General features: G+C 40.1%; 2 protein-coding genes across 2 annotated transcripts; both read right to left on the reverse strand.

The window, feature by feature from the left end:
• Positions 1-11,615: 11,615 nt before the first annotated feature.
• Positions 11,616-13,302, reverse strand: cbln20 (cerebellin 20). Its single transcript, XM_019122811.2, has 4 exons — positions 13,181-13,302; positions 12,962-13,057; positions 12,734-12,874; positions 11,616-12,249 (listed from the first exon to the last, which is right to left on the reverse strand). Exons 1-4 carry the CDS (start codon positions 13,185-13,187, stop codon positions 11,822-11,824), a joined length of 672 nt encoding a protein of 223 aa, XP_018978356.1. The 5' UTR covers positions 13,188-13,302; the 3' UTR covers positions 11,616-11,821.
• A 22,459-nt stretch (positions 13,303-35,761) lies between these two features.
• On the reverse strand, positions 35,762-56,517 carry LOC109072389 (arylacetamide deacetylase-like). The gene is made up of 5 exons (XM_042738944.1): positions 55,874-56,517; positions 54,242-54,470; positions 52,994-53,063; positions 38,924-39,095; positions 35,762-36,791 (listed from the first exon to the last, which is right to left on the reverse strand). Exons 1-5 carry the CDS (start codon positions 56,012-56,014, stop codon positions 36,171-36,173), a joined length of 1,233 nt encoding a protein of 410 aa, XP_042594878.1. The 5' UTR covers positions 56,015-56,517; the 3' UTR covers positions 35,762-36,170.
• Positions 56,518-64,717: the final 8,200 nt, after the last annotated feature.

Consider the following 64,717-nt stretch of genomic DNA (forward strand, 5'->3'; position numbering starts at 1 on the left):
ATGAGGATGGGGTTTTACAGCACTTACTTCATTGTACCCAAGAAAGGCGGTGGGTTACAACCAATCTTGGACCTGCATGTCTTGAACCGAGCCCTTCACTGGTTACCGTTCAAGATGTTGACGCAGAAATGGATTTGACACAGGTGAAAATTGGTTTGCAGTGATTGACCTGAAGGATGCGTACTTTCATGTGTTGATCCTTCCGTGCCACAGACCATTTCTGTGGTTTGCTTTCGAAGGACAGGCATACCAGTACAAGGTCCTGCCCTTCGGGCTGTCTTGACAATTGGCTTATACTAGCACAGTCTCGAGATCAGTTGTGTGAGCACAGGGACCTGGTGCTCCGGCAACTCAGCCTGTTGGGTCTTCGGGGCAACTGGGAAAAGAGCAAACTCTAGCTGACGCAGAGGATCTCATTGAGTTGGATTCGGTCGAACAGACAGCACGCCTCACAGAGGAACATGCATGGTCGGGGCCAACCTGCTTGAATTCGTTCAAGGGCAGGACTGCGGTCCCACTGAAACTATTTCAGAGGCTCCTGGGGCATATGGCAGCTGCAAAGGCACTTACACCACAAGGGATATTGCATATGAGACCATTTCAGCACTGGCTTCATGGCCGAGTCCCGAGGTGGGCGTGGCAGCGCGGCACTCACTGAGTCCAAGTTACACCGGCCTGTCGCCAAACCTTCACCCCATTGTCAGATCTTATGTTTCTCTGGGCTGGAGTGCCCCAGAACAGGTCTCCTGGCATGCTGTGGTTTACACGGATGCCTCCACCACCGGCTGGGGGGCCACGTACAATGGGCACACAGTGTCGGGGGTTTGGATGGGCCCCCATATGCACTGGCATATCAATTGCCTAGAGTTGTTAGCAGGGCGCCTTGCCTTGAACCATCTCAAAGTGCACTTACGAGGCAATCTCATGCTGGTCCAGACAGACAACACAGCGATTGTTGTATACATCAACAAGATGGTCTGCACTCCCTTTGCAACTCACCTGCCACCTCCACCTTAGGAGTCGTAAGGTTCTGAGGCCACTTTGTGCCATTCACATTCCAGTCCTGCTTAACCATACAGCTGATGAGCTGTCTCGAGCTATGCTCCTGGGAAAGTGGCGGCTGCATCCCCGGACGGTCCAGCTGATTTGGAGACGTTTTGGAGCCACTCAGGTAGAACTTTTTGCCTCTCCAGAGACCTCTCACTGCCAGTTGTTCTACTCCCTGACCGAGGGAACACTTGGCACGGATGTGATGGCACACAGCTGGCCATGGGGCCTGTGCAAGTATATGTTTCCCCCAGTAAGCCTTCTCACACAGATGCTGTGCAAGGTCAGGGAGGACGAGGAGCAGGTCTTGCTTGTGGCACCGTATTCGCCCACTCGGACCTGGTTTTCCGAACTAAAGCTCCTCGTGACAGCCCCTCCCTGGTGGATTCTTCTGAGGAAGAATCTTCTGACGGCCCTGTGGCACCTGTGTCCAGACCTCTGGAAACTTTGTGTCTAGTCCCTGGACAGGATGCGGAGGTTCTTGGTGACCTACCCCAAAAGGCAGTATACACCATCACTTCGGCAAGCACATGCTTACGCTTTGAAGTGGAACCTGTTCTCATAGAGAAGACCCCCGGAGATGCCTGATCAGGGTTGTGCTTTCCTTTTTTGCAGCAAGGGTTGGAGCGACGGCTATCTCCCTCCATCCTTAAAGTATATGTCACTGTGATTGCTACTAACCATGACACAGAGGAAGGGATATCGGTAGGTAAGCATGACCTGGTCATCAGGTTCCTTAGGGGGGAGAGAAGGTTAAATTCTCCCCAGCCCCCCTCCATACCCTCTTGGGACCTGTCTCTAGTGCTTAAAATACTACAGCAGGGCCAATTTGAGCCTTTGCAGTCAGTCAAGCTAAAGTTTCTTTCATTGAAAACTCTGCTCCTGCTTACATTGGCCTCCATCAAGAGGGTAGGGGACCTACACACATTTTCAGTTGATGATTCATGCCTAGAGTTCGGGCCAGCTGACTCCCAGGTAATCCTAAGGCCCCAGCCTGGCTATGTGCCCAAGGTTCCCACTACTCCCTTCAGGGATCAGGTGGTGGGCCTGCAAGCGCTGCCCCCGGAAGAGGCAGACCCAGCCCTAGTTTTGCTCTGTCCAGTCTGGGCCTTGAGTTGCTATGTAGACAGGACACAAAGCTTTAGGACCTCAGACCAGCTCTTTGTCTGTTACATAGGCTGGCAGAAGGGGAAGGCCGTCACTAAGCAGAGGATGGCCGACTGGATTGTGGATGCCATCACCCTGGCTTATCAGGCACTGCCCACTCAGGTTGCGAGCTCACTTTAATGGTTGAATACTAGAAGTGTTCCAACCTCCTGGGCACTGGCTCTTGGTGCCTCACTGACAGATATTTGTAGAGCTGTGGGCTGGGCGACCCCCAACATGTTCGCTAGGTTCTATAGTCTTTGTGTGGAGCTGGTATCCTCCTGTGTTCTCACCTCAAACGGGTAGTGGCACTGAGAGGCCCAGGTTAGTGTCGGCTTGCTAAAACTGCTCCAGAGTGTCCAAATTGTAGACCTTCTCGAGCTCCTCTATCCCCTCAGCAGCCAGATGCGGCGGAATGTCTGGAGCCAGGCCTTCATCTCAATCCCTGAGAACTGGTAGAAGGCTGGGTTCCATATGTGAGACCTAAGTGGATCCCATATGTGTAAAGTCCACGGTATCACCTCAGAGCCCGTGTTTCCCCGGCAGACTTCCACCATTTCCAAGAGGGTTACAATCACCTCCAATTTTCCATATGCACCTAAATGGATGTTCACATGTGTATTTGCTTCCAAAACCATATGTAGGAAGGATGGGGCTTCCGCAATGTTCCTGTTTCAAGTGGAATGGGTATGTTTCCCAGTTATCGAATCTCAATGAGTGGGTAGTGCTATATGACAACAGTGAATGATCTTCTTGTTGTGAGCCCCAGCCTACACCAAAAAGGGGTGCAGGCGGCTCACTCAGGGCACTGGAAGGGGCAGTATCCATGGTGCTTTGGTAGAGGATCCCAATTCATCAGTTTTACCGATGTGACATTGAGAGTGACCAACTGAAAAGGAACGTCTCGGTTATGTATGTAACCCTCATTCCCTGAAGGAGGGAAAGGAGATGTCACTTCCCGTCGCCACGGCTGCTCTACCATCACTGAGCGGGCCGGGTCACCGGCTCGGCTCCCATGTGTATTTGCTTCCAAAATGACAGCGAAAACCTGGTATGTGTTGCACCTGCTGCCTTTTTATCCTCACACTATGATCAGCTGCAGCTGGATTCAATAATCACATGCCAATGTGCATTGGCTCATTTAGTATACACTTGAAGTAGATTGGTCTCTCGAAGTCCAATGGAGTCAGTGCAGTCACTTCAGTAACATTGAATTAAGTGGCTAAGCAAGCCAGAGACAACAGTGGCAAGGAAGCCAAACTCAACTAGTGCCAGAAATGGAGAAAAACCCCTTGGGAGAAACCAGGCTCATCTATACAAACATTCTGTAACATTGTTGGCAGCAGTTTTGTTTCAGTTCATTTGCAATTGTGTTGTACAGTCTCGCAGCAGATGTTAGTCTAACTTTAAAAGTTATTACAGAGTCAGTGAGTGTTCATCACTTCACTGTCATCATATGGTGTAAAGACAAGGATGGCTTCTTTTCGATGCAGGACTATCACCGCATGGTCAAAGCATTTATGAAGAGAGACTTTTAACAACTATAATCTAGTAAGGATTCTATTGATTTGTTTAAATAATACTTTTTTTTCCTGTGGGACAGCCTTCCTGCTGCTGTTCAGGCTGGTTGCAAAGCTGTGAAGGAAAGACTCAAGGAGGCTTTTGGACATAAACAGTTTATGGATCACCTCATAGTCAGCCTATCAGCCTGCCCACATGTTCCATAAGAAAGTTTGGAGGTGTATGCTGCATAGATTAGCAGATTGGTTGAAGAGGAATTACTGGAGCATGAAATAAGGGACATGAGAATGGAACTGAAACACTTGGGTGATGAAAATCAAAAAGTGAAAACCAGATTATATCCTAAAACTATGAGTTTTAAAGGATGAGAGGAGTAGAGGATGCTTTTGATCTAGTGGATTGTGTCAATGCTACTGTGGGGGCCATGGATGCCAGTCTCTTGTCTTTGTTGTAGCACAGAGAGAAGATTTTATATGTAAGAGATTTTCTTTAAATATGGGCACTTTGAGCTCTGTAGATAAAATTCAGTTCCTTTCCGAATGAGCAGCAGTTTGTTACTTGGAAGGTGTCCTGAGTGTTGATTGTTGCTAGGCCTCCTCTCACTTTAAAGAGTTGTCAAGAAGAGGCGTACATTCCCAGAGCTCTGTTCTGGTCTATACTCCCTTAAAAGTGTTCTCTGGAATGCCAAGCACTTGAGGTATCCCCTTGGGCCACCCATGGGATTGGCCCTGCAGAGAAGAAAGGAATGGTGCATGCCAGCACTTTCTCTAATAGGGTATGCAACTCAGGTTTTGGCCAAAAGGATCTAAGTCACGAAAGCCACTGGTACATACATTAAGTATTGGGACTTCAGTGTCAGCCATTTAGGCACTCATCAGGCTTCTGGAGGGGATGTAGATTCGTAACTGTTAGTGGAAGTAGGAGAGTGCTGAGCCCGTGGCGGTTCTATATGTAAGCATCAATGATTTGAACTTGACGTGAGCTGCAACTGGTAGCCAGTGCAAGATGATTAAGAGAGGTATGATGGGGCCCTTTAGGGCTCGCTGAAGACCAGTCATGCCGCTGCATTCTGAAACATTTGTAGAGGTTTGCTTGTGCATAATGGAAGTCCAGCCAGAAGAGTATTTGCAGTAGTCCAGCCTAGAAATGACAAGGTTCTGGACAAGAAGTTGCGCAGCATGCTCCGTTAGAAAGGGCCTGATCTTTCTGATGTTGTACAATGCAAACCTGCATGATCAAGCAGTTTTTTCAATGTAGTCTTTGAAGGTCAGCTGGTCATCAAAGATTACACCAAAATCTCTGACCAAACTTGATAGGGTAATTGTTGATGAACCTAGCTGCTTGGTGAAATTATGCTGTAGATTTGGAGTGGCCGGGAAGTCGGGTTTGGGCTTAATTTATATCATTTTAAACAGGCTTGGGCCTTAATTACAGACCAACTAGTTGAAATTCACACAATTTAAACTTTTCCTAACAATATAACTAGGGATGCCATAAAGGAAAATAAGGGATAATTGTCATTGTTTATAGGAAAATAAGTGTGGTAAGGGAAACAGGTCAATTTAGCTCAAAGGGAATCATTTAAGATTTTAAAGGGAATTTGAACAGAATCACTGTTTCACGGCTCATCACTGAAACGGCCAGCGATTCACTGAACGAGCCGTTTAACATCAAATCTGCGCTGGATATTAATATCCAAAGTATAGTGAAAAAACACTATTAATTAGCACAGTAACAAGATCGGCAGTTTTAAGACATTAACTTGTGAGCACAAAACACAAGATACTTCTCTTTTCAATATAAATAAGGCTTTATTAGATAAATCTAAGACATAAACTGCACAAAACACAAGATAATATTTTCTATATAATTAAGGATTTTTTAGGTAGGTTTGAGAGTTAGGATAGGGTGGGTTTAGTTGAATGAAAATGTGAAATCCCAAGTTTACAGCAATACGTGAAATTGCATAGACATGAACAACCATTTTATCACTTAATTAACCCTCGCACTGAGTTCCTCAATGAGGTTAAAATTATATTAGATAACACCAGTACAGATGTGAGTCTGGAGGTTACTTGCGTTGCCTGTTTAACGGGGTTCCCTTTTGTTGTCGCTGAAAAGGGGGTTTCCCGAAGTTGCTGATTGGCTGGAAGTTCAGTAGTCGTTGAAGTGACGTCTTGGAAAGCCCGTGGTTGGGCGTTGGCTGAAGATGCGGAGTTGTGGGCTGGTTGAAGTTGAACGGGCACGCGAGGTCAGACTCGGAGACACGGCGTTACAAAACTTAACTCAGAACACGAAACTCTCAAACGGAAAAGAAAAGAATTAAAGTTTGACGTGAATAGGTGGTGTTTCTTCTCATCGTGGCTAAGTAGCAGCAGGCGTGCAGGCCGAAGCACGCTGGAACGCGCTCAAAAAAACGCTAAAAGTGATGACAAAGCATGACTAAAAGCAGGCTAAAAGCCGGCATGACTGATAGCAAAAGCTTGACAAAAGCTAAAAGCTAAAAGCTTAAACTACAAGCAAAGCTAAAAGCCGGCATGACTGATAGCAAAAGCTTGACAAAAGCTAAAAGCATGACTAAAAGCTTAAACTACAAGCAAAGCTAAAAGCGGCATGACTGATAGCAAAAGCTTGACAAAAGCTAAAAGGAAAATTTGATGGTGTCCTGAGTATTTTAAACTGGCATTTTGGCCACACCTCAAATGTTGTCTTGACCAATTAGATACTGTCTTTTCTCAGGGTGTTGCATTGTCTGTCCCACCCATTCATAAATCATATGTTATCTTATCAAGCTTGTGGTCCGAATTTTCCCGCTCTTGCAGGGTATAATTTGGACATGTTTCATATAACAAGAATATGATACATTTGACAAATAACTGATGGTCAGAAACGTTTCAAGCAAGAATATTCAAAACACACACATACTAAACATGAATATGATCCCTTAAGCTATTCAAGAGTTATTTAAAAAGACATACACAATAAGTGATTAGAAACATTAAAATCAAATGTGTCGGTTACATAAATGATATGGAGTTAAGCAATGGACTGATATCCATTTAGAAGTCTTTTTTGAGTTCATTTTGGTGCATATATGCATTGGAAGGCATTCTCTGTGCCATTCTGGGGAGTAAGGATATGTCCTGTGGACTTCAGGGGGTTAACAGGTCTCCTTAGGAATTTCAGTCTGGTTTTGCTAGGTGGGGGGAAGTCAATCCAACGATCTTGTTTAATCTCATGGCTTTACATGTGAAGGTCAGACTGTCCATCTCTTCGATTACTTGCCCCAAATTAGACAATCTCTTCTTCGAATTGAAAATGTCAATAATTGTTCTAATGGTGTTAATGTTGAAAGCTGTTCTGTGAAAGAGTTGGTTACCAGACTGTGGTGCTGGGAGTTGATTTACAACATCCTGCCTTTCTGTGGAATTCGGCTCATGTTTCAACCAGCGCACCCGATCGAATCTTTAATTTGTGCTGGTTCACGCTACAAGGGACAGAATAAGGGATGCTCAAAATATTTGTACTGTACCACATCCATGTCTGCAGTTAAGTCTATAAAAGGTGTATAAACGGTTCTCAGACAAAAAAAAAAAGTAATTTGTTTGCTTAACGTATTTATGTGCAATTATTCTAAAGGGAATTTTAATGTCATACAAAAAAATGTCACACAGATTTTGCGCAGAATGCTGGGTTAGGAAGTGGTTGATGTTTTTGATGTTGTAGATTGATGGTTTTCTTGTATTACATAGCTGGATGTTGTGCTCATGATAATCATGTTGCTTGCATTCATCCAAATTGATTTGCCAAAATCAAAACGCGGTCGGTGAAGGGAATTGCAGTCAGTGCAAGTCCCGCTTGCTGTGAACCAGGAGCGACCATGAGTTGGAGGATTCGGGTTTGTTGTTAGGTGTTAATCGTGTGTGTTCACAAATGAAACGGTGATTTGTGCAAAACTAATGATTACTTATCAATTAAGAATTTGTAATTTGCCTGGTCTGGTAGTCATATGGCGTATGACTGCGAATAGTGGACAGACTGCGTTCTGTATAACTTTCATACAGAACGGTTCTTTGATGAATTATATAACTTTACCAGAGCCAGCTAACTTAGAATAACCCATTACTACAATTGGATTAGCTGCCTGAAACATGGAGAGATGTCTGAATCAACAAACATCAACGCAATTATAAATCAGATTATTATTACGTTGTCAGAGTGGATATGAAGCAATGCAGGTAGGCTGTTTGATTTGTTAGCGGCTGGCTAGTTAATGTTAATTGATTATATAGCTGTCATTTGCCTTGCTAGGAGTTAATATTTTGCTATCTTCCTTACCCGTCTTTGGATATTTGCGTTTTAAAGCAAGTTCAACCATCATTTCGCCACGGGATACCAAGACAGACAGTGCAGTATCTGCGGTGTCAAAGTGGGAAAACAAAGCCATAACGCAGTAACTTCACTTACTGTGGCTTGCCTTGGTATTAGTTTAGCTGTTGTAGTTACTGCAATTTTTACATTCTCGTTTCTCTCAAATGGGACAAAATTGAACCAGGACACTTTGTCACAAGACAGACCAGATGTGACAAAGCCCATTTTAGGACTTAACGCAATTTTGACCAGATGTGTAGTTACTGTGCTTTGCCTTTGGACTGCAGTATAGTCTATGTTAGTCATGAATAAATTATGTTAAAACATGTATAAATGACTCATTCTTGACAAAAGGCAAAAGAGCTGTGTGTGTGCGCATATTTGAATAATGTTGGGCTGTAAAGGGGTTTGGGATTTTAAAAAGCTGTCAATCAAAATGTACTTGTCGGGCTCGGGCCCTGTCGGGCTTAACTTTTAATGCCCGATTACAGCTCTACCTGGAAGACAAGGAACTCAGATAGTTGGATCATCTGGTTGAAATGAAAAATAGAGCTGTGTGTCATCAGCATAGCAATGGTAAGAGAAGCCATGTGCCTGTATGATGGGACCCAGTGATGTAGTGTTATGAAGATGAAGAGGGGTCTAAGAACTGATCCCTGAGGAACCCCAGTGACCAGTTGATGTGCTTTGGATATCTCCCCTCCCCAGGCCACCCTGAAAGACCTACCAGTGAGACAGGATTCAAACCAGTGAAGTGGAATCCCTGTGATACCTAGTGATGAGAGTGCAGATAGGAAGATCTGATGATTCACAGTGTCAAAAGCAGCAGATAGATCCTGCAGCACGAGAACTGATGTTTGGAATCAGCTTTTGCAAACCGCAAGGCTTCAGTGACTGACAGTAATGAAGTTTCATATGAATGGCTAATTCTGAAATCTGATTGGTTAACGTCCAGTTGGTTATTTTGTGAAAGAGATAATGATACCTGATTGAAAACAACTTGTTCAAGTGTTTTCGCTATGAATGGAAGGAGAAAGACAGTTCTGTAGTTATCTACAAGTGAAGTGTTTAATGTAGGCTTTTTAAGCAGTGGGGATCATGCCTGTGAGAAGAGATGTGTGGGAGAGATAGAAGCTGTGAGGGGATTGTGTCTAGAGGACAGGTTGTAGGATGGCTGGAGAGAAGGTTGGATACTTCTGCCTCAGTGAGCTGACAGAAGGAGGAGAGGGGAGTTTTATTAGTGGATGTGGTTGGTTTGAGCTCCTGTGTGTGTGGAGCTGAGAACTGACTGCTGATGGTTTTAGTTTTTTCTGTGAAGAATGTAACAAAATCATCAACTGTTGAAGAGGTGGTGGAGGGGACAGAGCAGGGAATTTAATGTTTTGAATAGATCATGTGTTTCTAAAACGCAGGTTAAATGTGTAACCTGTTACGTCCACCTCAATCTTAAACTCTTTTGGAATAAAAATGTGTTTTTTACCTCTTTTAATCTCTTTTATCTCCAAAAAGATAATTTCATAATGAATATTTTATATATCTTAAACAGACACAATGAAATAATATTTACACAAGAAGTACACCTTCACTATGTGGACAACTGTATTGAGACACCTGACCACCAACAGGGACTTTGCATTCTAATGCCATTGCATTCTAAATACATAGACGTTAATATGGAGTTGGTCCCACTTTGCAGCTATAACAGCTTTCACTCTTCTGCAAAGGCATTCCACAACATTTTGATTTATGTGGGAATTTTTGCTTATTCATCCAGTAGAGTATTTGTGAGATCAGGCTCTGATGTTGGACAAGAAGGCCAGGTTCACAATCTCCATTCCAATTCAACCCAAACGTATTGGATTTGTTTGAGGTCAGAGATCTGTGCTTGCCAGTCAAGTTCTTCCACACCAGATCCATTCAACCATGTATTTGGGACCTTTGATCACTGGGGAACAGTCATACTGGAATAGAAAAGGACCTTGCCCAAACTTTTCACAAAATGTGAAATCATAGCATTGTCTAATTCAATTAAATTAAATTAAATTCAATTCAAGTTTATTTGTATAGCGCTTTTTACGATACAAATCATTGCAAAGCAACTTCACAGAAAATCAAGTTTCTACAATATTTAGTAGTAGCTTATCAGTGATAACTGTCAGTTTATGTGCATATGGCAGAAATGTTCAGAAAAATCAAAAGAAGACGTAAACAAACAGACGATTAACACTATTAACAGTGCAATCAAAAATATAGCAAAATGTGGTAGTTCTGTATGTTGTTTCAGGGTTGGCATCATCTGAGGTCCTCTGAGGGGTTGGCATCATCTCTTCTCAGGTGTTCTGGATCCAGACTGGAGCTTATGTAAATACTAGTTACCTCGGGATGTGAATCCCAGCAGAAACAGAGAAACAAATAGAGACATAATTAGCGTAGCTGCTGTTCCAGCCAAGTAAAATTAATTAGTTTAACCCAAGCTTAAAAATAATAATGTATTGGTTTGCTCAAGCAATAATATTTTCCTTCACTTGAAGTAAGGGGCCAACGCCAACCCATAAAAAAAACAGCCTCATACCATTATCCCTCCTCCACCAAACTTTACAGTTTCTCCTGGCATCTCCAGACTCGCCTATCAGACTGCCAAACAGAGAAGCATGATTCATCACTCCACAGAGCAGGTTTCCACTGCACCAGAGTCCAGTATCTGTGTTATTTACACACTCCATTCCATGCTTGCCATTATTCTTGGTGATGTGAGGCTTGCATATTGATGCTATGAAATCCCATTTCGTGAAGCTCCACAACACAGTTTTTGTGCTGATATTAATGCCAGTGGAAGTTTGGATTTCTTCAGCTATAAAAAATAGCAGAGTGTTGGAGACTTTTATGCACCATGTGCCTCAGCATTCTGCTCCTAAATGCTTTCACATTCCAATAAAACTTATCATATGATTGAGTTCATAATCATAATCATAATTATCAACTAAAAATATAATTTGTTTGATACTTTTTTAAATTAAATGTAGTGTAAAATGTAATAAATTGTTTTTAATTTAAATGTAGTGTAAAATGTTAAGGTTGTGGGTTTGAGTCTCAGGCTGGCAATACCATGACTGAGGTGCCCCCTTGAGCAAGGTAGTATGAAGTGTGGGTTCACCATGTGTGTGGCTTTGTATGTAAACAGAGTCACTTATGTCACGTTACTCACTCACTTCACTACAGAATATATTCATATGGAAGAAAATGTGTACTTCTGGAACATTAAATCAATGTGATGTAGAATCATCTATATTTCAATGTCAGCTGAATCAATGCCTGTTGCTTTTGGGGTGAGATAATATGATATAGATATGAAGTTAATGTGTTTGAGTACAAATACAAAAGCAGTATTTCTGAATATGTTCTTTGCATTAAAACTATTTTTAATTTATTACTTTAACCTCTTATTTTGTATTTAAACACTTAGTGTAGCTTGAAAGAAGTAATTTTAAAATGTGTAAATGTGCAGGGTTTTGTGGAGAGAGAAATATATGATGGGCAGAGACAGCAAGAGGTGTGTTTTAATGTTTTAAATCACAATATACCATTCTTGCACTACTGAAACTGAAAAGTACCATACAACAACATCAACTTTAAGTAACTGTTGCATACTTAGAATTGTATTTTACACTTTTATGTGTATTGTATAGTATACACTGTGTAGTAAGTCATTTTAAACACAGTATTAGTTATCTCTATATTAATCAGTTGCATAGAGCAAGAACCCAGTGAAAGTATTGTAGTGGTTGTTATTGTCACACAAAAAACAGCCAGCTGGAAGAGCAACATCCACCCTGTCTCCTGCATGCAGCTGCACTACTAGCAGAGCGCTAGTGCTGTCCTCCTGGTCTTGAAGGTTGTTCTCACTTGGTGATGCAATAGTGCGCCCGTTCAGTCGGAGTCGAGCACAAGCAGCCAACACAGCTCCAGGAGCACCAGCATCACTATAAACTGTTAGTGCCAGGCTGTAGACACCAGAACGTGGTGCTACAAAAGCACCGGTGTCTGTGCTGTAGCCATCTCCCAAGTTAACAAATACGCTGCTATACTTCACCACAGAGTCTTCACGATTTGGGCCGACACAGAGGCGCGTGTCAGTAAGAGCCACAGAGAAGGCACTGCGACTAGCTGTGCAATAAGAAAAGGGAAAGAGACTCATTAAATCATAAATTAAATGTTTTGCACTTTCTGAAGGACATAGCAGTGCTAAGAAGATAGTAGAGCAAAGTTAACATTTTAGGTTGGTTTCATGTTTTAGACTTTTTTTAGATAATTAAATCAACATTAGGCTACAGCCATTTTTTCATTGTCATGACACTCAATATGTGTCTTGTATTCTGTTGGCTGTGTGAGACAGTCAACACACCAAATTTGCTCTATTATTGATGGTTATAGCTGGTAAAATAGATATAAAAAATGCAATGATAATCACAATTCAATATGCAAATAGATGAAACCAATTGTAATTCAGCATGTACAATCATGATTCCATCACTGTCATCTAAATTATGAATGCTGTTATTATGAATCTAATAACAAATGCTAAAAGGTAAATTTCAAACCTAAATTTTTTAAAAGGTATTTTAAGATATTTAAATGAACCACATCTCACCACGAATATTGTTTAACACTGACTGAGCTCTCTCCAGGTTCCTCTGTAGTTCATCTAATGTCATGTTGAAAAACATCTCGAGCTTCCACATCTGCTTCTGCATCAGGCAGCACCCGCAAGACGCCACATCAGTCAGACATGCTCAGAGGCAAAGAGACAGTTCATTACCCTGATGCCTGAATTATTGTTTAAAAGGTTTTTATGATTGTTATTTTCTTTTAAAGTCACCATTATCATTGGCATCAACTTGGCTGTCGTTGCCACTCCAAGAAAAAACCCTGTCTTGTCCAAGTGCACATCCCAAGAGGCTTAAGATTACAAGTGCTAAAACATGTAAAAGAAAGTTATGTAAATCCAGGCAATCCTGTACATAAAACACATTTATGTACATGTATATACAGGTTGAACACTGTAATTTCATTTAATTTAAAACATTTATAGTCTCACCCCTCATTTCTGCTGATGTCTTTCAACTGTAGTCTGAGGAAGATGTGTTAACGTCAACTCGAGTAATCCTGGCTATAAAGGCTAGGCAGACCCCACCTCTTGCCTTTCACAAGAAATGGCATGGGCAGGGCCTTTTGTGTGCGTTCTTATCATGCAACACAGTGCTGAATATAGGGCAAGTATTGTTTTTCAGCTAAAGCACATCATGTTGTTCCCATGGTTGTTTTCTCTAGGGTACCACTGACACTTATCTTTCTTCATCTTGGAGTTGAGCATTGAACTGTAACAACAACAAAATGCAAAATACCTAAATGATCACTTGCAATCTGAGTATGAAATAATGTATTTTGACTTCTCATCTAAGGTAAATGATAAATAATGTTTTTCCAGTCACCTAAATGACAAATGTAACAGACAATTCACAGAAAATTCAAGTTTGACACCTCCTCAATAAAACTGCAACAAATCATACAAATAATTTTTTGAGCTTAATTTAAGACATAGACTTTTTCTGTTGTGCTTCGCTAACTTTTTGCTGTTTCTTGTTGCTGCATGGTTCTGAGTTTGGTGCTTGGTGCTCCGTCAAGTTTTATTTTTAAGGCCTGTTCACACAAGAACAGTAACGATAATGACCACTATATTAGCATAATTAATTGTAATCATTAGTGTTCTACTTCTTCTGCCATGGAAGTCTATTGATAGCGTTCAGTCATGTGACCGGCTCGAAGACCTGGAGGGCAAAACATCCATAGAACTGCAGCACAAACCTATCAATTTTCCATCTGTTTCACAGCCGCAAATATTTAGATCATCTCTCAGAAGAATAAAACAAAGATATGTGAACAAAATGCAAGTTTTGGCCATTTGCAATCTATATATAAAGACCCGCACAATATTTCAATCATTAAACAGTGCGACATAACGTTGTAAAAACACTTAAAGTGCCTTAATATATTTAAAACATTAATATTAAAAGATCAAAGTCAGTAATCACTATATTAATGATGCATAGTTTACATATGTAAGCAGATGAGGTCGGAATATGAATGCAATTCGCTTAATGGTTCAATGTTTTCCTTATAATGGTTTTCTATGTAAACCATTTAACATGTTAAAGTCAACTTTCACTTTGACGTCAATTTCCCAGATGACTTTTCTGAAAAAATAAAAATAAAAAATAAAAAAACAACAAAAAAAAATTCTAACTCTTCCTAGACCACTGCTCTGATTTTCATTAAAATGAATCAGATCAAATGCACACCCAGTCAAATGTCCCCATATTTTAATCATATTGTAAAACTAGTATGGATATATGGACAGACAGTGAATAATTCTCTACTACAGGAACATATGCTCATAGCAGAAAGTTCACAATCTGTTCGCTTAATGAAGGGCTGCTTCTTCACTGATAGGAGATAGAAGACTTTTGTAGGTTTTGTTCCCTGCAATGGACTGTAGCTAAATATCCACCTCATCCAATGCTCTTTTTGTTTTCTGTCTTCTAAAATATCCTATAACAATGTAAGAAACCTCAATAAATGATTCAGTGCATGAATAAACTATCCTAATGAATCAAAATGAACTGCAAACAAATGACATTTTACCAACCCGTTTGACCAATTAGATCAAAGAAGTTATTCGTAGTTATATAGGCATCACTAGTTCTTCATTTAAACAGCTAAATGAAAATAGACATTACATGATAGCTGAAATACTGTCAAGGAAAAATTATGTCTTTATATGGTGATCTCTGACAGATTCACAAATAACCTGCCTGATTTATCTCAACTGTTCTGTGTACCCATAAATACACATGAACTAGACAAAATGACTGGCAACATGGGCACTATCTTCTCTAATACATTAGAAGCTGTTGCCCCCATCAGATTGAAAAAGGTTAGAGAAAAACGTACTGTGCCATGGTACAACAGTAATACCCACGCTCTCAAGAAAGAAACTCGTAGACTTGAGCGCAAATGGAGAAAAACTAACTTGGAAGTTTTTTAGAATTGCATGGAAAAAAAGTATGTCCAGCTATAGACAGGCTCTAAAAACTGCCAGGGCCGAGCGTATCCACAAACTCATAGAAAACAACCAAAACAATCCAAGGTTTTTATTTAGCACAGTGGCTAGATTAACAAATAACCAGATGCCACCCGATCTAAATATTCCCTCACAGTTAAATAGTAATGACTTTATGAATTTCTTCACTGATAAAATAGATAACATCAGAAATACAATAACAAATGTAGATTCTACAGCGTCTAATACTTTAGTTTTATCCATTGCACCCAAAGATAAACTGCAGCGCTTTACAACTATAGGACAGGAAGAGCTAAATAAACTTATCACTGCATCTAAAACAACAACATGTTTATTAGATCCTGTACCCACTAAATTACTGAAAGAGTTGTTACCTGTAGCAGAAAAAAACGCTTCTCAATATTATTAACTCGTCGTTATCTTTAGGTCACGTCCCAAAACCATTCAAGCTGGCGGTTATTAAGCCTCTTATTAAGAAACCACAACTAGATCCTAGTGAACTTGCAAATTACAGACCCATTTCAAATCTTCCATTTATATCTAAAATTTTAGAAAAAGTTGTGTCTGCTCAATTGTGCTCCTACCTGCAAAAAAAATGATCTCTATGAAGAATTTCAGTCGGGTTTCAGGCCCCATCATAGCACAGATACTGCACTTGTTAAAATTACAAATGACTTGCTTCTTGCATCAGACCAAGACTGCATCTCATTGCTAGTTTTACTTGATCTTAGTGCTGCGTTCGACACCATAGATCACGACATACTCATGGATAGATTACAAAACTATACAGGTATCCAAGGGCAGGCTTTAAGATGGTTTAGATCCTACCTGTCCGATCGCTACCACTTTGTTTCTTTAAATGGGGAGTCAACTCTTTTATCACCAGTAAAGTATGGAGTGCCACAAGGATCTGTCCTAGGTCCTCTGCTATTTTCAATATACATGTTGCCCCTTGGTAATATCATTAGAAAATACGGGATTAGTTTCCACTGTTATGCTGATGATACTCAACTATATATCTCAACAAGACCAGGTGAAACTTCAAAACTCCAATAATTTTCTCCTATTAAATTCAGATAAGACAGAGATATTACTTATTGGACCAGAAAACATTACACAGAATCTCGTAGATTACAATTTGCAATTAGACGGATGTACTGTTACTTCCTCTACTGTCAAAAATCTGGGTGTTATATTAGACAGTAACTTGTCTTTTGAAAATCATATTTCCCATGTTACAAAAACAGCATTCTTCCATCTTAGAAACATTGCCAAGCTACGAAAATGTTACCTGTTTCTGATGCAGAAAAGCTAGTTCATGACTTCATGACCTCTAGACTGGACTATTGTAATGCACTGCTAGGTGGTTGTCCTGCATCCTCAATAAACAAGCTACAGGTAGTCCAAAACGCAGCGGCTAGAGTCCTTACCAGGTCAAGAAAATATGATCATATTATCCCAATTTTACAGTCATTGCACTGGCTACCTATTAAGTGCCGTATCACTTACAAAATATTATTACTTACTTATAAGGCCCTTAATGGCTTAGCTCCTGCATACCTAACTAGTTTTCTACCACGCTACAACCCATAATGCTCCCTAAGGTCACAAAATGCTTTTGATAGTACCTAGGATAGCAAAGTCCACTAAAGGAGGTAGAGCTTTTTCGCATTTGGCTCCCAAACTCTGTAATAACTTTCCTGATAATGTTCGGGGTTCAGACACACTTCCTCTGTTTAAATGTAGATTAAAAACACACCTCTTTGGCCAAGCATTCAAATAATGCATTTCATAATTTTGGACTGCAGTTATATCTGATCAAATGGTCATTATTATTCTTTTTCTTGGGTTAAACTAATTAATTTTACTTGGCTGGAACAGCAGCTACGTTAATTATGTCTCTATTTGTTTCTCTGTTTTGCCACGGGATTTTCATCCCGTGGTAACTAGGATTTACACAAGCTCCAGGATCCAGAACACCTGAGAAGAGATGATGCCAACCCCTCAGAGGACCTCAGATGATGCTAACCCAGAGACAACATACAGAACTACCACATTTTGCTACAAGTTTGATTGCATAATTGCTGTTAATAGTGTTAATCGTCTGTTTGTTTACGCCTTTTATTGATTTTTCTGAACATTTCTGCCGTATGCACATAAACTGACAGTCATCACTGATAAGCTACTACTAAATATTGTAGAAACTTAAATTTCTGTAAAGTTGCTTTGCAATGATTTGTATCGTAAAAAGCACTATACAAATAAACTTGAATTGAATTGAATCTCTGTCTTCAGACAAGGATTTATATGTAATATTTTACTGGAGTAAAAAAAAATGCATTTCACTGGGGCTCAAACATTTGTGTATTCCAGTTTTACAAAATTTTTGTTAAAAGTTTAACTTTTCTCTGCTTATACCTTACAATTAATATGTTGGGTCTGTCTGACGTCTGTCCAAGGGAACAAGATGCTGCGTCGGAAATGTTTTGGGAGCGCCTCTGTTTGACTGCGTTCTGAAGCATGTGTGAAATCAGTCAAATAGAGTAGTGAGATGTCATGGGTGAGGTGATGTAGCGACCAGGAAACTTAAAAGGGACCCCTGATGTTTGAAGCATGTGCTCACAGGGATACAGGAAGTGTGGCAGTTACCTACAGGCGTTCCCGTTCAGGAACTCGTGCTGTATCGGAAACGTTTTGCAAACGAGATTACCAACTCCACCATACTGACAAATGTCTAGTGTGAAGTTGAAGCGCACATCTCAAGACAGAAGCACTCTAGATTCTCTCATAAACTTTCTCCAGCCTGGGCCACGTCTGTACCATGGCATCCAGTCCCAAAAGAAGTCTTCAGAGACGCAAACAGGTCAACTTGAGTCTGGCCAAAAATGCTCCAAATCTCCCCAAATCTGTCACTGAGACAGGAACCAAGGTTTCTTCTACATGACTAAGGCACAAAGGCAGCGCACCACGTGACCTTGATCATGTGATATGGGTTGCCCCCCTTGATCCTGAGATACCACTGCAAGGGTCTCATGTAAAGCAGGTCAAAAGGTATTATGTTGGATGCTGCTGCCATCAGACCCAACAGTCACTGAAACTGCTTTACATAAAGTGACTGGCATAGCTTCTTGGCATTCAGCCTCAACCCCAGCTCAGTACGTATCCAGCCCAGATGGTGGATCAGCACCTAGAAAGGACCTCTACAGCCCTGAAAGACAGCAGATACCAGGACAACTAGAGCCCCAGAGACAGATACCCTGTAAAGACCTTGTCTCAGACGACCACTGGGACAAGACCACAGGAACCAGATGATTCTTCTGCACAATCTGACTTTGCTGCAGCCTGGAATTGAACTGCTGGGTTCGTCTGGTCAGAGGAGAACTGGCCCCCCGACTGAGCCTGGTTTCTCCCATGGTTTTTTCTCCATTCTGTCACTGATGGAGTTTTGGTACCTTGCCGCTGTCACCTCTGGCTTGCTTAGTTGGGGACACTTCATTTACAGCGATATCGTTGACTTTATTGCAAATTATTGCACAGATACTATTTAAACTGAACTGAGCTGCATGAGACATCACTGAATTCAATGATGAACTGCCTTTAACTGTCATTTTGCATTATTGACACACTGTTTTCCTCGTAATGTATGTTTTAAATCTTGCTTTGACACAATCTTTTTTGTTTAAAGCACTATATAAATAAAGGTGACTTGACTTGACTTGACTTGACCGATGGCATTTTGGTTCCTTGCTGCTGTCGCCTCTGGCTTGCTTAGTTGGGGACACTTCATTTACAGCTGCATATTTTTTGACTTTATTGCAAATTATTGCACAGATACTATTTAAACTGAACTGAGCTGCATGATGACATCACTGGATTCAATGATGAACTGCCTTTAACTGTCATTTTGCATTATTGACAATTAAATTTTCTATGTGGATAACCTGGAGTCTGAGAGAAGCCAAAGCAGCATCCACACACTTGGGGAAAGTGCGGGGTGACAGTGCTAGACCAAATGGAAGAAACCAGTATTGGTATGCTTAGCCCCGAAAGCAAACCTCAGGAACTTCCTCTGTTTGGGAAGGATGGAAACATGGAAGTATGTGTCCTTCAAATCTATGGTGACGAACTAGTCCTCAGATCTGATTTGCATCACAATCTGCTTCGAAATCAGCAACTTGAATCTGAACATCTTGACTGAGCGGTTGAGTTGGTGCAGATCTATGATGGAACGCAACCCCCCCCCCCATCCTTCTTGAGAACAATGAAGTATCGGCTGTAAAAGCCGGACTTCTTCTCGAGAGGAGGGACACACTCTATAGACTCTTTAGAAGGATAGCCACTTCTTGTTCCATCACCAGGGCCTTCTTGGGGCTTACCACAGTACATGTGACCCTTTTGAATCGAGGTGGCCGAGAACTGAACTGGATTCTGTAGCCTCTTTCCACTGTCTACAGTTTAGAAGGATATAAGATTACATTTGGAAGGCATTTCCAGCATTTAAGGAACTGTATTTTTATATTTTTTTATTCTTATTTTATCTATTATTTTCTCTATTTTTTACATAGCAAATATGCCCCATATATTATAAAACAGATTAGGGCCATTTCTGGTTTGGATGTAGCACATTATATTTTATAATGGAGATTGGGGTTTTTTATTGTTTGTATGTAGCACATTATATTGGCTATTGGTAGTGTGAGTTTGAGTTTGTAGATGTGGGGTAATCTGGATATAAGTCTTAGGAAGGCTACATACCCAGCAATTTATTTTTTGAAACCTGCTTTTAATAGCAGTTTTATTTTTATTTTTTTAATATATGTGTACTTTCAGCATAAAACAGAAGTGCACTATAATGATAGCTCTTACTGTCTCAGTTTTTTTTTTTTTTGAGTTTGTTTTGATTTTTTTTGGTGTTTGTTTCCCTTTTGTTTTAATTTTATTTTTATGTTTATTGTTTTGTTTTTGTTTTCTTTTAATTTGGACTTTGCAGGGATGGAAAAGTCCAAAACCTGACTTGAAATAACCTAACAAATCAATCGGGAATAAAGCGGTTTCATAAATGACAATTTAAGTTCACGCAATCTCATTAATTCGATCCAGGTTCAATACGCTTATTCTTAAGCAGCCCTTAATGTCGATCATGGATTAAATCGATCCACCATGACAAACAGCAAATATTTGTGATGTTTAATGCATTTGAGTCATTGTGTTTCAACAGAATAATGGCGCAATAATTCTAAATAAAATATGCATTTTGCTAAAATATTTGCTGTTGTACATTAAATGTGATGCATGTAGAATTTTAATTCTACATGTGTATTTTTTATGATAGCAGTAGCTGTAAATCAAATGTAGCTAAGATAGCTAGTACAGCCCTAATTACAAGATCAAATGAGTTAATTTGTATTCCTCTTATCATATAAAATATAGTCAGTTTTATATTATTTATTTTCATTTTTAATTTAGCGATTTTAACTTTTAATGTTTTTAATACTTTAAAGAGCAATTTTATATTGTAATGTTTTAATGTACTAATAACCATAAAGTACAGCTGTCATAAAACAGGGACAAATATTTTTTTAATGTACTAATAACCATATTAACTGAATGAAACATGTAGCATGGCATGTTAAATTTTATTTTTTAATATCTTAAAACAAAGTCATTAAATCTTGGGCACAATACATTAAATAAAGTCGTTTGTATCCTATATTTTTATTTATTTGATTTATTTAAGTTGCATTTTTGTATACTGGTGTGTGGAGATTCTAAGAAATCCACATGGTGATAGAGATTCTGAGAAGAAGTCCACGTATTTTAAGTCCAAACCCAAGTGTTTGCTGAGAGATTCTGAGAAGTCACGTAGTCAAAATGTGTTCTATTCATAATGATAAGTTTCAATTTCATTAAAAGTTAAAAATTCAATCGCTTCATGGTAAGGATCTGTCTCATATTGATATATATTAAACAGGTTTCATTTTTATATTCAAAAATGTTTTGGTAAACTTTATGGTATATTTCATAATGTAATTTCACAGTATTTTCTAACTGCGTAGTCATCTGAGTCTGTTTTGCATATGAAGTTATATATAACTGCATGTATATATTGTTCGTATGTATACTTATATATATATATAGAATTATCAAATAGAGATAGATAGATAGATAGATAGATGCATTTTGCTGTCCAGGATGGGGGCGAGACTAGGACTACCCAGTTTTAGCGCTGTGCGTCTGCATTACATGCTAGCCCAGATGGAACTCAATAGAATGTCTAGCGCAATAATAATCTGAATTAAAATATGCAAAATGCTAAAATATTTGACTTTGTTGTACACTTAAATGGTCTGCATGTAGAATTTTAATTTTTTTGATGATAGCTTCAAAAAAAATCAAATGTACTAAGATAACTAGTACAGCCCTAATTACAGAATCAAATGAGTTAGTGTATTCCTCAAATTCAGATACCTTGATAGTCAGTTTATATTATTTATTTCATGATACTTTGATATTTAAATTTTGAAGTTTTTAATATTAAAGTACTTGTGATTTTTACAGAATAATTGTTTATGTTTCAATTACCATTGTATTAATGTTTTGATTAATACTGGTTGGGTTCAATCCATCCCCATAGCTATTAAAAATGTACTAACATGGATTTAACATTTTCTATATTTGAAGGTTGTTTATTATTATCAAATACTTTAAAACAAAGTTATAAATTTGTGGTTTCCTGTTCTAAATAAAGTCGCTTTTAAATAAATTTACATATTATTACACCTTGACCGTCTGAATTGGATTAAATTTTGCATCATATACTTTTATTATTTTTGGACTGATAATGACAAATAATTGTATGTGAGAGAGTCAGTGGTAATATCAATGCGTTCCTATTGGTCAGTGTTAGAGGAGCTCAGCTTAGCCTGACAGTTAGCCTGCTCTGCACCAGGGGTGCGTTTCCCAAAACCATAGTTGCTAACTAAGTTAGCAACTTTGTTGGTTGCAATGCAATTTCCCATTGCCAACCAACTAAGTTGCTAACAGGTTAGCAACTATGGTTTTGGGAAACGCACCCCAGGTTAGTTTCTCAGCATAAGTTGCTACTGTGACTGAGCTTGAGCTATGGTAATTTTGCTTTATTAAATCAAATCAAGTGAAAATAAGTAAGACTAACTGAAATAAGGAATGGGGGAAGTCGTGGCCTAATGGTTAGAGAGTCTGACTTGCAATCCAAGGGTTTTGAGTTTGAGTCTCGGGCCGGCAGGAATTGTAGGTGGGGGGAGTGCATGTACAGTGCTCTCTCCACCCTCAATACCACGACTGAGGTGTCCTTGAGCAAGGCACTGAACCCCCAACTGCTCCCCGGGCGCCGCACCATAAATGGCTGCCCACTGCTCCGGGTGTGTGTTCACTGTGTGTGTGTGCACTTAGGATGGGTTAAAAGCAGAGCATGAATTCTGAGTATGGGTCCAATACTTGGCTGTATGTCACGTCACTTTCGTCAAATAAACCTGGCTTATTTGGTAAACTTGTTTTATAAAACAGCCCCCAGGTGTGCCTAATTAATTATCACTTTGAGTTTGTCTACATGTCTTGAATGTTACTGTGCTACATTCTGTTTGGATTTACCCTTGCTTTTGGCTCAAAACAGCAGCCTGTGTGAGGTTAGTCTGGATCTGTTCAGTTTTCCGCATTTTTTTCTTAGATAAGTTTTGGTAACCTTGTTTGATTTTTTATTATTTATTATTGATGATTATTGTTTTCTTTATTTTTGCCTTTTTTGGTGGTTCAATATAATCCCCTTATTTTGTTTAAAAAAAGTACCATTAAATTTTAGCAAACAACTTGCATTGTTTCAGAGAGAGAGCGAGAGAGCTAGAGAGTGAGATAAATAATAATTATAACAGATAATTTTATCATTATAAGGAGAACACGAGATTTCATTCAAAAATGGTACACAATGCTCCATGATTGCACCAAATAATTTTAAAAGTTGAAAGATCTTCCATGGTTTTATAAAAATTGAAATCAACCAAGAAGTTAGTCAACAACAAAAGAGATGTTCTCATATCAACCATTAGGTGGCAGTGGCAGGTCTCCTGTTCTGTCCATCTGTTCCACATGAGAGAGCTCTCTGGCCCCAGCCACAGGGCCCACAACATCTTCCATCTGCTGTAGGTGTACAGAAACAGTTGATAATGGCTCTCATTGATATGTGTAGAATCCCCACAACCATAGAGGCAACATTTTCAAATGTTTACACTACAAACAGAAACCGAATGTGCATGTATCTTTCTCTGTCTATTCTGTAAGGCCTTTTCCTTTGACCCTTAGTAAGTCTTATGGCAACCTTATATACATAATCTGCAGCCTGTTATCAACATGAGACTGCTGTGAATCCTTAAAAAATAAAATAAAATAATTATTTTTAGTCAATGACACCATTACCACAAATAAGTCCTTACTGAGAATTAACAGTGGTTTAGCTCTACTTACTGCAGTTTTATAGAAATATATTGAAGCTAATATGGTGATTAATGTTTCCTTCAGTTGAAACTTGGCCCTTAACTTTTAAGCTAAATCTCTTTAAAATCAATAAATGTATTGAATGTTTTATATGCTGTCAACTTCACCTAAAATGCCCTGTATGGCTTTAAGGCAATTGTTGTGTTTCTGCTTGTCTCTTCTGTTTTCTTCCCTTCACTGAGTCTGCTCATTAACAGCAGGTGCCATCACTAACAGTCAATCATAACTCATATAGACACAGAGCTTTGTACATTTCACGTTAAGATTTTCCTGTAACTTCAGTGAGATCTGCGGACAGAGAGTGTGTTGAAGAGGGTAACGATGAAAAGAGCTGGTTGAAATAGATTTTGAAAAGCCAGGCTTGACAGGGTCACAGACAGGAAAACAAAGCAGCATTTCTTACAACTGTTAGAAAAAGGACTCATAGCTTAGTAATGGTTTTATGCACACACAAAGACCTGGCTGGCTGAGCTAATTGAATATCTTGGTCATCGAATTTATTTCAACCTTTTCAACCTTTTGATTTTCAGACATATTGTAGAGGATGTCTCTCCACTGATGAAGATGCCTGTGGAATTACTTTCATATCAGAAAAGGACTGATGTGTTAGTTATTCATTCCTCTGTGGCTGAAGATATGGACCCATCTGAATATCTTGAAATTTTTATATATTGAAAAATAATTTTTAATTTTTGTTTTTTTAACTTCCCGCACTTTTATGGTTGATTTTTATAAAAACAAACTTTTTGTTATATGAAGATGACAAATGTATAAAGAATTTTCATACACAGGCCGCAGGTATAATAACTATTGTCTGATTTGCTTCAGTCTGGAGATAACATACAAAACAGAAACACTTGAATGAAATATTTTAATCTCAGTCACATCATACTCATTATCCCACAAAGGAATCAGAGGAATTTGGCATGTCGCATTGTCTTATGGATCTTTTCTTTGCAGGTCACAAATGTTGGTCAAATCACTGGCTACAAATTAGTGCCTCACATTTCTATGCCAGTTTAAAGAGTTTCAATATCTACCACTACTTTTAAGCTGTTACCTAATCCTACATTTGATTTTAAAACACTTACAGTTACAGTAAACTGTGTTTACAGCCACGAACAGAAACAATTTTGTATTTTTTTTGTTTATTTGTTTTGTTTTCTTTGTTTGTTTGTTTATTTCAATGCTTTTATAATACTTTTCACAACACACACTTTCAAACCAACAGAAATTTGGATACATGTCCCTTGTTAGTCCTGAACAGTTCAACTGCCTGATGTTCTTCAGAAAAATCCCCCAGCTCCTGCACATTCTTTGATTTTCCAGCATCTTCTCTATACAGTGCTCCCCACTAATATTGGCACCCTTGGTAAATATGAGCAAAGGTGACTGTGAAAATAAATCTGCATTGTTTATCGTTTTGATCTTTCATTCAAAAAATGTACAAAATTCTAACCTTTCATTGAAGTAAAACAATGGAAAGTGGGGGGAAACCACTGATCTATAATATAGAACTGGATTGCTCATGACATTAAAGTGAAGCCGCCGCGCCGCCATACTGGTAATCCCTAGTGTGCGTAAACATTCCATTGAATTAATAGGAAATTGTGTGATTTTAATGAGAAAACATCACCTAACAAGTCAGCGTTTTTAAATCTGAAGTATCTCTGTACACTCTTACAATGCAAACACCCTAGCCATGTAAACGGTTATTTTTTAATGTCGTGAATTTCCCCTTCTTATTAAAAACCTACGTTTATTACAGTAGCGAACATCTTGAACATGATTAACATCAGACGGACACGACCTCAACATATAAAACATACGACAAAGTGCTCATTCTGAAATCTGAATTTATTCAGAGAAATAACTGACTACATACAGTACGGATTTAAAGACATAAAGCTTTATTTCCAAGAGAGTAAGTTAAGCTTTTCATTTCATTATAGAGCAACATTAACAACATAATTATATTATTCATTGTAATATATTCAAATCCATTTCTGATACTAATACGTTCATGTTTAATAATTCCTGAATAATTATGTTCATAAAGAAATAGGCTATATTTTGTGTTGGATCGTTATCTGTGTCGTCAGTGCGCAGCAGACACACTCACTTAAACGGTTTAAATATATCGCTTATACTGCCCCAAAAGACCGTAAACGCTGCAGATAACATCTGAAGTAAACATTAATTTACATACACATAACATAAAACTAGTCCCGTTTGACTGATCTGCTTCAAATCGGGTGATTTTAGGACTGATGGTTTGAATGTGAATTAATGGTGCTCTCTGCCGGTAGGGATTAGTAAGATGGCGGATCGAACACTTCCGGTGGCTTCACTGCCTGCTGGCAGTTTAGAACGCAATGAGCGATCCAGTCATATATAGATCAGTGGGGGAAACTCACATTATGAAATAAACGTTTTTCTCTAGTTCACGTTTACACAGTTATTGGCACCCAATTATTGCAGTGTCCTTTTTCCAAGATAACAGCTCTGAGTTTTCACCTATAATGCCTGAAGAGTTTGGAGAACACCTGACAACCCTTACGAAAAACAAGTTTATTCAAGTGTGCTATTAGTATACTTCTTTTACACTAAAAATAGGAAAGTATGCTTTTAGTTTACTTTTTATGTACTTCTTGAAAATGGGCTTTATGTACTCCTCAGAAATAAACTTAAAATGACATTTAAATATACTTGACTTATACTTACAAAAAGTCTAAATATATTTGAGCTATACTTGTGCTCCTAGAATCTGTGTTTTCATTGTTATACAGTAGAGGGCGCTAGTACACATCTTCTGTACAGAATTTCCAAAAAAACACAAGTGAAGAAGAAAAAGAAGCAAGAGGTATTAACACATGTAATCTAACATGACCACCTGACATGAAACAGCATCAAAACTGTAACGTTATGGAATAAAATGTCGACAGATGAAGAGGAAATAATTACAGTCAAGCTTTGGGGCATTGATCGACTCCATCTACGTTTTGATTATCATTCTGAAACCAATTCATAGTCTTTTTTCAGGTTTTTGTTCAATTTTTGTTTTTTCTTTCTTTTTAAAAAAAGAATGCATGAAGCTAGAATAAAATGTTTTTGCTTACAAGCAGATACTCTGTTCTTTCTTTGGATGTTTTGTATGTTCAGATATTCATATAACAAAATACATACAAATTAAAACCTAAATACAGTAGGGACATAATAGTATACTTAACTCTGTTTTGTGTAATGGTATTTTTGGGGCCTGGAGAAGTTTTGTCATGCCCTGACATGTGTGCTTTTTTTCAGTTTCTTATAAATATCTAAATGGCTAAAGTCTAATCTCACTGTAATCAGCACAAACTGGGCTATAATAATATGTGAGCAGCATGTATGTACATGATTGTGTTTTTGAGAAAAAAAAAAATGTTATGCGTGGTTAGTGAAAACTAAAAATGTTTAAATCACTTGAATAAGGCAATAAAACACATACAGAAAATTGGTTCCCGGGACTTTTGAGAACTGGAGCTTGTAGCCTAGAATTTTTTTCTTCTAAATGATGTGAAAATCATCTTGTTTACTCACTTACAGAAAACTTTCTAAATTTTCTAAGACACTTTTTGTTGGTAAAAGTCATATGCGAGTAGGCGTCAACTATTATGAATTCACACCTGAGAAGACAAAGGCCTGCATAATGAGCTGCATAAGGAGCCAGTCAGTCAGCTGTGTCACTGAGAGGGATGAGTTACAAGAAAGAATGTGAGGACAAAATAAATTTATATAATTTTATGTTTGTAGTTTTATTTAGAATATATTTAATTATCCCACAACATAATTTAATATTCACTTGTGAGTGCATTTAAACAGTTTATTAGGAACAATCAAAGCTGACTTTCAAACTGAATTTTTTGCAATCATTACTCCCGTCACACAATCCTTCAGAAATCCTTTTAACAATCTTATTTTCTACAAAAAAAAACGTTTATTGTTATTATTATTATCATTATTATTATTATTATTATTATTAATGCTGAAAGAGCTGAGAATATTTTTTTCAGGTTTTTTTAGGGGGGGGGGATAAATTGAAAGAACAGCAAGGTTTGTTACATTTGTTACAGTTACATTTATTGGTACATTTATATTATTTACATCAAGCTTTTGAATGGTATAGTAGTGTAATATTGTTATTGAAACTTCATAATATTTCACTTGATTATACATTTAGTCAGGAATTATAGTTTGGAAAAAGTCTTTGGAAAAAGTCTAACTAGTAAAATGTTTACACGTTATGTGAAAACTAGTACAAGTAAATAAAAAGAGACTTACTCATGTTTATGATCTCTGCAGAATAAAGTGCTTCATTCTTTTTTTCTGAGGAAATCCAAATCTCAAATCCTCAACCACATCACATCTTTTTGGGGTGAATTATGTCTTATTCCTCTCATCGCGAAGCAAACAGTGAAATAAAAAAACTTGAAGAACAGTCTCGCTGCGTTGTCTTCTGTTGTTTGGGCGTATTCAAGCCGCACGCTTCAGTGAAACATTTGAATCTGAAAGGCGCGCTCGGCGCGGGGGCGTGGTCACATTAGAAGATAATGAAGGGAGATGTGAAAAACGGACATCGCGTTGTTTTCATATGGATTACTTTATCACAGAATATTTGTTTTCAGCAGCACTTGTTTAGTTTAAAAGTAGACATGTCAGGCTTTCTATAGATATCTCCTCTCATGTCTCTGTGTTGAGTATTCACTGAGTTACAGTTCATTTTAATGACGCATTTGTAAATGAAGATAAGCGCAGACAAAGGCTGCAGACAGCACTCCTGGTTTGTTATCTTTATTTTATAAGTGCACAAAGTTTTGTTGTTATTATGTCTGTATACAAAAAAAAGTAGACCCTTTACAGATTCGATTGATGTATTGCTCTTATCTGTACGATCAAAACTGAAAGTGTAATTTAAGTTCTTTCGGGGTTATCAGGAGAAAATACCCCAAAACGCGTATACGCGTTAATCGACTTCAGAGGGTTAAAGTATGGTGTAAAGTTCACTTAAAGAAAACTTATGAGTATACTTGTGTCACGGACAGAAGAGAGAGACAACAGGGTATGCAGGTAAGTAGATGTTTATTGGAAATATGGAGACAGAAGATGGTATCACACGATCTTGCAGAGGAATGGTTGAGCAGAGTGGGATGTTAAGAGGATGACTTGAGGATACTTGCTGTACAGACGAAGGGTGGACACAGGAGGAACTGACAGGACACGGATGACAGATGTTGGTAGGTAAGCAGAAGTTCAGTTATTCAGATGATTCCCAGAGTAGCACAGAGAGTAGAGTCGGTGATTCTCTGACGAGAAGTTATAGAGAGTGAAAGGAAGTGTGGGCTTAAGAAGTGGCAGTGATGATCGGGTGCAGGTGTGGTGACTTCAGTAATCTGGTGATAATGAGTGGATGGGCGGAGTCGGGTGATTGGACTCTGATGGTGTGGCAGGTGTTACTGGTGACTCCGTGACAGTACCCCCCCCCTCTACGGGCGACTCCTACACCTGCATTACCCGTCGACGGGGTCGGCCTCGACCTCACGGCGCATGGCGGTTGGTATGGGAGTTGTGGAACTTGGTGAGGAGGGATGGGTCCAGGATGTCGTCCCTAGGGACCCAAGAGCGTTCTTTGGGACCATATCCCTCCCAGTCTACCAGATACTCCAGGAGGCGGCCCCGCCGACGGGAATCCGGGATGTCCTGCACACGGTGAATTGACTCTTCCTCTGCGACTTCGGGAGGAGGAGGTACGTCAACACCATCAGGTCCTGGGGAAGGAGAAACAAGAGGGTCAGTGAAGGGCTTTAACAGTGAGACATGAAATGATGGTGCGATCCGGTAGTGTGAGGGAAGGTGAAGACGGTAGGTGACCTCGTTGACCTGCCTCTCGATGGTGAAGGGACCTATATAGCGGGGACTCAGCTTTCGACAGGGCAGGTGAAGACGGATGTCTCTGGTGGAGAGCCAGACCTTTTGACCTGGTTGGTACTGGGGTGTATCTCCTCTCTTTGTGTCGGCCTGGCTCTGGTGTCTTTGCACTGCTCGCTGGAGATGGATGTGTGCTGAGTCCCATACCCTCTCACTCGCTTCGAACCAGGTGTTGACCGCTGGGACCTCTGACGGCTCTACTGACCAGGGGAAGAGAGGAGGCTGGTACCCGAGTATGCACTGAAACGGTGTTAAACCGGTGGTGTCTTGGCGTAGTGAGTTCTGTGCATACTCTGCCCATGGGAGGAAGCGGTTCCAGCTGCCTTGGTTCTGGTGGCAGTAGGTTCGCAGGTATCTTCCGATCTCCTGAATCTTGCGCTCAGTCTGACCGTTGGATTGAGGATGGTACCCTGAAGATAGGCTGACTGAGACTCCGAGTAATCTGAAGAAAGCATGCCAGACTCGGGAGATGAATTGGGGACCATGGACGACGTGGTATGGGCAGTGGCTTCAGCTTCCCTTCGGGGAGTCATCGTGGAGTATTGGAGATGGCACAGACTGAGCATCCACGAACGTACTGGGAGACATCCTGCGCGATGGTGGGCCACCAGAACCGGTTACAAAGGAGCGAGAGGGTTCGCTGGCTGCCTGGATGTCCAGAGACCGGAGACGTGTGAACTGAGTCTATGAGGGACAGGCGTAGTGATGATGGAACATATATCCTTCCCTCTGGACCTCCCGGCGGAGCTGGCTCGGAACGGGTGGCTTCCCGGATACGATCCTCCATTGACCATTCGATAGGACTAACGATAATGGCTGGAGGGAGTATAGCTTCTGGAGGTGATACTTCAGGCTCAGGGCGCATGAAGACGGGGAGAGGGCGTCTGCTTTAAGGTTCTTGCCTCCTGGTCGATATGTAACTCGGAAGTTGAAACGAGTGAAGAAGAGGGCCCATCGGGCTTGGCGAGGATTTAGACTTTTGTGGCTTCTTGAAGATATTTGAGGTTACGGTGGTCCGTAATGACTTCGACTTGATGGGTGTGCTCCCTCCAGCCAGTGTCTCCATTCTTCGAAAGCCATCTTGATAGCCAGAAGTTCCCGATTACCGATGTCGTAATTACGCTCCGCCGGGGACAGTTTCTTGGAATAGAAGGCACATGGATGGAGTACTGGAGGCTTCCCCTGCTGCTGTGATAGAATAGCTCCCACCCTGGTCGATGATGCGTCCACTTCGACCACGAAGGGGAGGTCCGGATTGGGATGGACCAGGATGGGAGCCGAACAGAAGGCGTTCTTCAGTTGTTGGAAGGCTTGAGTGGCAGCTGGGTTCCAGGACAGAGACTTGGGCCGATCCTTGAGGAGAGAGGTGAGTGGTGAACTGATGATACTGTATTGATGAATAAACGACGGTAGAAGTTTGCAAATCCTAAGAATCTCTGGAGGTCTTTGACGATGGTGGGTTGTGACCAGTTCATGATGGTGGCGGAGGTGTTGAGGCCAAAAACTTCTTTGAAGTGGGTGGCGAAAGCCTCCCATGAGCGAGTGAGGGGGCCATTCGCTTCCCAGATTGACTGAGCCCATTGGAGGGTGGGACCAGAGAGGAGGGAGATCAAATAGGCGATCTTAGTAAGATCAGTAGGGATGGCATGTACTTGCTCCCGAACCTTGTTAATAAAACATCATTTCATGAGTTCGCACTAACATATAATATTGTCCGGGAGGAGGGTTATGAGCTCAGGATAGAGCCCGAACCCAGAGAACTCCCCAAAAAAAGCTAATGGTATGAGACAGCAGCCAGACAGAAACTTGTGAGTAGCCCCCCCAAAATATGTGTGCCATGAATAAAAATTGTAGTGTGCGCGAAGGGCCAAAGGAGGAGCATGATGGGAGGCCAGGGAGGGCACCGGAAGGGAGAGCCCCTCTTGAAGCTGAATATGTGGCGTGGTTTAAAGCTTAAGATGGAGGGCTTTCACTGCGACCGAAGGGAGCTGAGGCTGTGCTGCACCTGAAGGGAGAGCCCTGTCTGATTCTGAATAAGCCTAAAACTCAAAACGACAGAGATGGAGGGCAGTATCAAATTAAACGGGGCGCTGTAGCGGCACTATCAAATTAGCAGGGCACTGCAGCGGCAGTATCAAATTAAGCAGGGCACTGTGGCGGCAGTATCAGATGAGCAGGGCATTGCAGCGGCAGTATCAAACGAGCAGGGCTTTGCAGCGGCAGTATCGAATTAAGCAGGGCACTGCAGCGGCAGTATCAAATTAAGCAGGGTATGGCAGCGGTAGTATTGGATTTCATTTAACTGATCAGAGTTAGATGGGCTTTCTTTATGTGAGAAGGATTGGTCCTGATGTAGCTCTTGAAAGCATCCAATGAACATCGACCGAGATTTTGGATCTGCTGCTGTGAGAGGTCTTTTTGAGCTGCTGTAGTTGCTGCCCCGATTCGGAAGGAGTGGCTGGAAAATCTTTCTGTGGGTATACCTGATTGGACGAGGGTGAGTTTTAGAGGTTAATGAAACCAAAAACGTGTGATGGGGTGGTTACAATTATCAACAAAAAGAGGGTCGAGAGGGGATGTAGACTGAGAGCCTAATACGGTTGGATTGGTGACGGGAGGTTGAAAATATAGATGTTGTGACCTCTTTTTTTTCCTGATCTGATTTTCTTTGTTTGATAAAATAGGAAATGGTTTTATTGTCGAGCACATTAAGGTCGGAGAAGTTTGGATGGAGTTTGGGGTTGAATTTGGAAGTTATAGTGAATTCAGAGCATCTCAAGAAACCGAAAAAGCCAGTATGAGCATTGCATTGAGTGTACGAGCAGTATGAAGTGAGTGGTACGCTGAGCGGAGAATGTGGATGCATTTAGAGAGAAAGTCTAAGGTTATTGGTTGTCTAGTGTCTGGGCTTGGAAGATGAGAGGGCTGAATTCCTTTGATCAAAATAGATGCTTGAGAATTGTTTATTTTAAGAGAGGGGGTTACCGTAGATTAATTTGTGAAAAATTGGATGCTGCTTAGATAACTTTTGATGGACTGGGCATGGAGGTTTTTTTTTTTTTTCTCTCCTTCACCCTCCAGGTGTTAAGGTAGGAAATTAAAGATGTGATCGAGAGAAGGGAGAAATCGGGAAATGGAAGGTTGTACGAGAGGTGGAAAGCTTTCAAGCATCTTCAAGCAGTTAGCTGAGATTGGTGGTTCTGAGTGAAACTGCTTAGAGGATCGAACTGAGTGATGCATTGAGGAGAGGTTTTAAGGTATGTGTTATGGGAATACAAGTAGCGAATATTGAGGTACTGGGTTTGGCGATTGGTCTGCCTCCAGAGACAGCTCCTCTGAATTTCTGCGAGAATCTGAGATTTGATGGCATTAGGCACAGGGGGTGGTACCTGAGCTGCAGCATTCGGTGGGGTAGGTAGTCGGACTGCTGTGAATGAAATGTACTGGGGTTTAGATTGATGGTGAAAAGGAGAAGGGGAAGGGGAAGAGTAAGAGTAAGGTGGCTGAGCTTGAGTGGCTAGCGGACGCAGCCTCATGCTAACGTCTGCCGCCAGAGGTAGAAGGAAGGGAGTGGGAAGGATAGGAGTTTAGGGAACCACGCCAGCTGTAGCTGAAAATGCCACAGTGATTGGCAGCCTGACTTTTAAATCGGCCTCTGGTCTAGTGTCTGCTATGGAAGCTGGAGGCTACTGAAAAGAAAAAAGTGGTCATTAGAAACGGGAGGAAAAGCCAGAGATATGTGGGCCTGAGTTGCAAGCGGAGACAGCCTCACGCTTCCTTCAGCCGCTGAAGGTCACGGGGAGGGAGTGGGATTTTTGACATCCTGAAGAGCCTGTGCAGCCTGCATGGCTAGCAGAGGCAGCCTCATACTAGAGTCTGCTAAGGGAGCTGGAAGCCACTGAAAAGGAAAAGTATTTGAAGTAACAGGAGGAAAAGACTGAGATGTGAGGGCATGTGTTGCAAGCGTAAGCAGCTTTGCGATTGTTTCAGCTGCTGTAGCTGTAGTCCACAGGGGCTTGTGATATTTGGGGGAAAATGCTAGCAGAAGCAGCCTCACGCTAGCGTGTGTTACGGGAGCTGGAGACCACTGAAAAGAAAGAGAGGTTAGAAGTAGCAGGAGAAATGACGACTTCGACAACATTAAAAAGTGATAAAATTACAAAAAGACATCTCTTTAAAACACAAAAAATATTAAGTATTGAAACAGCTAGCCAACCAAGCCGCACATCAGCTGGTAGAGACTTGGAGAGAGGTACCTAGCAGTATGCACAATGCATGCAAATTAGGTTGCTAGTTACACTTGTTCAATAATAATTTAATAGTTTCTTTATGATACGCCTTAGTTGCTAGTTTGCACTAGGGGTTGCACAGACTAATCGACTAGTCACTGGTCCTATAGAGGGCACAACAGGATAAGAAACATTTGAAGGACTTCCACATTTACGCTCCATTTCTAAACAGTTAAAATGACAAATAAATGTATACTCCAAAAGCTCCTCAAGACGTGTGATTATATTACTGGATGCTAGAAATTGTATGGGAGAATGCAGATTCTAAACAGATTATTGTACAGGTATGTTAATCACTGTTCTAATTTAATGCGCTGCTGCACTGTAACGCACACACATAGGCTACAGACAGTAGCTCATACGTCAGGCGCATATCGCATGTGCACAGAATTATTCAGAGCGGAAATGTACTGTTCTGTGATTTCTCAAAATAGCTTAGAATCTGAGAAGTTCAAGCATATATTTCTTAATATCTAAATCCCACAGCGTCACTACTACTAGAGAGACGCAGCCATGTAGAATTAATTCACAAACGCAATCGCTCTCACTAATGCATTCATATAAATGTAATCTTTACTGTGCTTCTTTATCTATAACTGATTTAGAATGAGCAGAAATCTGAGAGAAATAAAACGACCCAAAGGCAAAAGAACTGATAAAAATTAGCTGCTATAGGAGCAATAGCCATGTGGGCAGCACTGTGTCATATGCCATTGCTATGCACAAGGGGTTTGTCACAGCTCCAGACTTATTTGTTCATTAATGACGTCATTAGCGACTAGTTGACTCGACTTTCATCACATAAGTTGACTTTAAAAATCAGAAGTCGTTCAACCCCTAGTTTGCACCTATAATTGTTAATTATTTAGGTATACTGTTGAACTTATTTTCTTGAAAATCAATCTTTTTCATCTTATCTGTCTATCAGAGTATATTGTGTGATTTAAAATACATAAAATATAGGTAAAATGCTAGTGAAAATTAATACAGAAAATGTGAGTAATTTCATTGTGCGTTCTATGCAGTTTTGCATCATGGTTACAAAAATGACATCAACATCCATAATGTCATCATGTTGTTTAAAAACTTAGCAACAAACAACCTACCTTTAGCGTTTTTACCTTAAAACTTGATTTGCAACACGGCCTGCGCTGCTAGCTACTGTTGGAAGCCTGGCAACATGCGGCGCTGTGGCCAGAAGAACTGCAGTGAAAAGTTGAGCCGAAGCGGGAAGCGAGTGAGGTTTTGCTGCAGTGAGAACTGGGGCACGGCCCAGGCTCATTTGAGGCTTGCCGCTGCGACCCATAGCTCGAGGAGAGCCGTGTCTTGTGCGGGACGATGGTGGTGACGAGCAATGCGAGTTCGGGACTTTGCTCGATCTATTGATCAACTTGGCTAATTTGCGGGATGAAGAATAGATTGTACAGATCCGCTTTAATTACCCTCTGCGAGAATGTTTCATCTGAATAAATCAGCATTTTCTTCAGGCTTAAACACTATCCACTTTCCGATCAGATGATATATTGGCATGGCCGAATAATACTAGGATGTCGGAAAGAAGTTGGAAGTCTCGCCGGTGGAGGCGAGGTTATGCCTTGGCATTGTGGAGAGCGTGTGGCTGGTCGAGCAGAGCGGCGATGAAGCTTGGTGCTCGCGGCAGTGACTGGTGGAAAAGGAGTGAGTCTAGGTCCGGCCGGTTGCGACGGAGTATACGAAAAAATCCCCAGTACGAGTCTCATTAAAAATTAAGTAAACCTGGAAATTCATCAGACAGTTTACTGCATATCAAACCAAACCTTTCAAAACATCAAGCAGTCAGTGATAATGGCAATAGGCTGAAATAAAAATAATCGTAAAATAAAAAAATAAATAAAATAAAACACTATTAATGTCATGTTAACTTGTTGAACAACTCCATTAGTAACATATACATAGATAACGGATTAGAAAATAATATAGACCAGTGTTTCTTAAGACCAAGTTTGGTCATAATAGGAATGTTTGTACCATATAGGATTAATACAATCAAAAGTGTGCCCTTTTAAAGATAAAAAGTGGTGCACTGTAAACAACAGGAAAAACAAAATAAATGAAATAAATAAGACAAAAATTACATGAACCAGTCAGCCAAAACTGATGCATAAAGCACTGTTGCATTCTACATTAATTTATAGATTTTGCTTAAGCCATGATACAAAGTTGTCCATCATTCTGTGTCCAATTTCAAAGTCTGTGGGCCACGTAATGAACATTAGTGCACCATGAAATCCACCAGGGTAATGTTCATGTGTGACATCAACTCCAGCATTACGCAAACGTGTGACATACATCAAGCCATCATCCCGCAGTACATCATACTCGCAGGTCAACACATAAGCCTTAGGCAGTAAACGCAAGGCTGTGTCAGGCACCAGCAATGGCGAGGCTCGTGGATCTGCAAGCAAGTGATGAGGGCCAATAGAGTGCACTGAACTTTTTCCGGTGACCACAGGTGGAGCACTGTAGTTGTATGTCTGGCGATATGAATCAGGTAAATATGAACTCCAATTGACGAACTTAAGCAAGGCAGCTGATTCATGGTTATTGTGTCTGTTTGCCATCATGGCTCTCAAAAATGACTTGTCGCTGGTGAAGTACTCGCTCCAAAACCTCACCATCAGTGTGCGGGGCAGTATAGGCATGTGCTGGTTCTGCTGGTAGGAGGGAGTGTTCAGATCCAAGGCTTGCAGGACAGGGTAGAGTAGAGCTTGAACCTTTAGCTGGATATGCTGTTCTGGGTCCTTCTGCAACTGAGTATACATAAAAAATGTAATTATACATATGATAATATATGACCCTGGACCACAAAACCAGTCATAAGTAGCACAGACATATTTGTAGCAATAGCCAATAATACATGGTGTGGGTCAAAATTATTGATTTAACTTTTATGCCAAAAATCATTAGGATATTAAGTAAAGATCATATTCCATAAAGATATTTTGTAAATTTCCTACTGTAAATATATTAAAACGTATTTTTTGTTAGTTATATGTATTGCTAAGAACTTCATTTGGATAACTTTAAAGGCGATTTTCTCAATATTTGTATTTTTTTTTTTTTTTTTTTTTTTTTTGCACCCTCAGATTCCAGATTTTCAATCTCAGCCAAATATTGTTCTATCCTAACAAACCATACATCCATGGATAGTTTATTTATTGAGCTTTCATATGATGTATAAATCTCAATTTCACAAAATTGACCCTTATGACTAGTTTTATGGTCCATGGTCACATATAAACATATTATAAATTAAAATAAACGCAAACTTCATAAAGCAACTTCAGTTTTATTTTTGCTTTTTTTGACCACTTAGAATTTAAGCACTGCTGAAGAAGTTTAAAATGTGAAATTGGTGTGTAATTATTGTTACCAGATACCTGGTATTATAACAATAATAATAATTATTATTATACATTACTGTAACCCTAACCCTAACAACAAAAAAAAAAAAGGGGGGGGGGGGGGTAACACTTAAATCGCAAATTGGGTCTTGATTAACAAAATAAAGTTACAACTCTTTACTTGTATACATTGTCTAATAATTCGATGAGAACAAAATTATGTGACAATGGTCAATGTAAACCAAAATCTTTAGCCTATTGGGGGCAACTGAAAATCAAAGTAAACAATTGAAATTACAGGCTGATTGAACGTGCATGAATTTCATCAAAGCATTTAGCAATGTAATCAGTAGTGTATATAGCCCCCAAGTGCCTGAATGCACTCCTGACAAGGCTAGGCATGCTCTTGATGAGATGATGAATGGTGTCATGGGGGATCTCCTTTCAGACCTGGATCAGGAGTCAGGACAACAGTGAGCTCCTGGACAGTCTGTGGTGCTAACTGGCAGCTTCATAAGCTGGTTCTTAATTGAATTGAGGTCTGAGGAACATGAGGACCAGTCAACAGTATCAATACCTACACTCTCAGAAATAAAGGTACAAAAGCTGTCACTGGGGCGGTACCTTTTCAAAAGGTACATGTTTGTACCTAAAGGGTCCATTTTGGTACCTTAAAGGTACATAGTACTTAAAGTGTACATATTAGAACCTAATAGGAACAAAAGTGTACAGTACCCTTTGAAAAGGTACTGCCCCAGTGACAGCTTTTGTACCTTTATTTCTAAGAGTGAACGTCATCCAGAAAGTGCCTACATACTCTGCCCACATAAGGCTGGACATTGTCCTGCACCAGGAGGAACCCAGGGCCCACTGTACCAGTGCAAGGTCCCTCCAAGATATTCCTCCCCAAATATTCCTCCTGTTCCTGCTTGCAGGAGCAGATACTGGTCCTGCTGCTGGGTTGTTGTCCTTCTATGGCCCTGTTCAGCTCTACTCGTGTAAAGGACCATCTCCCGTATTGGAGAAACACCAAACCTGAAGTACCATTATGGAGAAGCTGGACTACCTGTGCAGCCTGATTGGGCTGTATGTATTGCCTCATGCTAGGCCCAAGTAGTGAGAAGGACTCTATAAAAACATAACTCTAGAGACAAATCTGTAATGAACAATAAAGTTTGAGCAGTTGTCTGTGGCCACCACCTGCAAAACCATTCCTTTTTTAGGGGGTTGTCTTGCTGTTGTCTCTCCAGTGCACCTGTTGTCACTTTCATTTGCACCAAAGCAGGAGAAACTGATTCACAAACGTTTATGCTTCCTACCTGAACAGATTGATAACCCTGAAGTGTAAATGACTTGGTGTTATACTGTGATGATTGAGTGTGTAGATGGAAACAAAAATGTGATGAAACCTTATTATGTACAGTAAGTAACTTAAGGTATAAAGCACAACATTTATAGATAAAATGCATAGATTTTTTTTGGAGTCCTATTGTAAAAATCATACGGTAGTCATTCATGTGTAATTTTCCACATCTTACCTGCTGAGCCACAGCAGCTGCAAGGTTGCCTCCTGCACTGTCTCCAGACACAGCAATCCGTTCTGGATTGATATGGTAGCCCTTCAGAACATCAACACGAAAGATGAACTTCACCACATGGTACACATCCTCAAACTGGGCAGGAAAATGATAAGCTGGGGCAAGACGATACCTGCACAGAGCAAATTATGTTGGTATTGTTCTTCTTAATTCTATTTTCTGTTAGAATAAAACCTACTGTTTTGAATAGCACTGTTGTCCACAGATAGTTACCACAAACAGCATGACAGTTTTAATGTGTTTTATTCAATTAAAAGAAACGACAAAAAATAGCGTAATGTCTGCAATAGAATCTGAACCTGTTCTGTTTTTGTTGTTAGTTTGCAAGCTCCAATACACTGTTTCACTTTCCATCACAAGCCCCAAAGCCTCGTCACTATCTTTACTTTTACTTTTCTGAGTCAAACGTTACTGAATGCGAGATCCCTCACAAACCCAGCAAAGGAAAAAAGTTAGCATTACCCAGCATTATTATTACTTAAATTAGTGGAGAACAGCTTAAAAACCCAAAAGGCTATTATTATTACAATATTCCACATGCTGCCCGATGCTCTCCTTCAAACAGATGTGCCAACGGAATTCTATAAACACATTGTATGGTGAAAATATCTATATCTATGCTATACATTATGTAAAAAAAGAAATATAAATCACAGTTTAAATGGAGTGTTTAAATAGACACATGGACAAAGGACAGTTTAAATCCTTTTCTCTACACTAAAAATGAAGAAAATAATGAAGATAATAAAGAAAAACACAAATTTAGTATTAACAGATGAGAGGAATGTTCTGCATGAACACACAAATTCACTCTGAAAACATTAACCTAATTTCTTTATTCTGTAAATTTAGGGAATGTCTTAAATTTATATTCAATTACATGCTGTTATCCCTTAACAATTATTATCATAAAATGCTTGAATTACACATAAACTTTTAAACCTAAATTTAACATTCAATAAAAAATATTTTAGCAAAATGAGTATTTTTGCACTGCATATTAATTTTCTCCCTCTCTACTGCGTTCAGTCTGTTTGAAGCACCGCTGCTCCTTCAGTAAATTCTGAAGTATAAGGCAGACTGTCAGGATGAGCCTTCATGCAAAATAGAAACACTTGTGTGAATATGTAACATTTACAGATAAGGATATAACTTATGTGCATCTGTCAAAGTGTCTGACAGGATGAGCCATGTTAAGCTAACGCATTAGCTTGAAGTTTAAAAAAGAGCATTCCCGTGTTTTGGGCAGCTTGAGTCACACACCTTTCCTGAAGCAGCTCACTCTGTTTATTCCTCTATTAGACTGATATAGATTCATTTCATACATAGAAATGCGTTATTCAGTGTTATAAGTTTTCCCTGCACAGTGGGTAGATGCGACTAATCGATAATGACATTTGTTGTCAATGATTTTCATTATCCATTATTATCGATTTTATCAATTAGTTGTTGCAGCCCCAGACTGTAATATCACTACTTAAATAGTGGAATCTGAGAGATGTTAAGGCCACATACAACTAAAGTGTGGACAGGCCGTGATTGAAGAAAAAGGCTCTTGAAAGAACTTAAGAGCTAAAACGACTGGGAACTGAACTTGGTCCAAACTGCGTTCCCTGCACCAGTACACAAATAGTTACTGCTTGGGAGCATATAACCTCCTAGTAGAGTTATCCATCAAATTTAAAATGGTCTCTTTCACCACAGGTGAAAGACTAAAGAGCCACGTTCACTGCCATACCCATAGATTCCAGATGCTTGGTCAAGGATGTCATATTGCACCCTAAACCTGAGATAATAGATCGGGTCTGACTGGTTTCTCCAGAGGTTCCTCCAGGAGAGATACCAATTTCAAGAACAAAACTTGGGATGGCCATTGCGTTGCCAATAACAAAAGACGAATTCCGACTTCTTGTTCTCTTGCTAAGAATGATGGAATCAGTGCTGTGGTGAAAGAACCACATAATCTCTACCTTGGTCCTCAGAAACAGCTGGAGCGAGAACAGCTTGAAGAAACAGCAAGTTCTCGAGTGCAGTGGCTAATAAGCTGCTTGAAAGCAGCTGACCGCTGTTTTACTTAGACTTCTCATCAGCAGCATTAAGCATGTCGACTTAAAACCCAGCACCCAGCAGGAAAGCCTTCTCCTTAACCCTGAAATCTGTTTAGCCACAAATGTCTGTCCATCCCAACCATACTTGGCATGGAGCTACCAATAGCATATACCAGCGGTTCTCAACTCCAGTTCTGCATATTTTGTATGTCTCTTTGTTAACACACCTGATTTAGATAATCAGTTGATTAGAAGTGAGCTCCGTGCATGAACTGTGTTCCCATTGACATGGTCCCTACACAGTGTTCATTGCTCCCTACTCCCTGAGCAGAGGAAATCTGTTGAAGTTTACCTCACTTCAGAACATTCATTCATGGATTTGTGCTGCGAAACGTCTTTGCACACGGACAAGTGTGACATCATATACCTCTGTAAATAAATATAATTTAACTTCACGTCTCGCACACTTCAATACACTTTGAATGGAACATATACGTTCGCTTCGAACTGGAATCATGGCGGAATATCCTGTGATGTCCACTTCACAGGGCACTTACGTTCGAATAGAACAATGTCTGAAGCTATAAGAGAAACATACAAAATGTGCAGAGCAGGGGGGCACGAGGACTGGAATTGAGAACCTCTGGCATATACCATGCTCTTAGGGCCTAAAGTGCCAGATCCATCACACAACAAAGCTCTTTGACTGCCTTGGTGGTCAAACCAGCTCCCCCATCTATGTCCTTGAAGACATCAGCTTGATAGGCTTACAGTAGTGCCATAGTGTGCAACACTGCATCAGCCTGACTGGGTAGATCAAATAAGACTTTGCAATCGGCGCTAAAGTTGTAGATGCCTTTCGGTGTAAACACTATTAGGCAGTTGGCTTCAGAGCTTCACAGTTTTAGATTACTGCTTTTTTTACAGCCCCTGTACTGAGACCTTTCATACATTTTTTCGCTTTGTCCTTCCCTAATCAAACACTTTTCCTTGCTCGACTCTATATACTCGGGATTGAATCAAGGCTCAAAGTGTTTAACTGAGTTGAAGCTGATTTGGTTCCAAGTTAGTTCATTACCTGCATTCTCAGAAATTTGCTGGTATTACCGTTCACTATTTCTTCTAACATTAACTGGCCAAATAATGTTTTAGAACAAGTGCAAATTTTGTGTGTCCCATACTTCACTATAATCTCTTTAGTGTTTCTGGCATTTGGACACCTGGCAGTCAGTCAAAGTGATTATAGTTTCACAACAGCGGGCAGTCTGGCAGCAGAAAGTCAAACAGCCACTTCTACTAATGATCTGTAAAGGAGATAAATAGAAATGCATCAGACTGTTGGTCTGATGAATGACTTTTTATTATTGGGTCAGTATGTTTCTTTTGGCTTTTTCTTTCAATTTTATCTCATTTTCATGCTCTGTCGACACACCGCATGTTCTTGTTTTTGCTCTTGTCCATGATACTACAGGATTCTGCTTTGGAATGCTGGAGTGCTGGCCCATGCAGAGAGGGCTTACCCTCACTGCAGTTCATTGTTGATGGCTATCAGATCACAGTGGTGTCATCAGCAAATATATTTATCCTCTTCCTGCTGTGTTTGCATAAAAGGTAATACATGAGAACATCAAGAGCAGCATGGAGCCTCTGTTTGTTAAGAACAGACTATCCACAGGTTGAAAACGTTCCAACAGTCTTATGGCTTAATGCATTATTCAGCTCTTTAAGCAAACTATGACAGGTATAGGAAGATACATCAGATATATCACAGATATATCAGTTGGTATAGATAGAAATCAGTAAGTGCCGTCAAACTTGTTAAGGCATGCAAGTTTGTTGAACATCCCATTTTAACTCTGATTGTTCACACCACAAAAAAACACTTATGATAGCAGTGTTTCCAAACCGATTTTCTTGAGGCACACACAGTATACATTATTAAACTGTTCCTAATCTAACACACCCGACTCATCACAACTGCTTTGTTGTAAACCTATACTCCATGTAACATGTCTGATAAGCGAGACATTCAGAATGTGTATTGCTGCTGTGCCTACAGGAATTCATATTGAAATGGAGTGCAGACCAAGACAAAAGAGTTTGGAGCGCTCGGCTGTATTTGAAAAAAATACTGTATGTGCCATGACAACAAACTAGGGACACAATACTAAAAAAAAACAGTATTGTTACAAAATAAATAAATAAATAAAAAATAAAGTAAAAAAAATTTAAACTTGATAATGTAAATGACACATCAGTTTAAAACGCTTAAGCAGGGTGAAAAAGGCACAGTTTATTTTATGTTTTTCTGTAGATTCTTATTTGAGTTTTAAATAATTTTATATTATAAAATTCTGTTTATCTGTACAATCTACCACATAGTCGCTGTTGTATTTCACTATACCAGTGCTGTTACTTTCATGACTGTATTTTATAAGAGAGGGCACAGATATCAAAACAGTGCAGTAGATAACTTATGTCAATATAAACTTAAAACATGCTCATTCCTGTCCGAACAGGGACTATAATCAGCTGAGGGAGTGTTGTTGAATACTACACAGAGTCCCACATTGAAATCGCTCTCATGCATGCTCCACCCTTTTTTTTCTGCATGCTTTTTTCTTTTGTATCAGTCATCACAGAGATTAGATTATCTTTCACAAATAATGATAGAATCAAATAATGTGTTAGTCTACTCTGCATCGAGTTTTCTTTTGGAGTTATCATAAGAAAACAGCTTTACAATTCTTAAGCAAGTGCACAGTCACCACAAGGTGAAAAGGTGCATTTTAGCTAACAATTAACATACCACTAGGCCACCAGTTAATAATAATAATAATAATCATCATCATTCAGTAAGATCACACTCAGTAAGAATGGTGACAGGATGTATGTTTCACTTTATCTTTTGCTTTTGTTCAGTAATGCAGGGATGTGGTCATCAGATCTACTTGAGTACTTGAGAGGTGTGTCTTGCTGAGAAAAAAATAAAAACACCTCAGAAAGCATTCTATCTCATGGTCTTCATACTACTGTCATGTCAATGTGCAGGAGACTGTGGCCTGGACATTTGGGCTCATGGAGATCAGGAGAGGATGATGTACTTGCACAATTAAATAAAAATGTTACTTCATGAAAAAAGGGCTGTTGACCCCTAAAAGTCTTTTGCACTTAACTTATAAACTTAGTATACTTGGACCTTTAGATGTCAGGCCTACTGATAGTTGTACAGAGGCCGACAATCGAGTTGTAGAAACATGTTCTGTCATTGCACAAACATTTTTGGGTTACCGCTGATACTGCTAATTCCTGTAATTCCTGTTGAATTGTTGAACCAATATTTCACTGCTTAAAATGAAAGTTTTTTTTTTTTTAATAGTTCTACTTTATGTTACCCCTTCCTCCACCTACTGGACCCAGGCAAAAATTCTATAAGCAATAGCAAGGTTTATCTGGGAGGTCAAGCATTCAAGAACCAAGTTAATCAGGTTTGATCTTGCTCAATCACATATTCTATGCATGGGGTTTGTGTTAATATATTTTATTTTGTGGTTGAACCATCAACCTCTGTGGTTTGGAGTAATATAAAGGGAATTTAGTTAAACCCAATAGTCTGCAAGATCTTATTTGTTGCAGTATTTCTGACAAGATCTGTAGAGCTAAATTTGTTCCCATTATATCTTATTTCATTAAGTATGGAATGCTGTATGAAGGCTAAGAAAGTTTTCATTTTTCATTTTAGATTTCATTGTAATCTTGCTCTTTTCTCTAATGCAACACTACAAAGTGTTGACCCAGACTAGAGTAAAAGAGGTATTCGTACTATCATGGATGTCTGTGAAGCAAAGTTATTTCATTTTAGGGTGTGAAAGGCCAATTTAATCTGCAGTTATATAATATTTCACATAAAACAGATTTCTACACCAATCTGTCAAGCTTAGTTCTCCAAAGACCACTGGTATCTTTCTATACATATGGTGTGGTCTTGTACAGATTTCTACACCAATCATAACTAATAGTAGTAAATTAATAATAATAATAATAATAATAATAATAATAATAATAATAATTCCAGAGGATTTAGAAGAAATTTCAAAACTACTAAAAACTAAATAGCTTTTTATTTTTTTTTACACCTTGGGTTTTGTATTTTTTTTTTCTTTACAGATCAGGGCTGCTCTCAGGATGAAACACTTAGTATCCCCCATTAGCTGCTTTGGATAAAAGTATCTGGTGAATTAATGAATAGAATTCTTGAATACTGGGATAAAGCAGGCAACATGATGCATGCATGCATGCAAGCAAATAAATAATAAATAGAATTTTGGACTAATCCATAAAACATGATTGCATCATTGTGCCAGTGTATTGATGCAACTTGCCTTTTTTATCACAGAATTTAACCATGTGTTGCATATGACAGTTTTCCATATTTTTTGTGCAGTATTAAGTTTGTTAATATTTATGAGTATTAATGAGATGCCAGTGGCCGGTACAGCCCAAACTCCTCTTCAATACTGCCCATTCAGACATGGGCACATAGGGACACAAACTAATGCAATCCTTGAAACCTCATGAAGGGGGTGTGACAAAACCTGACCTTCTCCTCATAAGGAAAGTGCTCAATTGTAAACCTCCATAACAGATAAAAGGCAACTGATGAAGAACTGGGATTTGAGAAGAGGCATCTTCCTCCTCTGTATCTGCATATGCGAGTAACAGAAAAAGCATATGCCTCTACCACTGTATTCACAACACTGAAAAAATGGCAGATGAGAAGTGTGGCGAGAAACCCATCTTCCTCATTTACGCTCTGTGTTTCAGGCGAATCGCTTCTACCTCTGTTCACAATATTGGTGAGACAACAGATCATGAGGTGGGACACAAACAGTGGTTTTTGGAACGGATATTGGGCTAAAGCATGCTGTCCACGACCACCACCTCAAAGGCAATGCCAAAAAATCCGGAAGACAAAACTGGGGCATCTAGGAGAAAAGATATTTCCTTTTCTTACAGCTCTGACAGATTAAATCTAATCTAAATTTAATTTCTTTAACATTCTTTTTTGAGCTTTCTCACACAGACTATAGCACATGCACACGCAGACAAATGGCTTTCTGAAGACAATGAAGCTGATGACATGTTATCTAGGCACTCCTTATTAGAGGCGTCATGCCCATTAAAACTGAGGGGGCACGTGTCCCCATAGATTTTTTAGCTACTTGGATTTTGAATGCAGCTTCCAAAATAGCTGAATAATATTTTTAGATTTGATATGATCACACTGGTGTGATAAGAACGGTCAGCACGGCACATTACCAGCTGCAAAATTCAAATCTGCGTTCACTGGCTGGTGCTGAGGCAGAACAGACGCAATTTTACAGCACTGTGTATTCAAGAGTTCACACTTACGTATAATAGGATTTAGCAAATAGTAAGCATATTTGGCATGCTGTTTTGAAGGAGGGCTACGAGCTCGGAATATAGCCCGAACCCAGACAGGATGACAGGACGTGACGTCTCCATTCCCTCCTTCAGGGAACAAGGTTTACAATATGTAACCGAAACGTTCACTTTCAGCCGGTCACTATTGACGTCATGTTGGATGACCGACGAATTGGGATCCCTACCAAAGGGCCACAGGTACTGCCCTTTCCAGTGCCCTGTGGAAGCCTCTTACACCCCTACTTTTTGGCGTAGACCAGGGCTTACCACAAGAAAACCAGCTACTGCTGTTATGGCACTACCCACTCAGTAAGACTTGATAACACTGGGAAAATGTACCCGTACCACTTGGGACAGGAACATTGCAGAAGCCACATCCTTCCCGAAGGAGGTTTCGGAAGCACTTACACACATGAACAACCGTTTAGGTGCATATGGAAGATTAGAGGTGATTGCAACAGTCTTAGAAAATAGCAGAAAGTCTGCCTGGGAAACACAGGCTCTGAGGCTATACCGTGGACACATATGGGATCCACTTGGGTCTCTACATATGGAACCCAGCCCTCTACCGGTCCTCATGGATTCATCGAGTGAGGGCCTGGCACCAGACGCTCTGCCACGTCTGGCTGCCAAGGGGACAGATAAGCTGGACATGGTCTACGATATGGACTCTCTGGAGTGGTTTAAGCAAGCCGACCCGAAGCCGGGGCCTCTCAGTGCTTCTACCCATTTGAGGTGAGAACACAGGAGGATACCGGCACCACACAAAGGATATAGAATCTAGCGAACATGTTGAGGGTCGCCCAGCCCGCAGCTCTACAAATATCTGTCAGCAAGGTACCACAAGCCCAGGAGAATGCAACACTTCTAGTAGAGTGAGCTCGTAACCTGAATGGGCAGGGCACACCCTGTGCTTGATAAGCCAGGGTGATGGCATCCACTATCCAGTGGGCCATCCTCTGCTTAGAGATGGCATTCCTTTCTGCTGGCCTCCGTGACAGACAAAGAGCTGGTCTGAGGTCCTAAAGCTTTGTGTCCTGTCTACGTAGCATCTCAATGCCTGGACGGGACAAAGCAAAAGCTAGGGCTGGGTCTGCCTCTTCCAGGGGCAGCGCTTAAAGGCTAACCACCTGATCCCTGAAGGTAGCAGTGGGAACCTTGGGCACATAGCCAGGCTGGGGCCTCAGGATTACCTGAGGGCTTGAACTCTAGGCACAAATCATCGACTGAAAATGCGTGCAGGTCCCCTACCCTCTTGATGGAGGCCAATACAAGCAGGAGCAGAGTTTTCATTGACAGAAATTACAGCTTCAGTGTCTGCAAAGGCTAAGATGGGCCCTGCTATAGTGCTCTGGGCACTAGAGACAGGTCCCAAGAAGGTATAGAAGGGGGCCGTGGTGTATTTAGCCTTCTCGCCCCCCAAGGAACCTGACGATCAGGTCATGCTTCCCCAGTAACTTTGCTTCCACGGGGTCGTGGTTGGCAGCAATCACAGCTACATAGACTTTAAGGATGGAGCAAGACAGCCTTCACTCCAACTCCTGCTGCAGAAAGAACAGCACAACTCTGATCGGACATTTCCAGGGGAGAAGAACACCACTTGACGAACAGGTTACACTTCCAGGCATAAGCGTGTCTCATAGATGGTGCTCTCACTGAAGTGATGGTCTCAGCTACCTCTTGGGGTACGTCACCTAGAACCTCCGCGTCCCATTTTCCAGGGACCAGACAAGAAGTTTCCAGAGGTATGGACGCGGGTGCCACAGGGTGTCCCATCTCTGAGTCAGTAGCTCCTTCCTCAGAAGAATCTGCCAAGGAGGGGCTGTCACGAGGAGCATCAGTTCCGGGAACCAAGTCCAAGTGGGCCAGTAAGGTGCCACAAGCAGGACCTGCTCCACATTCTCACTGATCTTGCACAATGTTTGTACAAGAAGCCTCACTGGGCCCTGCAGCCAGCTGTGTGCCAGTGCGTCCATGACGAGTGTTCCCTCGATCAGGGAATAGAACAACTGGCATTGAGAGGTTTCTGAAGAGGCAAACAGGTCTACCTGAGCAGCTCTGAAACGTATCCAAATCTGCTAGACCGTCTGGGAATGGAGTCGCCACTCTACCAGGAGTGTAGCTCAAGACCTGCACCAGGGGCACTCCTGCCCAGAGAAATGCAAGGTTTGACCACGGGGTGAAGGTTTGGCAGCAGGATGGTGTGACTCAAAGCCATAGCCATGCCCCCCTCAGGACTCGGCCATGGAGCCAGTGTTAAAGTGTTCTCATATGAAGCAGCCCCAGCAGCGTGACTGCCGCTGCAGCTGCCATATGTCCCAGGAGCGTCTGAAATTTTTAACATATTCAGGCAGTTCAACACCGACTGAGCACGCCCTTGCATGAGGCATGCTCGACCGAATCCAACGCCATACTGAGAAAAGAGATCCTCTCCAAGGAGAGTTTGCTCCTTTCCCAGTTGACCCGAAGGTCCAACTGGCTGAGGTGTGAGAGCACCAAGTCCCTGTGTTTGCACCACTGATCCTGAGACTGAGCTAGTATGAGCCAGTTGACGAGGTAGTTGAGAATGCAAATGCCCTGTTCTCTCAGGGGAACAAGGGCTGCCTCCGCAACTTTCGTGAAGACACGGGGCAACAGGGACAGCCTGGAGGGCAGGACTGATATGTGAACCGCAGCAATGGTCTGTGGTGCGAAAGGATGGACACATGAAAGTACACGTCCTTCGGGTCGATTGCTGCAAACCAATCTCAGGGACAGATGCACCTGAAGATGCATTCCTGCGTCAACATCTTGAACGGTGAAGGGCCTGGTTCAAGACATGCAGGTCCAAGATCTGTCATAACCCACCGCCTTTCTTGGATACAATGAAGTAAGGGCTGTAAACCCCATCTCCATATCGGGTGGAAGGACTGGCTCTATCACATCCTTCGCAAGTAGGACTGCGATCTCTGCTTGAAAGACAGGAGCATCAGCCAACTTCACTGATGTGAAGTGGATGCCACTGAACTTGGGGGGACGCCGGGCGAACTGAATCGCATAGCAAAGGCTGATGGTCCGCAGTAACCAGCGAGACGGTATGGGTAGCCAGGTACCCAGACACCACACAAGCTGGACCAGCAGGGCCACTGACGTAACCACGGTGGGGCAGCAAGGTGGAACGCAAGGACCTGAAGAGGGGTCTGAGTGTGCAGTGCAACACTTACCTGGTTCCACGGTTTGGAAGAGGGTGCGTGAGTAGGGCCTTTGACAGTGCTCTTGATCCGCCCACTGCTGCCCGCTGGTGAGAGAGGAGGATGAGTGTGGTCCGGTGTTGGTCCCTCCATGACTCTCCATACCCTCTTGGGACCCAAAGACAGAGAAAACCGCTCTCCTGTCGAGATTTTTGGAAACCAGATTCTCCACCCAGCCCTCCTCCGGGGAAGAGAGAGGAGCATCCTTCTCTCTCTGGGTCGCCCGTCCCAAGGCCTCTTGCACTTCCCCTCACTGCCAGGTTGACAGGGGCCTGGCCGGGCGGGGCAGCCTGCATTTGCCCAGCTCCATGGCACCGCTTGCTTAAGGCTGCTGCGGATGTGGCATGGGAGCAGGGGTGGACACAGGGGGCCGTCCTCTGTGACAAGCAGGCTGGGGTGATGTGGCCGGCGGATGGGTGGAGGCAGCAGCTGCCCACCGAGAAGAAGGTCGGACCACCTCAATCTGCCATGTTCTCGACTGCTTTGCCGAAAAGGCCAGTCTGGGACACAGGGACCTTGAGAAACCAAACTTTGTCGGGATCCCTCATGTCGACCAGGCCATAGGTGATGCTCCTGGACCACAAGTGTGGACATCACATGACCCAGAGAATTCACGGTGACCTTTGTCGCTCGGAGCGTGAGATCAGCTGAGATCAACTTTCTGGATTGTGACCACCCTTGTGCAGGTCCCTCAGTGCTTTAGCCTGAAGAACCTGCAGTAACGCCATAGTATGGCTTCTCCACAGGCCTTATAAGCATTGCTGGCCAGACGAGTACCTACAGACCCGGGAGGGGAGGCACGGTATTAGGACTATAACTGCACCTCAACTGACCGCTCCACCGGGGGACCCCCGTATACCCCCTAGCTGCACCACCATCGAGGGTGGTGAGGGAAGAACCAGCAGATCGGTTTCCGACAGTAAAAGGTGCCGTCCATGACCTGGTGAGCTCCTCATGCACCTCCAGGAAAAAAGGCACTGTGGTGGGGCACTGAGAACCAGCGCGGACCACCCCGAAGAACCAATCGTCCAATCTAGAGGGCTCGGCACATGGTGGAAGTCTCCACTCGAGCCCTACCACCACGGCGGCCCGGGAAAGCATAGCCATTATTTCTGGATCCAATTCAAGCATTGCTACAGTCCCAGAGGACAGCAGCACAGCCAAATTTTCCCCTCCAGAAATCTCCGGTTCAACCTCCGATGCAGCAATTAACATCTGGTCATCAGGAGGAGCGCTAAAGGATATTGCTGGTACGCTCCTTTGTAGAGGGCCCAGCCCGTTCCCTTGGCTTGCTTAGTTGGGGACACTTCATTTACAGCGATATCGTTGACTTGATTGCAAATTATTGCACAGATACTATTTAAACTGAACTGAGCTGCATGATGACAACACTGAATTCAATGATGAACTGCCTTTAACTGTCATTTTGCATTATTGACACACTGTTTTCCTAATTAATGTTGTTCAGATACTTTGACGCAATCTTTTTTGTTTAAAGCACTATATAAATAAAGATGACTTGACTTGACTTGGCAGCTCAACTGGTTGAGATGATCATCTTCCCGCAATGAGAACATGACTCATCCACAAATGCCACCTCACCCTGCTAAATGCCCAGGCACATGAGGCAGCGATCATGACCATCACCCAGCACCAGGCAACAGCATCCAGAAATGCCTGGGTGATATGTTGTCCATAGCAAGACCCACATCATATTTACAAAGATGTCAATTTTGCCATGCAACGTCGTCTTTAAAAAGACACACCTGTAAATGCTCTTTTAGGGAAAAAGCTCTTTCTAGCGTGCTGAAGAGCACAGGGGAGATGCACTACCCCCTGCAACACAAACAGGGGGTAGTGCAGCCTGATGTGTGCAACCCACTTGACGTGGGAAACCACCACCACTGAAGCATCATACCACCAACACAAAGAGCTCTCAAAGAACGCTCAGCTCCGAAGCGATGTGATCGCTCAGCTCCGACGCGAAAAAACTGAATATGCGCTGCACCTGCTGCCTAGTAATACTCACGCTATGATCAGTGGCAGCTGGATGCAATCATCTCATGCCAATGTGCATTGGCTCGTTTAGTTTACACTCGAAATAGATTGGTGGAATTGTAGATTGTAGAAGTGACATCCCAATTCGTCGGTCATCCGTCATGATGTAGAGAGTGACCGATTGAAAGGGAACTCCCCCCTCCCACCCCTGCTACTTGTATAGCTGGCCACCTCGCTTGTGATGTCACCTGACGCAGTAGCCATTCAAGATGGGCATTTAGCAAACATGCTTCAGACACCAGATCACAAGTAATATTCCCATAATGTCAACAACATAATGACGTAGTCTTGTGTTCCACTTCAATAGGGAACTGGAAGAACTATTTTATTAAAAATTGGGTTATATATGATATTTATTAATTAGCTGATAATTAATTAACAATTTAATGGCTGTAATAGAAATTATAAACACAATTACATAAAATTACACCAATCAATCAATCAATCAATCAATCAATTAATCAGTCAGTCAATTAAAGGCAGAACATTTATTATTATTAAAATATGCAAAAACCACTAGAACAGTGTTATATATTTTGCTGACTTGTGTACTTACATTATCCCAAATGTTTCGGAGAATGTTTAAATCCAGAGAAATAAGCAATTTTAACTAGTGACACTGTGTACATAGTGTCATTGTATTGTCTGCCAATGACGTCATAACCCCTTGAATTCTGGTTAGGTTTTGCAGAAAACATGGAAACACCAAAGGCGCTTTTAATATATTATGCGTTTTATTAGACAGGTGACGACTGCACAGAGTACCATTATAACAGAACTTTCAAATGTATCTAGTGTGATAAAACAGTGCTACTTTACACATACTCATGACCGGAAGGAGCGGAAGCGGTCGACTGTGGCTTAATAAAAGCTCTGCTGCTTTCGAGACGTGTGCCGCTCTCATTCAGCGGCCTCGTTTTGCTTCAACGGCTTTCAGCCTCACCCTGATTCATTCTACTACGTTAATAACTCATTAGCTCATCCATGAACATGATTTCTGCCCGAGTCCCGCTGGATTGAATTGGCTGTGGGATGAAGACCACAACTCCCATGATTCCACACTCAGTCACGGTGTCATGAAACTACGCTTTTGTTTCTTTGTTTGTTCTGAATATGCACCCTCCAGTGGCGAAAATTACATATTGTGCCTTTAAACAGTCGCCAGATCCTGTGTGACCTTGCTGAAGCAAGCAAGGGCTTTTATTAAATGAACAACATTTGATACTTACTCTACAGATACAATAACTGCGTTGAGCTCTGTAACCATGTGTCTGGCTAGTAGATCATATGGGCCCATACCTAAGGTGAGAAATGAAAAAAATATACTTTTGACTTTTATTTGATTAAGCCTCTAGTGATGAAAACAGATCCCATGGATTAAAGCAAAATATATTTTACATGCTCTTACTATAGTAATAACAGTAAATTTTGCATACATGCAGTTAACCACAATCCTAAGCCTATAGTAAATACATGTTGTTAATAATTTTTACATATTACCTAAATGTATAGTTACAATGTAACAAGGACACCTTAAAATAAACTGTAAACCCTTTAACCATCACTTAAAAAAAAGAAAAAAAAGAGAGTCCAATAGAACTTTAAAAGAAGAGGGTTTTTAGAACAGACCTTTTCTACAGTTTATTTACGTTCTAAGCAGTTTTCAGTATATAAAATAAAACTGCTATATTTTTGCAATACTTGACACATTTTTTAAGTCATTCGAAAAATAATCAGCCATCTTCTGTTTATGAAGTTTCATGCATTAAAAAGTCAAGACTTAACATTGGTTATCTTGGCAGAAGAATGTTCACTATCACTGAAGCAGTCAGCGAGTTCTGCATGAGCTCAAAAACTCTCACTATAATTTCTGAAGCTGTCAACACTGCAGTGTGTATTACATACATCATTTCTGCACTTTCTTTAGGATGAAAGAATTTGAAAGAGTGCAGAATTCAATCGGAGAGTGCAAATTGAAATAAACTCCAGGGTTTTCAGCAGATTTCTTCACCAGTGGCTAAACACCTCTAACACCACAGAAACATGTGGGATTGGCTGAAATGCTCAATGCTGCAAAAACCAACACATAAAAATAACTTTTTTATACAGCGGGAGCAGATCGAAATGTAATGCTGCATTCAACACTTTTCAATTATTTTTATATTTTACTTCATCTCGACAGTCGTAATCGATTTAGTTTAATGGTGCAGGGACTTTTTTTGTACATGTATCTTGAATATGGGGTGCATTTTTGGTGCCATTTTTGTCTCAAGCTGCTGTTAATTTTTAATTCTGATCTGCACTGACATCATGCATGGCTTCTCTGCAGTCTGATTGGAAATCTGTCATAATGATGGAGAATTAAAATCTTTGAAGTTCCAGTGTCAAGCACTCATATAAATACATTTACATTACCATTAAGATATAAAAAGCTAGAGCACTCTATTATACAGCATTGTGTGATTAATGGTACTCACGGGAACTGCCAAGACACCATCCTCCTCCATGCAGGTAAATGATGGCCCTTCTTAGCTCTCCTGTTTCTTGTTGCTGGGTTGGCTGGTACACAATCACCTCTACCCCATCAAAATTCTCATCTGACACCTGCACCCTGTCATCTGACACAGGCACTACTCGCTCTGCAATGGTGATGAACATCATAACTTTCATGTAGTGCAACAGTCCCATCCGATCGCTCAGTTCTGCCTGTGAAGAGGGGGAAAAAATTTAATTTTACAGGGATGTTTTGGCTTATTTTGTGCAAGAACTCCCAGTGGAAGTCACACAGTGCCTGGCTTATTTTCTCAAAAAGGTTATAACAAGGCAGACACATAGTTGATCAGCTGAGATCATCTCACTAATAGCCAGAATCCCCTAATCTTTTGCTTTGGTAGACAAGAGCCCATTGTTAAGCCGCTTGATGTTACATGATGTTACTCCAGTGTTAAGCCTTAAGTCTCTTGTCACCAGTTCTAGTTTAGTCTTCAATCTCCTTTTGTAACAGGTTAATTTTCTAAACCATGTAGAGACTCTCTTGGCTGCAGAGGCTGCTAAATGATGGCCCTACAAACATGCCAGATGTGTGAGACAGAGGGTTAAGTAGAGTGATTTAAATAAAGTGAAACTAATCTAAATTGATGAAAAATATTTATTTAATCTGCAACAACACTGTAAACTTTTATAAAGTTTACAATGCATCACTATACAAAAACAAGGAGAACTGTAAATTAAACTGAACTGAAATATGAAGTACATATAGCCTATATATGAGAATGTTAACTTTGACAAGAAGATTGCAGGGCCAGTTTACAATGATAGGATGCACGTAACTATGCAAAAGCGTGGTCCGTTAAAAATGCATACATGATGTCCCAAAACTCACCAAACCTTTTGCTACACACTCAACAGTATTTTTCTTCAGAAAAAGAGTAATCTAGGGGTATATAGTCTAAATGGGTGACTTGGGATGCAGCAGACAAATTATTTATTTTCTTTCCCCAATTACTTTAAATCAAATGTTCCACATTTGTTTACCTTTAATAATGTTTAAAATGAAAGGTGGAGCAATGGTTTATTTCAAAATGTAAGCTGATGTCCAGTATTTGTAATAACAGTGACACTAGTTGGACAAGATGTAGATTTCAAAACAACTGCAATTTGGAGAGAGGGAGAGAGAGAGAGAGAAAGAGAGAGAAAGAGAAAGAGAGGGGGGGTTTAAACGTCATATTCCAACACTCCCCTATTTGAGGTGCATTTTACACATGTATCTATTTAATTTGTTTCCTGCTATAATTTCCAGCTATTATTAGCCACAAAGCTTACTATACAATGCTCGGATTAAGAATTGACATAATCTGTAAACTAAATCTGCTGGTGTGGTGTCATGCCAAACATTTCAAACAAATAATCAAACGCTTAAGTGACCCGACAGTTGCGTAATCACAGTCTTTGATCAAACCTGCCCAAAATAATAACCCGACACCAGATAGACGGCCGTAACATTGCAAATGCATGGCAGTGCGTTAAACCGGCATTAAACTGTAGACTGATGGCTGTCAAACTTACAAGCAACTCAATACGTGTTAAAATACAAATGCAAACAAACTTACCAACTGGCTTAAACTTCTGAAGAAAGAGTCGGCGAGCATTAGTTTCCATCTCTCCTCTATGTTATTCGGGATTGGTGAATAAACGTAATACGCTGTTAACGCGCCCAGTAACACAAACACTAACACTCCTTTAAACCTCATTATTTTGATTTTGTTTCGGATCTCGTCTGTGTCTTCTGTTTCCTTTTATAGGGTGTAGATTGTCTTTTCTCAAAAGTCTTCTGCAATTGAAGCCTGCGTCAGCTGCGTTTATTAGTCATTCAGTTCTCTCTGTGTTAAAGTGTAATCCTGGATTAATTTTGGACTGGAGCCAGCGAGATATGACAACACGTGTTAGTGTCATCTGATCGTGATACTGTACGCGTGCATGTGGAAAGCTTTGCGCTGTTCTTCTTCTCCGTTCTGTGTCATGTGCAAAGAATAAATCAAGTCGTAATGAAACGCAACTGGAGCTTCAGCGCATTACGCAGGGCTCCTCTCAAATTCCTCAGATAACCTTGTGGGTCATCGCATGCTTTGGTGTGCCTTCTTATCTAATATTTAACTACGCCGAAAGTGTTGAAACCGTTTCCTTGCATGCTTCATGTGTTGAAATGTCGATAAGCTTTTCAACAAGCATTGTGTGTTGTTAAACCAGCAGTATTTCAAACTAGTTGAAAAGCGCATGGTCCCAAAGTGATAAGTGGTAGATCATTGCTAGACAGCCTGCAGTGATACGTTTATTGTGCTGCTTTGACCACTTGCAATGTGTTTTTAACTTAATGTTTTTGATTTAAGTAGGCTACTGATGATTTGCCTTCACATGTGTTTTGGGAGAACTGGAACTGTTTTAACTTTGTTACAACATTTGAGAGTGTGACTTACACAGCTGGTTATTAAGCCTAGTTAATATATATTTAATTTTTTTGCATATTTGTCGCACTTAAAAAATTTAGATCATCAAACAAATATTAATATTACACAAAGATAATGCAAGTAAATACAAAATGCAGTTTTTAAATGATAATTTAATTTATTAAGGGAAAAAAGATAATTATTTTCTAATTATCATTAGAAAATACGGGATTAGTTTCCACTGTTATGCTGATGATACTCAACTATATATCTCAACAAGACCAGGTGAAACTTCAAAATTATCTAAGCTAACAGAGTGTGTTAAAAATGTAAAAGATTGGATGACACAATTGGATAAACTATTAAATTCAGATAAGACAGAGATATTACTTATTGGATCAAAAAACATTACACAGAATCTCATAGATTACAATTTGCAATTAGACGGATGTACTGTTACTTCCTCTACTGTCAAACATCTGGGTGTTATATTAAACAGTAACTTGTCTTTTGAAAATCATATTTCCCATGTTACAAAAACAGCATTCTTTCATCTTACAAACATTGCCAAGCTACGAAACATGTAACCTGATTCTGATGCAGAAAAGCTAGTTCATGCATTCATGACCTCTAGACTGGACTATTGTAATGCACTTCTAGGTGGTTGTCCTGCATCCTCAATAAACAAGCTACAGGTAGTCCAAAATGCAGCGGCTAGAGTCCTTACCAGGTCAAGAAAATATGATCATATTACCCCAATTTTACAGTCTCTGCACTGGCTACCTATTAAGTTCCGTATCAGTTACAAAAAATATTATTACTTATAAGGCCCTTAATGGCTTAGCTCCTGCGTGCCTAACTAGTCTTCTACCACGCTACAACCCATCACGCTCCCTAAGGTCACAAAACGCTGGACTCTTGATAGTACCTAGGATAGCAAAGTCCACTAAAGGAGGTAGAGCTTTTTCGCATTTGGCACCCAAACTCTGGAATAGCCTTCCTGATAATGTTCGGGGTTCAGACACACTCTCTCTGTTTAAATCTAGATTAAAAACACACCTCTTTGGCCAAGCATTCAAATAATGCATCTCATAATTTTGGACTGCAGTTATATCTGATCAAATGTGCATTATTATTCTTTAGCTTGGGTTAATCTAATTAATTTTACTTGGCTGGAACAGCAGCTACGCTAATTATGTTTCTATTTGTTTGTCTGTTTCTGCTGGATTTACATCCCGTGGTAACTAGGATTTACCAAAGCTCCAGTCTGGATCCAGAACACCTGAGAAGAGATGATGCCAACCCCTCAGAGGACCTCAGATGATGCTAACCCAGAGACAACATACAGAACTACCACATTTTGCTATAAGTTTGATTGCATAATTGCTGTTAATAGTGTTAATCGTCTGTTTGTTTACGTCTTTTATTAATTTTTCTGAACATTTCTGCCGTATGCACATAAACTGACAGTCATCACTGATAAGCTACTACTAAATATTGTAGAAACTTAATTTTCTGTAAAGTTGCTTTTTAATGATTTGTATCGTAAAAAGCGCTATACAAATAAACTTGAATTGAATTGAATTGAAAAAGCTCAAACCTACCTGGCCCTACTTGAAAAATGAATTGCCCCCTCCTGTTAAATGTTGAAAGAACTGTGATTAACCACATTATTTTAGAAAGCTGAGTTAAATTTCACTAGCCAAAACCAGGCCTGAGTACTGCCAGACCTGTTGAATCAAGAAATAGAACCTGTCTGATAAAGTCAAGCATGCTTAAAGAGCAACACATCATGCTGTGATCTAAAGAAAATCAGGAACAGATGAGAAACAAAATAGTTGACATGTTTCAGTCTGGAACTTGGAACAGTGGTGAACCTCCCCAGGAGTGGCCGGCCGACCAAAATTACTCCAAGAGCACAACAAGGACTCATCCAGGAGGTCTTAAAAGAGCCCAGAACAACATCTAAAGAACTGCAGGGTGCACTTGCCTCAATTAAGCTCAGTGTTCATGAGTCAACAATAAGAAAGAGACTGGGCAAAAACTGCATCCATGGGTTCCAAGGCAAAATCCATTGCTGACCAAAAAGAACACAAAAGCTCGTCTCACATTTGCCAAAAAATATCTTAATAATCTCCAAGACTTTTGGGCAAATATTCTGTGGACTGACGAGACAAAAGTTGAACTTTTTGAAGGTGTGTGTCCCATTACATCTGGTGTAAAACCAACACAGCATTTCATAAAAAGAACATCATACCAATAGTTATACGTGGTGATGGTAGTGTGATGGTCTGGGGCTGTTTTGCAGCTTCAGAATCTGGACGACTCGCCATAACTGATGGAAGCATGAATGCTGCGCTCTATCAGAAAATCCTGAAGGAGAATGTCCAGCTGTCAGTTTGTGAACTCAAGCTCAAGCACACATGGGTTATGCAGCAGGACAATGATCCCAAACACACCAGAGAGTCCACCTCTGAATGGCTCAAGAAAAACTAAATGAAGGTTTTAGCGTGGCCAAGTCAAAGTCCAGACTTAAATCCGATTGAGATGCTGTGGCATGACCTTAAACAGTCCATTCATGCTCGAAGACCCTCCAATGTGGCTGAATTAAAACAATTCTACAAAGAAGAGTGGGCCAAAATTCCTCCACAGCGATGTGAAAGACTCATTGCCAGTTATCATAAGCACTTGATTGCAGTTGTTGCTGCGAAGGGTTGAACAACCAGCTATTAGATTTAGGGGACAATTACTTTTTCACACAGGGCCAGGCAGGTTTGGACAGCTTTTTGCCCTTAATAAATGAAATCATTATTTCAAAACTGCATTTTGTATTTACTCGTGTTATCTTTGTGTAATATTAAAATTTGTTTGATGATCTAAATCTTTTAAGTGTGACTAATATGCAAAGAAGTAAAAAACCAGGAAGGAAGCAAAAACTTTTTCACACCACTGTATTTTATGCATGCCTCCTCCTCCTTCTTCTTCTTCTTCTTCTTCTTTTCTTTCAGCTTGTTTTCTATTTCAAATAAAACGTGACTGAATCTGTAGGGCTTCATAGCTCATAGCACCTCTCAAATTCCTCAGATAACCTCAGGGGTCATCTCATGATTTGGTTGCCCTCCCTCCCCTGTTGCGTTACTGGGAGAGAAAATATTATCAGCTCGCACGACTCTCTGTGGCAGTATTCACAGATATAAACTGGAAGATTGTGGAAGGCAGAACAAAAGCTTTAGTTAGAAAATATCAAATACTGGCAGACAGGGATGATATTTAATCTTTTCACAGTTCTACAACAGCAGCAGAATGACACTTTGATGATCAGACATTGTAAATTGTAAAACTTTCACGTCTTATCTTGAGTGTAGATTTAAAAGATCTCATATTCATTTGCATTATTTAAGCATTTTTCAATGATTTATTCTTATTCACAAAACTCTTAAAATCAAGTTTTACTACTTCCTAATCTAAGAGTAAGGTGGGGTTGACCTTGTCTTGTCCACAAGCACAGCAGGCAGACAGCGGGAAGGAGAAATATAGCTATGACTAAATGAAATAAAAACACTGGATAATACAAACTACCACAAAGGCAAACTGGACACAAAATAAGCTGTTGCTACGTACTCAAATGATATTAGAAAGAAGGTACCTAACTAAAGGGAAATATGGTTTGGTTTAAAAACAAAAATAGGAAGCATTGAAACAAATACAGTATGTTTCCAAATTAATGCAGTTCCAAATCAATGCAATTCACAGACTTTAAAAGACAAACATCTGACACGTTTTTTTTTTTCCTACAATGTATTATTCAGTGCTATCTATTTCTACAACATGACATTGATCGTGACAGTCATGATGTTACTTCATTATGTATACACTATGAAATTAACATATATTGGCCAAAATATTGACTTGCCACAGGCGAAAACTCTGCACTCAAGGCCCCACGTAGCTAGAAATGTATTTTAGTAATTGTGTCCTTTCTAGAAGACATCCTAAAGAAACCTTCAGAAGAGTTACTTTATACTATAAAGTGTATATAGTAACTCTCTCTCTATATATTGTATAACAGCAGACTCTATATTGTGTAACAGCAGAAGTAGCGCATGCTCTTCCATTGCACACACAAATATGGCGGCGCTGTGTATCATTTCATATTAAAGCACAATTATAAATAAAAGGTTGTAAGAAAATACAATGTGTGTCAGATCCATGTCATGTTCAGCAGTGGCAGCTCTTAAAGTAACAGCAGCCAAATAACCTCATAACCAGTTGCTGTGATGTCTGTTCATCAAAGAAAAAAAAGAAAAAAAAGAGGAAATCAATGACTTTTGTAGCTTTAAGGATTCATTTATATTTAACTTAGAATTTAGTGTTTGATAACTTAATTCTTATTTAAGAATTAAAAACTTAATCAATTTCTTTATATTTCCTACTTGCTGAAGGGCACAGGTAGCTAAATATGACATTTATTATAATGGGTTTATGTGAAGTTTTTTTTTTTTTAAGTTAAATTAAAATGTTTATTTTTTTAAGTCTAATACATGTTAAAAATGATAGCTCTCATTTATACTGTAAAGTTGAATGGCTATAATCAATGGTCAATTTCATAAACTACACAATATTTAATTTAGTCAGATCAGTCATCAGACTGCCTGTGTTAATGGGGAGACTTGTGGGGCAGTCATCGATCAACACATCTGCATTGTTTTCCAGTTTATGTTTGTACTCAAGTTCATACTTGTGAGGTGTTTAAAAGTGTTGTTTGTTACTCAATAAATAGCATATGCTTTAATGGCTTCTTTTTTGGTCTTTATTCAGTGCATATAGGTCTTACTGATGATTCATACATGACACTTTGGTCAAAGTAAAAAGGCATTTTATTATTTGATTCATGAAGCACTAATTTGCTACAAAATATGAAGAGTTCTTAGCCAGGTGGAAGAGTTGTCACATCAATATTTCACATTGCTAATAGTTTTAAAGACAGGAGTGTATTTTACAAATCCACATACCATTTCTTTCTGGGTTGATAATGTAAATCTCCAGTTTTTAAGTTTACAACTGTAATGATGATTCCTTATTAGGATCAACTAAACACTGGATTTTCAAAAGTATGTGAAAATTTTTGCAACATAGAATCTTTCAAATATGTCCAAGAGTTTTACGCACCGACCTGTTATTGTGGGGACATTACTACGCTCCTAAACATAATGCGACACAAAATGAAACGTGATTGGTTGCTTTACCTGTCAGTCATATGGCCTCTTGGGCAGGCCTTGGCCATTCAAAGCGGCCAAGGTTGCCATCGGTTTGATAAATATGCTTTCCATTTATGTATGATTTGTTAGGATTGGACAATATTTGGCAATATTTAAAAAATTTACAAATATTGAGAAAATCAGCTTTAAAGTTGTCCAAATTAAGTCCAGAAAGCGAGAAATTTAGGTCTGTGCTTAGTTGACCACCAGTTAATAAACACTTATTACAATGCTGGTAAAATTTCTGTACACACAGAAATGTTGAAAATTGCATCTGTTTTTGTGAGTTTCTAATCCATATTGTGATTTTAATATCAATTATTTGTGTCATGTTATTTGTTTAAATGTTACATTTAAATTTTTATGATTCACTTAACTCTTAAGTTAACTTAATTACGACAAATTGTTTATGCAGTCATGCTGATTTTATTTCGACAAAGCTTCACATGGCAGTCCTTTAGTTTGCTGCCTCTCTTCTGGTCTTAAGTGTGTCGATGACTGAGAGGAGCAAAATCAACAGCAACAGTTGCTAAGTGTGACAACCCTCATGGGATGGAGTTGTTCCGGGGCGGCTAGTGTGGTGCCGGCTTTAGCTGCTTATCTAATATTGCTGAGCATTTGTTTATGTTCATTCATCAAGATCCAATTACAGTTTGGTGCATTTTCCTCCACACTGGCAGTTAGAGAGGGGCCCAGCTGCTTGAGTTTTCAGACACTGCCAAAGACTAAAGACTCTGCCAAATGATTCAATGTAAAGCTGTTGTCAAGGCAAATTATGGTTACTTTAAAAAATCTGAAATTGAAACACAGAAAGTTCTGATTTGTTTACCATATTTTATTATTTTTTATTAAAAAAAAAAAAAAAAAAAAAAAAAAGAACTGCATATTGTGCCAAAACATTAGATGACCCCTTTCTTTCTTCTATTTTTTTTTTTTTTTACTTCCTCTCATTCTCTGTTAGTTTGGATACATTTTATATTTACATTAATTCATTTAGTCGCTTTTATCCAATGTAACTCACAAAGAGAAATAAAACAAGCAAACCATCATAAAAAGACATTATATGCATTCAGAATCTCATCTCAAAGCTTTTATACACTGTGCATACACCCGGCAGCAAGTTTTCTTTGAGTAATTCAGTAACTTCTTTGAGTTCTTTCAATAATTTGAGTTTTTTTCAGCAATTTAATTTTATAGCTTTTTTTATTGAAAAGTGTCCGGTGACATACAGTACAGTAACATGGCTACCTCCATGATATTGCTCACCCTGCTTCAATGTGTCATGCATAGTGGCTATAAAATTATTTACACGCTTTTGAAACACAAGTCAAACTCAAACACTTTTGATTTTCTCAGAATTAACACATTTTTCTGAGCCACTGTAAGTGAAACCAGGAAAAAGAGCAGTTCTGAACATTTACTGAATGAGAGGCATTGAGGCATTCTCTGGATTTGAGAAGGGACTGGCAGCATGAGCGAGGTCAATGACCAGACAACAGTGTCAAAACCAGGAGACTGAAGCAAACAGAATGAAAGGGCACAGCAAGCATGGAATCTGGGAAGCAGAAACAAACAAGCTGTCCAGGGCCAGAAAAATACAAATGCACAGCTGGGCAGAGAACAGCTGAGCAGGACTAGACAAGACACAACATGACTGGACTTGACTTAGAGAGAGAGAACCCAATTAGAGAGAGTAGGGAAATAATCAGAAACAGCTTGATGCAGTTTAAAACCATTATGCTTTCTCAATAAAATTACTACAGTTTTCAGATCAGGACCCCTTGGCATTACTTTTTAAAAACTGGGTACCCCTTTATTATAATTTTTCAATGCAAGGCAAGGCAAGTTTATTTATATAGCACATTTCATACACAGTGGTAATTCAAAGTTCTTTACATAAAAGGAAGTAAAATAATAATTAAAAAAAAGTCACAACGATAAAACAGGGAACTTAAAAACTTTTAGAAATTGATTTAAAATGAATTTAAAACAGTTAAAAATAGATAATGATTATACGTAAAATACAGTGCAATCAGTTCGGATGTAGCACAGTGCAATAAATGCAAAGCTAAACAGATGAGTTTTGAGTCTGCATTTAAATGTGACTAATGTTTTAGCACATCTGATCTCTTCTAGAAACTGGTTCCAGCCGCAGGCGGCATAATAACTAAAAGCAGAGTGTACTCTTGTTTTTTTTTGTGAATTTTTTTTTTTTTTTTAATTGATTCTATTGTTATTTTTTGTGTGTTATGTTTGTTTTATGTGAGCATATCTGCAATGTATTTAGGTCCTAGGCCATTTAGTGATTTATAGACAAGTAAAAGTACTTTAAAATCAATCCTAAATGAAACTGGAAGCCAGTGTAAAGACTTGAGGACTGGTGTGACATGCTCAGATTTTCTGGTTCTAGTCAGAATTCTGGTACTGTAGCAGCGTTCAATGTGCAGGTTATTTCATTGCTTCCAGTTGTTTACCTTATGAGTCAGATCAAGACGCATTTACGTTTTTTTTTTTTTTTTAACCGCTTATACACATTTTCAAAATTTTGCCTCTTCTTTTCAAAACTTTACACATATAAATCCAAGAATTGCACACAAAAAATGCAAAATGCCTCACATCTCTTGCAAAATGAAGCACTGCATTCAAAATATCACAAACTTATCTCACAAGCAAACATTTGCAAACACCTTTGCCATAATATTAATTCCTGTCAAAAATCTAGAATTGTGTGTTGTGTTTAGCAAAAAGTGTT

This window comes from Cyprinus carpio, chromosome B15 (assembly GCF_018340385.1).
Source record: "Cyprinus carpio isolate SPL01 chromosome B15, ASM1834038v1, whole genome shotgun sequence".
In the NCBI taxonomy this organism is placed as follows: Eukaryota; Metazoa; Chordata; class Actinopteri; order Cypriniformes; family Cyprinidae; genus Cyprinus; species Cyprinus carpio.

What these genes read in the sequence shown, in the direction of transcription:
- LOC109072389 (XM_042738944.1), bottom strand. Translation starts at nt 56,014, where the DNA reads ATGAGGTTTAAAGGAGTGTTAGTGTTTGTGTTACTGGGCGCGTTAACA. An exon ending in TCAGAAGTTTAAGCCAGTTG is followed by an intron (nt 54,471 to 55,873) that starts GTAAGTTTGTTT and finishes CCCTCTTCACAG; the next exon opens with GCAGAACTGAGCGATCGGAT. An exon ending in CAGCTGCTGTGGCTCAGCAG is followed by an intron (nt 36,792 to 38,923) that starts GTAAGATGTGGA and finishes ATGTATACTCAG; the next exon opens with TTGCAGAAGGACCCAGAACA.
- cbln20 (XM_019122811.2), bottom strand. An exon ending in AGTTGATGCCAATGATAATG is followed by an intron (nt 12,875 to 12,961) that starts GTGACTTTAAAA and finishes TTTGCCTCTGAG; the next exon opens with CATGTCTGACTGATGTGGCG. An exon ending in AGTGTTAAACAATATTCGTG is followed by an intron (nt 12,250 to 12,733) that starts GTGAGATGTGGT and finishes CTTATTGCACAG; the next exon opens with CTAGTCGCAGTGCCTTCTCT.